Below are 72089 nucleotides of genomic sequence, written 5' to 3'. Positions count from 1 at the left end.
TCATAATGCAGGATGGGATGAGCAGAAGGTCAAATACATTTTATCTTGATATTTTGTAATGGGAGACACCAGCAAGATAATGAATTCTCTTAGAAGGACAGCTGGCAATTGTGCTTGAATCTCATCCTGCATCTCCTGGCTAGTCCTGCCCCTTCCCCCACAGCCAAGCAACTCATTTGTTTGGTAGTAAAGAATAGGTTTGGGTGCATGAATACAGTGCCAGAATGGAAACAGGAAACCCTGTTAAAGGGAAATAACGTAAAACAAAACACAACATTCCAGAAAATGTGTCGCAAAGAATTATAATTTCAGTAATAAACATCATGTATAATTTTCTGAATCAGCTTTGACTTTATGCGGTTTAGGCCAGTATAAAAGGAATATAATTTGATCCTTGTAATTGGCTTCCTTGCTGTATTCACAAAACCTGCCTATCAGGGCAGGTAAATAATTAGTAGATGCATTTCACAATACACTCAACTTAGCTAATGTTAACCTTTCTCTTTTTTTGCTTTTTTTGGAGCTCAGCATGTTGTGTGAACCTATCCCGTGAGGTTACTTTATACTCCAATATTTTCTGTGAGCCCAAACAACTTGTTAGCTCAGTAGCTAGAGTAAGCATGTTGTGTGAACATAGTGACGAACTACTATCCTAAGCATGTCTTCTGAAAAGTAATTCTCTCTTGAGTTTGATGGGGCTTAATCCTGCAAAATTGTATTCTATTGCCCCTTAAATCTGTTGTGAACTTATTCCGGCAGGTTTTAACTGTTAAAGCATTCTTATTATTATTATTAGTATGATTCTAGATCTTGGAGAAGACTCCTGAGAATATTGTGGACAGGTAAGAACACAAAGCGATGGATCCTCGAACAAAATCAACCCAGAGTTCTCACTTGAGGCACAAATGACCAGGCTCAAATTATCCTGCTGCAGACACATTAGGTGAAGACCCAGCTCTCTGGAGAAAGCTCCAATGCTGGGAAAGGTGGAAGGAAAGAGAAGGAGAGGACGACCAGCAGCAAGAGGGATGGAGTCAGTTACAATAGTGATGGAAGAACCATTGGAAGACCTGAAATACCAGGTTAGGGACAGATCACCATGGAGAAAATCTATCTATGTGGTTGCTAGAAGTCTAAAATGACTGTTGGCACATAATCAATCAATCAATCAATCAATCAAATATATTTACTTTATTGGCTGGACTATGTGGCATTAACTGTTTGCTCTATTAAATATAATGCATACACAGTGTTGTCTTTTATTTGCATTTTGCTAAGTTAAAATGAAGCCCCTGCTTTTAAAAGCCATATTACAGGTATTGTCTTCAAAGGGGTATCTAACTAGAGAGGAGAGAGTCATTTCCCCTTCCCCTTCTTGATTGGCTTACCACCAGATAATATTTCAGGAAGAGATTCTGGACTTTAACATCTGCCTTACTCTGTTTTATTCTGTCTAAATTTTACTGCAGCTAATTTTTAATTGAGCAGCCTTACTGTGCTAGACTTTCATGTTTCAGAGTTTGTTGGCCACCTTCAACCACTAAGGATATAATTAAAAATACATAACTGCTTAACTAGTATATCTATCGTGTTCTCAAGTCGAGTGCTGAGAGCTGGATATAGTACAATAAACATCAGTTAAATTTCCCAGCAGTAGGATCTCTTCAACATTGGCACAAATTGCCTTGGAAGATGACAGACTCTTTGCTTCATCTTTTAAAGCAACTGGCCAACTAAGATTTTAAGGAAAACAGTTGTTTATGCATTGTGTAAAGAAGGACACCCTGCAGTCCTCTCATATTTTCAGTGGGAGAAGACATTTGATCTAGCCTTGTTTTCCATTCACCTGAATTATATTTCCTAAAAGTTGAAGAATGACAAATCAGAAAGTCCCAGAGTTGGAAGAGGCCATTTAGACCAGGGTTCCTCAACCTCAGCAACTTTAAGATGGGTGGACTTCAACTCCCAGAATGCTGGCTGGGGAATTCTGGGAGTTGTCCACCCATCTTAAATTTGCTGAGGTTGAGGAACCCTGATTTAGACCATGGACTCCAATCCCTATTCAGTGCAGGAATCCAGATTAAAACATCCCAGGACAGGTGACTGTCTAGCCTCCCCTCAATCACATCCAATGGAGGGAAGCCACTCTTGAACTGCTATTTATTAGGAAGTTTGCTCTAACCTTCAATCAGAACCTGCCTTCTTTAAACTTGCATCCATTATTCTGTGTCCTGCACAAGAGCTAACAGGACTTGATATTCTTCTGTCTGATATCTCCTTAAGTATTTGAAGACTGCCAGTGTGTTTATTTATTTATGAAATTTATTTGGCCATCCAACTCACACAAATGTGACTCCGGTTGGCGTTACTCAATATTAAAAAAAAAAATCAAGTACAATTAAATTGCAACAACAACAATTAAGAGACATTCAGAACCCTTGGTGTGCACTACACCTCACAATGCAGGTGAGGTGAGGCCCCAATTGTCTTCCCTTCTGAAGACTAAACATTCTCAGATCCTTCAGTCTCTCTTCATAGGATTTAATCTTTAGTCCCCTGAGAATGTGGTCCCTAGAATCGCTCTGTGCCTATTGAATAGTTCTCAGCCCCACTTTTCTCTTCCAGAACAAGCTTGTCTATGTGCTCCAGGACATAAGCACCTGCAGGCAATGCTCACAGGTGGCCATTGACCTTGAGAAGAAACAGGCAGAGGAGGCCCCCTCACAGCTGGCCGCACCAGAACCTTTTGCTGCAAGTCCTTAGATGTTTCTTTCTACTGTACAGGCAACTGACCTTTTCATTTTCTATTCTTTCCTATTCTTAAAGGCATAGCATCAGAACCCTGTAAAATATCTAAAGAGTGCCAGTGCTAATAGAATGATTAACAGGTTTTACAATCAGGCAGACACCTTCAGCTTAGAAGGCTGTTTTTACTATCTTCCCTCTGTGTAACTCTTCACTAATCTCCAATCTTGCAATGCGACTTTTCCAGAAGTGCCCCCTGACTGCATGGGCAGACACACAAGTCCAGCAGGCTTCATGGCTTTTGGAAAAAGCTGTGTGGGCAAGGAGAATTAGAGATAGGGAATTACAGGAGATGCTTAATTTTTTCCTTACCTCCCCCTTCTGCATTTAAAATGGCATCTTCCAAGTGTATTTCTCCAGTTCCAATTTGCTCATCTTAATTTTCTGATTTGTGCCACCTACAATAGGATATGGACTCTCCCACTGTAATATCCAGAATATGGTCTTTTCTTCAAATATTCATTGGCAGTTCCTGTAGCTAAGGAGCCACACATGGTGATTTTAGCAGACTTTGTAGTACCTGGTCATACAGGAAACCCTGCAAAAGAGAGAACATAAGGTTTATCTATTTGATAAAATTTATAAGCTGCCCAGAGTCCTCATGGGTGACTTATACATTTAATAAAATAAATAAAATAAATTATAATGTTATTTTGAAAATGGCACAACAGCCTATATGTTCACCTGTAATTTCTAGTAGTTTGATTTAAAGAGTTTCATTCTATGCTTCTCTGATGTTTCCACTGCTAAATTCAGGGACATCCTTCTCTTTATTGTGTGCTAGTCCCTGAAGGTTTTCATCACCTGCTTAGCAGTAATAATGTTCTACTCTTAAATGTTTTATTATATGAGCTTTCTGTCTCACGGTCTCAGCCTCAGTGTAAATTTTCCCCTTTACTGTTCTCATTTGTTACCATGCTGTTGTCATGATCTTGAAGGGAAAAATAGACAATCAAATATTAGTGAATAGGATTAATGAAGGACGAAATGAGCATATTAAGGACTGCTAGGTCAAATGCCTCGCTATATTAGCTCTATCACAATCCTGGCCAAAGTTCTGCTTTCCACTGTAAGAGTTTTTCTATCTGTGTATTTCTCCAGCTTGGCAGAATTCTGTAGGATCCTTTTGCAGAATCCTATGGGTCAAAACCCCCAGCCACTGCACCATGAATCTCTCCATTGTGGACACATATTGTCAGCTATTATATTATCAGAAGCCTCCAAGTTGAGTATCAAGGCCTTTACTTAACTACAGTATAACCTTCCTCCAGCTATTACAGGAAGGGGACAAAATGCAGAACAGAAGTGTTTTCTCAATTCCAGTCATATCAAATGGTTGTCATTGCAACCCCCCAAGTCATCCAGTGAATATGTTTCACTGTCTTATGGCCAGAGTTTTATGAAAGTGATCATGCTAGTTCAGCACAAGAAAAAGTAAAGAATGCCTGTTTTTCTAAAAGGCTTGAGAAAAGGCTTATTTTATTATACCGCCCCCCCTCCAGTTCATAAGACACCATCTCACTCTTTGTGCCCTAGGAAAATACATGCTATTATTTAATTTCTCACTGTTTATTTCCAGTTAAAATATTCCTTTCATAGTCCTTTATTATTCAAATGTATAACCTCCCCCCAAAATGAATCACTGAAAGCAGCTTGCAAAGTACAAAAAACATAAAAACCATAAACAGTAATTAAAATATATCATTTATAAACTCAAAGTAGCAGCAAGGGGACAAAAAGAACCCCAAAACAAAAACAAAACAAAACAAAAAACAAAAATTAATAACAAGAATAAAGAAGATCCAAAGCAATGAAATTAAGGAACAAATGCTAATTTATGGATGAATGTCTGGAATTGCCACCCAAAATTACAGTGTCTGAAGGCAACGGTAAATTCAAAGAGAATATGACAGCTATTCAATGTCTTCTGGAGGCCATTACATAGCAGTTTAGGACATCAATGACAAACTATCTGATAGCCATTGCAGCTGTATAAATCTAGTTGACCACTAGATGGCAGCCGAGAGATGCCAAATCCCTCTTTGCAGCCCAGATCTGGTGGCCCTAATAAAACAAACATCTGACCTCAGTCAGCACCAGCATTTCTATCTCCCGTAAAGTAATTTGACACCTGGAAACATCTTCTCTTTTGCAAAATTGCCACATTTTTTCATCTTCACAAGTCACGGGGATCTTTTAAATGCCCTAGAGGAAAGGTGGCCTGGCATCCAGGAAGCCTTGGGTAGATTTCAGTACTTCTGTTACTTGGCCTCCCTCCGCATAGCTTCTTTTCTTAGTGACTGCCAGCAGGTTGTGATTTTTCAACCACATCCTTTTTCCAATAGCTTTGATCGTGGTTTATGTTGATAGGAAAGGTGAATTGGTGGAGTGGGGAGATAAGTTCTGAACCATGCATGCACAAAGACACAAGCTTGAGGAATAGAACCCTGAACCTCTATGGGAGTGGGTAATAGCTAGCTTGAGACAGGGTGGGGCAAGAGTCCCTCATAGTCCACAAGGTCTGTAGAACTGCAGAGGTTCAGAGGAAAACGCAGTCAGAAATAGATGTAGTTCCCCCAAACAGATAAATGGCACGAGGTCCACCAGTTCCCATAACCCTACTGGCACCAGTACACTCCTTCAGCACGAGTGTTACATGACACTGATGGCTCTCCCCCACCAGAAAGCAGGCTGCTGCATGGTGAATGTATTGCAGCTTCTGAATAGTCTTTAAAGGCTGTCCCATGTCAATCCTGTTGCAGTGGTCAATCTGCAAGGTGATGAGGGCATGGATAACTGTTGCTATGACATCATGTTCCAGGAAGGCCCACAACTGATGTTCCAGCTGAAACTGGGCAAGAGCGCCCCCTAGCTATGGACTCTGTGCCTATCTAGCAATGGTCCTGAGTCTAAACCCCCCACACCCCAAGCCATGGACCTGCTCCTTCAGAGGAAGTAGCTCATCCACAGTAATCACTGGAGCAGGCACAGTGCTAGATGGACTCTGAGGAAAGAGACCCTTGTTTTGAAGGAATTGGCCTCAGCTGTTTCTTCCCATCTGCATTCTAACAGCCTCCAGATACCATGTTAAGTATTTCTACCATATGTCCGGCCCAGCTTGTGGTAGCCATGTGAAGTTGAGTATCAGTATCATATTCCAACCTGATGGGATGCCTATTCCCCAGAGGCTTCAGGTAAAATAATAGGAGGAAGAAGGATGAACTCTGTAGCACCCCAGAGGAGTAACCTCCTTGATGACTTCTTCTGTCCCATTTCCACCAACTGGTACCACCCACTCAGGAAGAACCACTGCAGAATAGTACCTCCTGCTCCACGTCCTTGCACACAGTGGACAAGGATGCCATGATCAATGGTACTGAAGACCACCATGATGGAAAGTATCTACGAAGAAGGAGGGCGTGCATTACAGGAAGGGAAAGGAGACAAAAGACAACACAGTCTGCAGGAGGAGCGTGGGAAATGAAAGAAGTTCAGGATAGCCATTCCCTAGAATCTCCCAGGGTATATCCACTTGTTGCTGTAGTATAGATTGAGTCTATAAAGTGTTTAGTCTTCATTTGCTTACACCTTATAGATTCTATCTATAAGGTGTAAGCAAATAAAGGAACTTAACTGGACTGTTTCACCTTTGCTCTTGGGCTGGGCCTGACAACCATTGAAAGTGGAGTCCGTGGGGTTCTCTGAGTTTGGTTTTTTTCTTGCAAATGTTTCATTACCCGGCTAAGTAACATCTGCAGTGCTAGAATGGAATGGGGTTTGCTCTCTGCTTATATACTGCCAGTGTTGGTATGGGTGGGGGTGTGGGTTTTGTTTTGTTTTATTTTTTCCTCTGGTAGTAAATGCCCTAATCAAGGAACTACCAGAGATAAAAATAAAGCAAAACAAAACCCCCACCCCCACCAACACTGGCAGGGCATGCCACAGTATATAAACAGAGAGCAAACCCCATCCCATTCTAGCACTGAAGATGTTACTTAGCCGGGTAATGAAATGTTTGCAGGAAAAGAACCAAGCTCAGAGAACCCCAAGGACTCCGCAGTTCAACCCTGAGCTACACATATTCACTTCTGTTGGAACCACTGAAAGATCAAGTAGAAAAGGATGGTCACACTTCTCGTATCCTAGTTCCATCACAGTGATCAATGTGGACTTGGTTCTGAACCTGGGCTTGAACACTGATTGGCAAGGATGCTGATGATCATTTCCAGCAGTTCAGGCAGGGACACCATGGTGCAGCAAGGGAGATGGTAGAAGAACAATGGGCCCAGCTTCTCCCTAGAACCCAACTTCAAAACTGTGCCTTACACCCGGTTATCTGCAGAGCTGTGCTTCTGGTACAGAGTTTGCTACATGACAGTTCCCACTCCCAATGGTATGTTTGAAGAGGCCACCCAGGACTGATCTTGTCAAGAGCTCTGGTCACCTCCTTGGTTCAGGGACCAACCAAACACTAGCCTGGATTGCATACCAGGTGGTTATGATAATCCTCAAGCACCCCCTGGAATCCATCCAGATATATCCTGGTGCCCAGGATGGATTATCCTAATTAGTCCCCCCATTTTGTGGTGGAGTTCATGAGCAATGAACCTCTGAGTAACCAAGGAGTGATCTGACTGAAACGAAGAATTCACCCATATGTCCTTCAATTTCAGATTACCAATCAATTGCGTAGATATGGAGACTAGAACTAAAATGTGGGCCACTTTGCACTGGGCCTGAGATTACCTGGACAATCCTGTTGACATGGTGGCTATGAACTCCTAAAGTCTCTCTGAGTTGGAGGAATTGTGCTACCAGACCTGCAATAAGCCTCCAGATCAGGTACTGTAGCCAGTTGGCTAACTCCACAACATGAAGCCTCACACTCACTTCTCGATCCACCTTCTTGTTTCCTCATTACTCTACCTGCCCCCCCCCCATCTCACTGGGGCATAAAGGGGCTTAGGCAACTCCTTGTTCTCTCAGTCCTGGGGTTGGCCAGCCTCCCCCACCCCAGGAGGTAGCATCCACTTCCAAGCTTCCAAGTCAATCAGTGCGCACAGAAGGCAGAGACCTTGTTTCTATGCATTTCAACCCTCTCACCCAACATCACCAAAACCTGCCAGTGGGAACTGGCCAGCTGCCCAAGGCCTCCAGCCTTGTGGCCTGGGCCTGACACTCAGAGCTGGGTGTTGCTAAGCTCTTTCCTTCTGCTATTTACTGGCCTCCAAAATAATGTCTCTAGGTTGGAGAGTTGATCTAAGCAGGAAGATAGCAGGCCTTCCATCACCCTCCCTGGGTTGTTCTCCAACAACCAGCTGGAATACCCCACTCTCCTACCATTCTCTTTCCAGTTCTCCTGATGCCCTTACTCTTCTCCACATTTAGCTGCATCAAGGCTGCACTGTAGATGAGCTCCACAATGGAGTCCAGCAAGGTGTATGGCCTGGGAATGGGCTCCCCAGTAATCTGAAAGGCTATTCCAGGCCACGATGGCTTCCTTGTCTTAGTCTTCCTCAATGGAGCCTCCCACGGTTTAGCTAACCCTGGGAAGTGTGCAAAGCCTGCAGACATTTGGAACTGATCTGAAGCAGGAGGCCCCAGTGATTGCTCCTGCATTTGTATGGTCAGCCCTGGAACTTTGCTTGGCCCAGAGGCCTTTGTCTCTCTCTTGACTCATCCACACAGGTCTCACCTCCCAGGGGACTTTCAAATCCCAAGATATCTGCCGTCCAAAATGTCAGAATATGCTACCATACCTGTGGTTTATTATGGGAAGGCTGGCAGGTGATTGGAGAAACTACTGTTTATCTGGGCTCATTTTCAGTTGTATCTTAATCCCAGTCACTCATGCAGCTGGTGATTTTTAAAACTCAAGACCTTGAAACACCAATATAGGGGCATAGTGGCCCACTTAGAGTCAACCACCCACAAGTTATGAATCCTGTGTAATTATTTTTGGAGGGGTGGCATCTCAGAATCAATATTGACTCCTGTTGCCTACCTGGATAAGTCCCTGCAATTTTCTTGGCAACATTTTTGGAAGTAGTTTGCCCTGGCCCTTTACTTCCTAGGACTGAGAGGGAGGGACTGGCCCAAAGTCACCCAGCTGGCCTCGTGCCTAAGGCGGGACTAGAAGTCCGGTTTATAGCCTGATGCCTTTAACGCTACTTCCCTGCCTCCCAAGATGCACGGTGGAAATCACGTAAAACCTCATGCATGGAGGCATGACATAAGGTAACATTCATATGTCTCTGCTCTGAGAGCTTAAGAGAAGGCGGACTGTACATACAATTCTGGAGACAGATTCTATATACAGTATCCCTTCCTGAAGCACCACTGAGCATCAGAACCTGGAGAGCTCCCACCACTAACACTGTGTATAGTCACTGAAAGTTGACTTCATCACCAGAGCTTCCAGACAGTTTGTATGTTCAGTTGTCAGACTAGCATCATCAGCATAATGCAGATGCTGATGTTTTTTACTTCAATTTTAAAACCACACACATCTTCTTCCACATCTGTCTGTCTGTCTGTCTGATCCATCTACAGTATCTCACAACTCAATGTCCATTTTCAATAAACTTTGTTCTGAGTGCAGTTTACCACTTCATTTGTCATTTTAAAAGATCTGTGAATGCTAGAATGTTTTCCCAGTTATAATTCTGCATTTAAATATTGCAAAGAAGTATTGAAATAAGGTGTCTATATGGGCTATAGCTGGAGGCTCCTGCAGCTCATAGGGACATCTCAGAGTGTCTTCTGCAAAGCTGGGAAACGCTGCTAGTTATCACAGACTGCTAGTTAGCACTGAGTTTTATGGGGCACATCTGGCATGTTGAAATATGCTGTGGTCACTCTTAAAAGTGTGGCTTTAACGGGGCCTGTGAGCACACATACCGATAAGGAGGCTGGCAATTCTATTTCACAAGGCTTATGGGACTCACAGAGGCCTAGGAGCATCTTAGAAATTTAGGTACGGCTGGAGACTGATACCTTGCTTTGCAGCACGCCAGCTTCCTGGGAAACACGCAAGAAAAAGAAGGAAAGGAGACGGGGGACTGCTGGATGCCAGCAGAGACTTCAGAGCTCAGAGGCACCACAGTGGGATATCCCTCAGGTAATCTTGAGCTTTAATGTATTTCAGTTTAAAGCAGCTTTCTGTGCTGCTAAATGGTGGTAAGTTGAGCCTGGAAAGAAAAGCGTCGTTTTCCTTTCAGTCTCCTAAGAACTATATTCCACCAAAATACTGCTGGAGAGAAAAATCAGTTCTCTTACTTTGAGCAATGCACCCAAAATCTTAAGAGTGGTGGCAGTCTGCTGTAGGAAGAATAGCTGGACTGGGGGAGAGGGATCTTGTTCTTCTTCTTTTAATTGACATTAGTGTATGTAGGCCAGCTACAAGGGCCCATTAAGCTAGGCTATTCTGTTTTGTTTCAGTTTACTGTACGGATCCTGCATTATCAAAAGCTTAGTGTGTTAAACAATTATGAGTGCAGTAACCAAAACCAGTGTGAGAAGGCAGGGAGAAGTGAGGGCCTCAAACGAACCATGTTTGCTAGGGGAGAGTGCTGTGCACCATGGGGCAGCCTTGGGGGGGACGGCAGGAGGGGGAGGACAGATAGGGGGTATAAAAACCTGTCAGACCTTGCTTCGGGGTTCCTCCATTGCTGCGGGAGGGACCCACCTTTGCAAACGTGCCCAATAAAAACTTCTGTCTACTGGACAACCGAACCCGTGTCTGTCGTTTTCTGACAAAATTGGCGAGCCAGCCAGGAGTCCTCGACGTGGACCGGACTGTGGGGAACCGGTGAGTAATCGGCCGTAACACCCCGTTGAGGTGTCTCCCGTTTTCCCCGGAGTCGGGTCCGGGACGGGACTCCAATCGCCAGTCAGACAGAAGTAAAGAGGAAGTCGGCCAACGAGGGGACCTCTGGGAGGTCTGGTGAGTACAACCTATCCATAATCTCGGGGAGATTAGCGTGGTTACGAGGCGTTGGACGCCGCAAGGGGACAGAAGAGTCCGGGACCTTCTGTAAGGTGGGAAACGTAGTCAGGAAGGATGGGTAAGGCGCAGAGTAAGAGTGTAAGGCTAGGGGCCAGTGGGAAAAACGCAGTAGGGGGAATCCCCACGGATTCTCCATTAGGACAATTGTTGCAACAATGGGAGACACCCTGGTTGTGTCCATTCACCAGGGGTCTGGAAAAACCGACCATGATAACTTTGTGCACTAAAGAATGGCCAAAATATCCACTAGTGGACCCCGAATTCCCCTACCATTGGGATACTCTTGGAATCCCCAGTAATTACTGGGTGACCCAACTAAAAAACTACATTGTGGAGCATAAAATGTTAACACAGGAACCCTATGTGGAAGTCTGGTTCCATGTTCATTGGGAGGGGCCTCGACCCAAGTTAGCCAAAATTTTTGTCCAAAAAGAACAGGAGGATGAGGAGGACCTCTGGCTGACTGGACCTCAATGGGGGCCGCCACCTCCTCCTCCTCCTCCTCTTCCTACTGCTCCCCCTCCGGCGCCCCCACCCTATCCCGGGCTGCGGAAAGAGCTGGACCAGCTGAACCAAGACATTCAGAACTTGCCCTTTATTCTAAGGTCGGCCAGTGCCTTCCCCGTCCTGGAGGTCCCAAATGGAACGAACGCACAGGGGGTGGCCGTCACCAGTTACGTAACGGTTCCCATCAAACCCAGTGAGTTGAGGGAATTAAAAAAGACCCTCCCTCGTATGCAAGAGAACGCCCATACCGCCGCCGAACAATTGGAACTTTTTCTCGGCCCGGTGGAATACTCCTGGGGGAACTGAATTACATTTTAGCCCACCTCTATACGCCAGAAGAGAGGGGCCAGATTCGGCGAGCTGCGCTCGGGGCTTGGGAGCGAAGGAATGCAAATGTCCCAAATGCCCCGGCCGCGAATACTAAATTCCCTCTGGCAGACCCAAATTGGGATCCCAATAATGCTGAACATCGGGAGAACATGAGAGGAGTTTCCCCCTGTACGACTAGGGGGGACATGGTTCCCCAACCGGGACCCACGGGGAACCCTTGGTAAACATCACGGTGGGTCCCACCGGCGAGGAACAGCAGTTCCTCGTGGACACCGGAGCCTCTCGAACATCGCTGTGCCAACCGATCCCAGGGATTGCGAAATCCCGGGGCGCGTCGGTATCAGTGATGGGGGTGGGAGGCTCTCCGGTCAAGGCAGACGTACTGGAGGGAGTGAGACTGGAGTGGAATGGGAAGGAGGTAACTGCAGATGTGTTACTGATCCCACAGGCGAGAGTGAACCTGCTGGAAAGGGATCTAATGGGTAGTCTAGGAATGGAGTTGTGGAATGTGGAACAGGCAGAAAAGATGTGTTTGTTGCGGGAGGCGGACGTGGAGGTAGTGAACCCTGAGGTATGGGCAGGGGAGGGGGGGCGGGTCGGTTTCGCATAGCCCCAATTAGCATCCCCTTGAAACCAGGGGTGACGGGTTTGCGGCAAGCCCAATACCCACTGTCCCGGGATGGGAGGCGCGGGCTGAAGCAACAACTGAGATGGACGGTGCTGCCCCAGGGGTACACTGAGAGCCCCCTCTTGTTTGGACAGGCATTGGAAGAGAAACTCCAGGGGTTCCGGGCCCCGGGGGGTTCTCGGGTGCTGCAGTATGTGGATGATTTGTTGGTGTCTGGAGAGAAGGAAGTAAAGGTGAGAGAAGACTCAGTGGCTTTATTGAACTGGTTGGCTGAGGAAGGATTGAAGGTGTCAAAAGGGAAGGTCCAATTTGTGGAAAGGGAGGTCAAGTATTTAGGACATGTACTCCGGAAGGGCGAGAAGTTGATTGATCCTTCTCAGATACAGGGGATAATGCAGTTGAAGCCCCCTCATACTAAAACGGAGGTGCGGCGGTTTCTGGGTCTAGTAGGATATTGCCGGCTATGGATAGATGAGTACATGAGCAAGGCTCAGTTTCTGTATGAGAAGTTGAAAGGATCATCTGACAGGGTAGAATGGACAGACGGGGACAAAGAGAAGTGGGGAGAATTACGAAGGAGCCTGGTGACGACCCCGGCTCTGGCTCTAACGAACCTGGCCCTCCCCTTTCACCTGTACGTCACAGCCCATGGGGGAACCGCCATTGGAGTGCTGACTCAGAGACGGGCTGGGAAATATCAACCAGTGGCCTTCCTGAGCAAAGCCCTAGAACCGGTGGTGAGGGGATGGCCGACTTGTGTGCAGGCAGTGGCTGCCGCTGCTGTGCTAGTGACAGAAGGGAAAAAACTCACTTTTGGGAGCCCCATGATTGTCCATTCACCCCATCAGATCTTAAGTGTGCTTAGTCAGCAGGCGGCTGCTTGGATGACAGAAGGAAGGATGTTGAAATATGAGACAGTTCTCCGGATAAGTCCTGATGTGGTGGTAGGAACAGACAGGAATTTGAACCCAGCGGAGTTTCTTGCGGGGGAGCGGAAAGAATGGGAGCCGGCGGAGCACGAGTGCTCCACCCTGTTGCAGCTGCAAACAAAGACCCGGGAGGACCTGCAGGAGGTCCCGCTGGAGGAGGGTGAGGTCTGGTTTGTGGATGGGTCTAGCCGAGTAGAGCAGGGACAAAGGAAGTCAGGATATGCGATAGTGACGGCGGAGGGAGAGACAATAGAGAAGGGGGCACTACCAGCGGACTGGTCGGCTCAGCTGTGTGAAGTGCACGCTTTGAAACGGGCACTAGAGTTGGGAAAGGGAGTGTCCCTCACCGTCTACACAGACTCGCGATACGCCTGGGGAGTAGTGCACACTTTCAGGAAAATTTGGCTGGAACGGGGTTTACTCACAGCTGCTGGAAAGGGAAGGTTGCAGGGAGGAAGCAGGTCATTGGGTTACAATTGAGGGGACCCCAGTAGTGAGCCGTGCTGACATGAGGGGGATGGTGGAGAAACTGCACAAAGGGTCTCACGGGGGGGTGCAGGCTTTGGTAGACACTGTAAAGCCATGGTACTGGAGCCTGGGGGTTCGATGGGAACTCCACACCCCTTGGCATCCTGACTCCAGTGGGAAAGTGGAAAGGGCCAACGGGGTGTTGAAGCAACATCTCACCAAACTGGGATTGGAAATAGGGCTATCTTGGACAAAGACACTTCCGGTTGCCCTGCTTCGAATGCGGACAGCCCCTCGCAAGGATGTGGGGGTCTCCCCGTTAGAGTTGATGATGGGAAGACCTTTCCTGGCTCCAATGGGAGAGCCTATCCCCGAGCTAAAGGATGCCTTCCTAAGAAAGTATCTCTTGGTACTGTCACAATCTCTCTTGTCCTAAGAAAACAGGGACTCCTCGCTCAACGGCCCCCTTGCTGAAAGACCAACACCCCCACAAGCCAGAGGATTGGGTCCTGATAAAGACGTGGAAGGATGAGAAGCTGAAACCGTCTTGGGAGGGACCATACCAAGTTCTCCTGACAACTGAATCAGCGGTTCGGACCCAACAGGGGGGTTGGACCCACTACCATCGGGTTAAGCGAGTTCCCGACCCCCGACCGTGGACTGCCCAACCGGGAGACGGACTCAAAGTAAAACTTAAAAGGATGGACTCAAAGTAAAACTTAAAAGGAACTGAACTAAGGCAGGGGAGGAGATGACCAACATAAAGGCGTAGAATTGGCACAGACAGCTTTGATCACTGGGGATGATCCCCGTGGGGGGGGGGGGATGTTCTATCATTTTGGGTCTTCTCCCATACCAAGACCCTGGACTAATCAAAGGCAAATGGCTCTAAATCTCTTGGGGATAACCAATGCAACTCAATGTGTATATTTCAACAATACCCAGAACCGTACCCCCCGTTGCCCTCAAAAGGTCCTGCTTTCACTTGTGGAGGGGTCTATAATATCCCTTACACCTCAACCCCTCTATACCTACCTAAAGGTTTCTTTTTGTTATGTGGACATGAAGCTTACACCTATGTTCCAGCCTATAGTTCAGGGGGCCCTTGTGCCATAGGGCGCCTGACCTCTCTATATGCCCTGCCTCCAATGCAAGCGCACCCATCAAAAGAAAAAAGAAAAAGGGAGCTGCCATCTGATTGTGAGAGTGATGTGACACTCTTGTCCGAAACAGAAGCCATGGCTCTGGCCCTCTCCTTAGTAGGGGTCCCTGCACTAAGCGGAAGAGCTTACCTGGACCTAAGGAAGGTGGCCTGCCTCCTGGCTAAAAGTGTCAACCTTACATCCTCTCTCATTGCAGCCCTCACTGAAGAAGTCACTGAGATCAGGAGGGCGGTCATTCAAAATCGGATAGCTATAGACTATCTCCTATTAAGGGCAGGACAAGGCTGTGAATCTTTTCAAGGTCTTTGTTGCTTTAACCTAACCAACAATGAGAATTATATTGAAGCAAAACTAGCCAAGTTGAAGACCTTAGCCTCTCGCATATCCGAGGATCCAGAGGGATGGAATTGGTCGTGGCTCACTAGTTGGTTACCTAACTTTGCTTGGTTAAAACAACTTTCTGTGCTAGCTATTGGCTTCATTGCCTTACTGGTCCTAGTATGTTGCTTAATGCAATGCCTCCCTGCTTGTGGGAATTGTCCCAATGTGTGAAGCCCCGGGTCCGGGACGAGGGAGCAATCCTGTTAGCCAGGTTTGAGGCCCAACAGAGGCGTGAAAAGAAAAAGGGGGGATTGTGAGAAGGCAGGGAGAAGTGAGGGCCTCAAATGAACCATGTTTGCTAGGGGAGAGCGCTGTGCACCATGGGGCAGCCTTGGGGGGGACGGCAGGAGGGGGAGGACAGATAGGGGGTATAAAAACCTGTCAGACCTTGCTTCGGGGTTCCTCCATTGCTGCGGGAGGGACCCACCTTTGCAAACGTGCCCAATAAAAACTTCTGTCTACTGGACAACCGAACCCGTGTCTGTCGTTTTCTGACACCAGTAACAGACTGGCATCCCTTTGGAGTACATGTGGGGCATATGGATTACCCCTGGAGTATTCTCTACTCTTTCCTAACATCTCAGAATTTAAACAAGAATAAAAAAGAAATTCTACAGGGTAAGTTTCGTGTTACACCTACACACACACATAAACAAAGTGTTTCAGTTCAAGTCCCTTCTGTGGAATTTGTAGATGTTCCTTTTGGATAGTTAATGTCAGAGTCAACTTTCTTATGCGGAGCCAAGTAAATCCAGATATTGGCACCGTGGTCATTCCAAATCACATATGAAAACAGGGCCAGCATGATCTGATTTTTAGACAGACCTTTAGATCTTCCTAACGCGGAAGCTGTTCAGCAGTAGAACAGATTGCCTTAGGATGTTACAGACTCTTCTTCCCCTGAAGTCTTTAAGCAGAGGCTGGACAGAACCTGGCATGGATGCTGTAGCTGAAGCTTGTAGTGCAGATCCTATACTGACCAAACTATAGTCTCTATATGCTTCTCTATAGTGTTTAAGGAATTTAATAAATTAAACACACACACACACACACATATTACAGACCAAGGCTTTCAAGAATAAAATAACATACAATAAAACCCATAGTTAAAACTAGCACAGATAAATATTCTAACAGACACAGTTTAAAATCTCTCCACATTATTTTACCATGTCCTTACTCCCTCCAATGCTTTCTCCTGGGCAAGCCAGCTTTCAGCACTGGAACTTAGACAAGAAGAAAAGAGCCAGCCAGGAGACTTAGACCACAAGATTAACTTCGCACAAGGGAGGATTTGGCACCCCACCCGTATTACCTTTTGCTTGAGAAAAAATAGAGGTGGGGACAATGTCCATGCTCCACATCTATCCTTTCCAGGGAAAGCCTGAAAGCAGGCAGTTATGTAAATAAGCATGAAGAACTGAAAATAAACAAACTTGTTTCTGTTCCCTATGAAAACATGAAGAAACAAGTAGTCTATGTAACTATTAATATTGGTAAAAACCATACTTTTCCTAACTTGCAGCATGCAGCTTGATTGCTAGGCGGGCTAGTTACCTAACGGCACAGACTTATTCACTAGTACTAGTCTGTACTTGACTCAGAGAAGGGATGCTGAATTTTTCCAAGAGGCAGCATTCGGCTTTCAGTCTGAACAACCCATGTTTCAAAGGGGCCGTTCTCTGGCTTTCAGAAAGTATGAAACTTTGGGCCTGCAGTCACTATAACGTCAACATAGGGAGCAGCCTGGGCCACCTCAATAGCTTGCTGTTTCCTTAGAACAAGCAAGCTGTAGAACTTTGCTGCAACTTCTTTCTTGTTCTTGCTCCTACAGAGGGACAGAAAACTGAAAGACTTTGTTCCTTTCTGTTCAAAGTGCTGCAAAGGAGAATAAAAGAAACAAACAACCAAGACAGATGCATTATGAGATGAGACTAATTCTATATCTGTACAGTAAGCAGCTTTATGACAGAGGCTGTGTTGTTTTGGCATTTTATATGGACCAATAATTGTTGATAGGAAATGGGATAGCAGGTCTGAGACAGAAAAACAAATGTGCAGAATCAAAAAAAAAAAGCCCTATGTTGTCAAGCATCCTGCTACAAGAGCCAACCCACTAGCTAAAGTCTTTTTTCATTGCTGTTTCCAGCAATTAGATTCTGTGACTTCCTCTTCGACTTTCCTACATTGACCCCTTCATACATAGAACGTATGACACCAACGCAATCACCGGTCACCCACGTTCTGCAATATGTCTACTTGCAAGGAAGGATTACCTGGTCACTTATTGCACAAGGTTCTGCACTACTGCACTACCAGACTTGGGCTGTAAAAACTACTATGACCACTAGATGACAAGAATTATGATTTTATGGATCTTGCTGCTGCCATCCAATGGCTGTCCAGAGTTTTACAGCCCATATCTGGTAGCCTTACAATAAAATCATAGAGTGGCTACTCCTCTCAAGCAAATCTCATAAAAATATTTCAGACCGGAACTAAGGTCTGAAATATTAGGGAAAGTGCTCAGAGAATTCCTGACTAGTGATTATTTTACTCAGAGGTTTGTACATGTCAAAATCGGCAAGATGGTGGACCCCTTTGGTATTTACCTCATAGCAATCTCTTATCAGATAAATGGGTCAAAATAAGGTACTAAATACAGATAGGATGTGACTAGACATTGATTTAATTTTCTTTTTCTGCAGATCAAATGGGAGGGGATTGTTATTATTAGTGGCCAGTCTGGGAGAGAAGACTGATTAGATTACCTTCTTCCCACTTTCTTACTGCTCAGCTGGAAAATGTGCATTAATGGTGTTTCTTATGTATTCTCTGGCCTCTAATTGGCAGAAATTGATTGCAAGTCAGATTCAACCTGCTTCGTGAGGAACTGGAGGTGGAAAGAATTGGGGATGTCAAAATGCCCTGATTCTATCAGAAGCAATCAAGACACATGAATTATGTAAATATGGTGTTTATTATAATGAACTCTAAGCAGAAAGCTTTTTGCCGACAGGGAACATTAGTGGAGTACTGAGCCTAGCCCCACTTGCACTTAACCATGGCTCAAACCACCTGGCAACATCTGCCATGTCCCCATGACAGTTGATAAGTGAAGAAAAGTTAAATTGTCCATAGTCGCACCAGTGATTTTCCCCCTTATTCTGACACTGTCTAAATGAGGTGATGGGCAGTGACTGGGAACAGATGCCACAGAAGCATGATAGGGGTTGGCAATGGGGTCATCAAAGCTCAGGCTGGTGTAGTTTTCTGCCAATTTGAAGATCATTCCAACTGAATATTAGGGAAAGGGTAGTGCAAGTCAGCTGGCATCAGGATAAACTGTCCTGGCTCTCTTTGCCCTCTTGTTTTTCAGTTCAGAAAAAGCAGGATAAGGGTAAACCAAGCGCAGACAACAATCCCAGCTTCACTTCCTCACACACTAGCAGTTTAGGAATAAGAGCAGGCTAGTACTATGGCCTAATAAAGAGAACTATTATAGTTAAGGACCTTAGCATGAAATTGGATTATATTTCTAAAACATGGTATCTGTCATCTCATGAAGAGCTTCGGCTTGAATCTGCGGCAAAGAGGATAATTTTACAGAAATAGAATGACAAATATCCTCTTGGTTTCAAGGAACAGATTCAGGACATGAATCTGTTTTTGAAAAGTCTTTGTGCTCTAAAATGAGTAGATGCAGCAACATGTTTCATATGGTCTAGATTTAATCATATGCTTATGTATTGAATTAATTTATATTGATATGTCCATGGATATTATATAGATCTTTTCTCTCATTGTTTCTGCTCATTAGTCTTTCCCCACCTCACATTTAGTTTATTTTAATCACCATAATATATTTAGGGTTTTACCTTTATCACGATGCATTTATTTTTTCTGTTGATGTTGTTTTCTATATTTTATTATTAAAAATAATAATTAAAAACTATGTACTGTATATTTAAAAAAAAAAGTTTTACAGCCTGTTAAAACTGGAGTTGCCAGGCCATTTCAGTTATAATATAATTAACAGATGAAGAAAGGCTTATTGTGTTAGGTAACATCTTACCCGGAAAGTATTTAACAGCTTTAGCATTCTCTTACTTCTTCTTTGTTCTTCGTTGTCCAAATTATTTGTCCGAGGTCTCTAAATTATAGATCAAAACAATTACTTATTTATAAATTTCACTTGAATGAAGATAAAAAGAAGCATAAAAAATAAAGATAGACATATTTCATAAATGACTTCCCAAACTTCCTGACCATGTCTTCTAGTTATCATGCTCTCTAGGAAATTTCACTATGGACAATTGTTCAACATAATTGATTTGACAAACCAGACCACATAGCTAAATTTGCCATACCCTAATAAAGTTGATTAAAAGTATCAGTATAACTGCACATATAAAATAGAAGTATCAGAGACCTTATTTAATTTTTTGAAACTATATCTGATTATCCTTAAAGGATTTTTTAAACAAAGCTGAAATAGCTTACAACACATAAATGAGCAAACACTAATGCAAATCAAATTCAGATAAAAAATACAAATTAAATTTTATTATTCTATTGATATTACAAGCTGAGCAAAAGACTCATAAAAGCATCAGAAACAGAAAAATCACCAAGAAAACATACCCAGAAAACACATTTTTCTGAAGAGCCTAAAGGCCCCGAATTCAGAGGCTCGATGAACCTTTTCAGTGAGGGCATTTCAATGGATCACTCCTCACAGATCTCTGCCAAATGTCAACCAGCAGAGATACACAGAACAGGACTACAGATGTTGACCAAAATAGAAAATAAAATACATATGGAGAAAGGCAAGAGCTAAATATGATATTCCAATGGATCAATTCCAGTCAACTGTCCAGCAGCATATTTTCTACAACTTAAATTTCTTTTAATTTTGTGGCAGACCCACATGAATGTCTGAATACTTTTTGATGGTGGACCCAAACAGACCCCTTTACATTGGCCTAGTCTAGAGATTAGTACAACATAGGTGACTTTAATTGGGTCTGACTTCTCCAAAAAGTGGGTGCAACTGGTGCACAAGCCTAAGCTGACAAAACTTATCCTGTTGCCACTGATCATTTGAAAGTAGTGCTAGTGCAAGAAGTGGGTTTAAGTGGAAAACTATTTTTTTTCAAAATAGGCTGTGCATCTAGATGGCTTCCTATTGAACAGCACCTCTTGTCTTACAGTATTTGGATAAAGCCTTAATTTGCTTTCCCCCATCCAGTCCCTTAGAACCATCTGACAATAGCTCTGGTTTTCCACTGCCTCCCTAAGGTCTGCTAAGCATTGCTAATCAAAGTACAGTTTCTCTCTCTCCCTTACGAAAAACGAGTCCTAGTTGTATAAAAGCTTCCCATCAATGTGAAAGACTTTTGAAATATTATTTTTTTCATTCAGAAGAGTAAGTGGGTTAACCCTCCCGCTGGGTCCACTGTGCAGATTCAGATTCTCCCACAATTGCTACATGGTCACTATTTGCCAGTGAAGTTTAGATTATTGTAAACATTACATTTTCCAAGACCTCCTGTTCATTCTCTGATTCTTCTTGTACCGGGGATGGTAAAGAGCCATCAGATAAAGCAGACAGCATGTCAACAGTTTCCTGGTATCAGAAGTAGAGGGAAAATTGGATCTGTGTCAGTTATGTTCTTTTCTGCTCAAGTGTTTACTATTCAGCAGAAAATTAATTATTAAGATGGAGTATACATTTCTCTGCTGAATTTTATACTTCACAAAAAAGAAATAGGAAGAGAATACTGGAAGGTGCATAAGGGAAAACATGGCATCCTACCCCATTTCATAAAATTCCATGTTTCAGGCAATTCCTAATTAGAAACACAGCATACTGTGTTCTTTTTTTTTCTAAGACCCCCCCCCCCCCAAAAAAAACCTCCTTTGGTATAATGATTAGAGTGTTGAACTGAAGCAATGAAATCCCCGTTCAACTGGATAACTTATCACCTCAGTAGATAACTTTAGATCAAACTTTATCTTTTAATCCAACCACAGGATTGATGCCGTGAAAAAATGGGGTGCAGGTGGAAGAACCATATAACCATTCCTGGAGGCAAATCAGGATATCAAACACTTTTCTTCTACTCTATACTTGGGCAGTTGTGAATGAGATTATATAACCATATAATATTTATGAACTGTTTTTCTATCAAATTTACATTTTGATTTTAACTGTGGCTCATCCTTGTTATAAATTTTAATGTTGAAAGCCACCATGAGTGATGCTTTGATATTGGAAGAGCTAGATATAGATACTTCAATAAGTAAATGTAAATAACTGCTCAGTTAAGTGACAGCACCTAGATGACCTTGGGTGATCTCTAAAAGCTAAGCAGGGAGGGATTTGGTTAGTATTTTTACAGGAGATGACCAGGAATACCAGAACTTGGAAAGTTTGGAAAGTCAAAAATACATCTGTCCCACTCCTGTTCAAGATTGTGATGGAATTTCAGACATCTATGATGTTAAACTTCTAACTTTTTAGGAGGTTTCTCTGTATCTTGAAAAATATGAAACATCACAGTATGTACCTTTCCAAATACAATGGTACCTTGGGATACAAACGCCTCTACTAACGAACTTTTCGGGTTACGACCAGCTCCGGCCACAAAAATTTACCTCAATGTGCGAACTCCACCTCAGGGTACGGCCATTTTTCCGCCCTGACACGTGGTCCAGGGCCATTTTTCCACCCCTGACACGTGGTCCGCGGCCATTTTTCCGCCCCTGACACGTGGTCCGCGGCCATTTTTCCGCTGCGCGGCGTGGCGCCCAGCCGTTTTCATGCCGCGGTGCGTCCTGCCCGGCCGTTTTTGTGCCGCGCCCCGCCCGGCCATTTTCACGCTGCGCCCGGCCGTTTTTGTGCCGCGCCCGGCCGTTTTTGCACCGCGCCGCACCGCGCCCAGCCGTTTTTGCGCCCCTGACGCGTGGTCCACGGACGCCAGAACGGATTAACGGTAATTACATTGAACCTTATGGGAAAATTTGCTTCGGGGTGTGACCAAATTCGGAGGGCGGAACGGATTAACCGGATTTACATTGAACCCTATGGGGAAATTTCCCTCGGGTTACGACCAATTCGGGATACGCCTAGAGTCACGGAATGGATTAAGTTCGTATCCCGAGGTACCACTGTATTATGGAACTACAATAGTCCCTATAACTCCCATCACAGCTTAGAGCAGCTGCGGCTGTGGAAACTTTAATTTGCCAACTTCACAAGAGCCCACCTTACCCATCTTGATGGAAATACACCCATTGCCTAAATATATTAAAGCTAAATTTATTCTGAAAGTACTTACCATAGTTTTAAAAATTATATTATTATCCCTTTCGATTCTGCTATTTTGCAACACAGATTGTGTTTTTGGATAAATTGTGTCCTGCAGTATATTTAAACTTTCTGCTATTGGTAGTTCTATATTGATAATAAAGAAAATTATAAAAGAAATTATAGTTAAATTCTTGTCCAACATACTTAGCAATCAATTGCCATTACCAATAAATGATCATTTGCATATAATCTCAGCTAATACTAATTGAGTATTGATTTTTCCAATGTGTCTACATTGCAGTTCACCATATCCTAGTCAACCATTTAAGATTTTTTTTCACGAAGCCATGAGCTACCACTTATGAAGTCTTTATTAACATCATCTTTACTAGGTAGAATAGGACTTAAAGCAAATACAATTTAAAAAATGTGAAGAAAAACATGAATGATTTAAACATTATGATTAACACAATGTTACCCATAGGCTAGGTCCCCCTTTCTGTTGGTACCACTTCAAGATATTTTCTTCCAACTTCTTTTTTAAAAGTTCTTCAATCTTTTATTCCAAAGTTATCCTCAGCTGTAATTTATCTTCCTTAGGTAAACAGGATCCTCCTAGTCACTCTGGGATATTTTCTTCACAATGGCTTTGCAAATTTAATTATCTTTCTCTATTCCCTTAGATTCTTTTAAAACTGAAGAAAAGGTTGATGGAAATGCTTCTATCGTTATGGACAATAAGTTGACCAGATCTCCTTCTCCCAACATATCCTGTAATGGAACCTGCTTCATTTCTGTCACGATTAAAAGAAGAAAGGACTCTCCGCTGAAGACAGCCCTGGGCGCGCTGTCAAGGACGGGAGTCGTGAACACTGCCCACTTATTTTCAGGCATAGATATTAAAGAGCAGTTTGTTTGAAAATAGGAATCTGAAGGCCTGGAATTGTTTTTAAGTATTCTCCCTCTTTTTATCTGAAGGGCCAGAAAAGAGCAACAACAATTTAAAAAGACCTGGATATGTCATCAGGCCTGGGGTTGCCAGGGGACCGGTGAAATCCTGAGATGGCCCCAGTACTGTGGTTAACATTCACTCTCTCTTGTGCCTTGTGGTTTTTTTACATTTTAATAATGACTGAATGAATGAATATATAATGTTTTTATATATTTCTTGATTTAATTAATTGTTGTACACCACCCAGAGTCACTTTTTGTGAGGTGGGCAGCCACATAAATTTGATAATTAAATAATTAAATAAAAACTGATGTTCTCATCCCTGTCCCCCACCCTCATGTTTAAATCAGTTAAATGAAAAAAAAAAAAAGCAAGTTAACAGCAGCAAATTAACAACACACATTTCTGTAAGATAGAACAATAAACTGTTCTAAGGATAGTGGTATGTTAAAGGGATAATTTTGTCTTCTATCAATACAGATTTTGCTCAGAGTTCAAACCTATTTTTCTAAATGTAGCAGTTTTATAAATGTTGTCAACAATGGGCATAATTCTTTGCATTGACATGATGATGTAACCCTTGCTTTTTGAGGACTTTCTTCTCTAGAGACATACTTCTTGGTTCTGGGACACTGCAATCAATGCAGCGCCATTCTTCATATGCATCTGGTGGGGGGGAGCAGAGGTGGGAATGCAGATGGAAACCTTATAATCTAGATGCTGTATCTGGACTGGGGAGATTCGGGTTCAAATTCCGCTTCAGCGATGGAGGTCACTGGATGATTTTGGACAAGTCTTTCTCAGCCCAGTTGACCTCGCAGTTTGTTGTGAGTATAAAATTAAGAGCAACACTGGAAAACTACCTTAAGTTCTCAAATAAAAGGTAAGTAATAAATGATATTAAACAATTAAACAGAAAAAAATCTAAAGTCCTGCCTTGGCCAGTTTGTTGTTTGCTTCTTTCTTCAATCTCCTGCTGCCACTTTTTTCTTCCATTCTTGAGACATTTAGCAAACAGCTGTAAAAAACCACAAACTTACTCGAGCTAATTTGATAAGTCTTACATTGCTTAATCTTTTTGTTGCTACAGAAAGCTTTCTATAGCTACTGAGCAGTGTTTAATTCATAATTAAATAGGTTGTCTAGGTACATAGCTATTAGATTATTTCAAGTCTGACCCCTGACATAAACTGCAATCTATTTTGTAGCATTGCCAAGAAGCCCTGTATTCCTCTACAAAGTGATCCCACTATCTAGCCAGATCAATTTAAAAACAGTTTACTCCAGAAATCTATCAATTAGGTTTCATTACAGTTGCTGCTAGACTATAAGCAATGACTGCACTTAGAAAAAGGATGTGAAGTGCCAAGACTATTCTAAAACAGGGAGGAAAAAATACCCAATCATCTACTGGCATCTGAACCTGACATCATTTGGAAAAAGGACTATACTTTAGTTGTATGGAGTAGCACCCTCAGTCATGGAAGCTCCCTGGGTGACTTTGGGCCAATCATTTTCTCTTAGCTCAACCTACATCAGAGTGTTATTGTGGGGGAAAATGGGAGAAGGGAGCACTATACAGTGGTACCTCTACTTACGAACTTAATCCGTTCCGTAACTCTGATTGCAAGTCGAGTTGGTCGCATGTCGAGGTAAATTTTCCCATAAGGTTCAATGTAAATACAGTTAATCCGTTCCGCCCTCCGAATTTGGTCGCACCCCGAAGCAAATTTTCCCATAAGGTTCAATGTAATTATCGTTAATCCGTTCTGGTGTCCGCGGACCACGTGTCGGGTGGAAAAGTACCCGCGCGGCGGGGCGGCAAAACGCCCGCACACCGCGCGTCAGGGGCAGAAAAGTGACCGCGCGCGGCACGGTGGGGTGGCAAAACGCCTGCGCGCCGCGCGTCAGGGGCGGAAAAATGGCCGCAGACCATGAATCAGGACAGAAAAATGGCCGCGGACCACGTGGCACGGGCAGAAAATGGCTCGTAAGTCGAGGCGAGTTTGTAAGTAGAGGTAAATTTTTGGGGCCGGAGCTGGTCGTATCTTGAAAATTTCGTAAGTAGGGGCGTTCGTAAGTAGAGGTACCACTGTATACTGCCTAGAGCTCTTGAAGGCATCAGGCTAGAAACTGGGAGACCAGGAGTTCTAGTCCTGCCTTAGACAAAAAGCCAGCTGGGTGGCCTTGGGCCAGTCACTCTCTCTCAGCCCTAGGAAGAAGGCAATGGCAACCCACTTCTGAAAAACCTTCCCAAGAAAACTGCAGGGACTCGTCCAGGCAGTCTCCAGGATTCAAAAACTGCCTTGAAGGCACAAAAAAACAAAAAACAAAAACCACACGCACACGCACACACATGACTCTGAAGTAGCAGATAGCCATCATTATTAGAAGCTCGTCACTTGGTCTTCACCTCCCCCCCCATGCCCATTTAAGTCTTTGAAGCTATCTAGGATGGTAAAAGCTTACACACACCTAGTTTGTGTTATAGGGCAATAATGAAATAACATATAAGGCCATAAATTGTTACCCTCTGCAAATCTTTGCTAAATAAAGGTTGGCTGGGTCTGCTCAGAAGTTTGTCTACGCTACCCAATTCTTGTAAAATCATCAGCTTCCTTGTGGGAGGTGCAATATCCAATGTGGTTACTGTATCCGCATAACTTATAAGTTGCTTCTGCATGGTAGCTTTGCTTAGCTGCTTCACTGCATCAACCAGTAACTTCCTTTTTCTTTTACTTCTTTGTTTCCTTACGAGAGCTAGATACAAGACACATTCACAAATGTGATGTTACACACCAACCAGGGATGCTAAGCATATAATAATCACATCCTACTAGCCCACAGCCCTAGCTATTTTTGCAGTGCTAATAAAAATTCAGTACTGTAAATTTTATACTGCGTTGATTATAATATGATAAACATAAACTGATGAGGTGAGGTCTGGTGGTATTATCTAGGTGGCTTTTAAATTGGAGAACCCTGAGGAAGTGGACACAATCCTCTGCCACTTGTAGATTAAAGCAGCCAGGGAGGGGATGCAGAATCGGATCCAGGCTGTGCTCAACAGAGGGAAGAGGTGTTTATCTGCCCTTCACGAGGCCATGTCTGCATCCAACAAAACTGGATAACTATTGTCCTATCTTTAGCCTTCCCTTTTTTATAAAGGTTATTGAAAAACTGATGGGGCTGCAGTTGCAGAGGGCCCCGGAGGGTATGGGTTATCTAGACCTGTCTGGCAGCCTGGTTCAGATCTGGGCCGGAGAGTTAAACCGCATTGGTCACTCTCATGGATGACCTGTGGCAGAGCTTAAATGGATGTGGTAAGATTACTCTTTTCTTCCTCACTCTTCCAGTGGCTTTCAATACTGTCAACCAGAGTATCCTTTTGGGCTTCCTGCAAAGGTTGGGAGTTGGGGGCATGGTGCTATAGTGTTCTGCTCCTACCTGAGTGGGCGAGTCCAGATGGTAGTATTTACATTTAAATTAGTGTAGAGGAGCACATAGATGGCCTTGCAGGAGGAATTCAACAGCCATTTCATAAACACCAACTTAGCTTTTGAAGGGAGGAGGGAGTAAGAAAGAAAATCAAGATTGTCCTGCCTTATTTTTCTTTGGTGTAAGGGTGGGAGGAGAGAATCTCTGTCAGGTTTTCAAGATTCTGATATACTCTTTAACAGTAAAGTAGATTTCCAGTAAGTCTTGTGGTGCCTGTTTCCTAACCTGGCCTACTTCAGGGCTGAAAACTGGAGAATTAAGATTTGGATTTATAACTGTAATTAATTATTACATTGATTTTGAACTGTGTTTTATATGTAAATTCTGTAAGCTGCCTAGAATTTGGTTTCAGGCAGTAGACAAATCTTGTGAATGAATGAATGAATGAATGAATGAATGAATGAATGAATGAATGAAGTGTAATGAGGACAATCCTTTTTAGAATACAAAGAAGACTAAGAGATGCCATTTCTAATGAAAAATATTCCAGTGAATTGCTTGTCTGGATTTGTCATCAGTTCTATATTGCATTTTTTATTCAAGAGAGAAATGAACAACTCTAACCTGAATCAAGAACAGGATCAAGAACAAAGCCAACTTCCTCATTGGACAATAATGTTGTTTCATTAAGTTGGTAATTTCTTGTTTCATGTTTAGAAAAAGCCTGGTCTGAAAAACACCAGTTCAAAATCCACTTTAAAACTATATTTGAGTGTACTATACAATAAAATGTTAAGGTAGATGTTATAAAAAGATAATGAAGTCTGTTTACTAACTGCAATCTTACGCGTGTTTCAGGCTCAGAAGTAGGTCCTGCTGAATTCAGACAATCATAAAGTTAGGAGCATCATTTAGGTCACTGAGTCCAACTCCTGCTCAGCACCGGAATTCAGTGGAGCTCCCCTTCAAGTTAAGCCTATATGGGACTTTATAACCTAAACATCTTGTAAAGGCATTTTCTTGATTCAAGTCTAAATGAATGGAATCAATTTTCTTATAATCGTGTGGCTAAGAGCAAGCCCTTTTCCACAGCGCTGTCCATGCTGTGGAGATTCCTTCTGAAAATTTGTGTCACTTCACATACAAATGTTGGGTCTTGAAACCTGAGTTATTTAAGTTGGCCTTCAGTATTATTAAAATCTTGCTGTTTTATGTTTTTCAGATATTCAGCTGCTCTATGTTTTGATTCTGGATTTCATCTGCTTTATTGTAAATCAGTTTTAAAGCCTTAGGACGGAAAAGTGGCTTACAGTATAAACAAACCTTTTGATAATTAAATTCAACAATTTTGTACTGGAGTCTTCCTTTGAAATACTTCAAAGGGATTTTAAGAGAAAACCTTTGCATGAACCTGATGAATTAGAACCAATCAAGAAATACAACTGTATCTATTCAGGGCTGAATTTAATTATTTTGCTAACTACTACATCTTTTAATTAACTTTAATTACATGTTCATGATGATGGTGCTTTAATTAATTACTGTTGACATGAATAGCTATTTTTCTTATTGTTAAGAAAAAAATGTTAGGTTATACAGAAATTGCCATAGAAAGGTGGGCTTTTTTTTGCTTTTCACTTATTCTGATTTTATTTACTGTCCAGTTTTTTTCCTCATAGTAATTTGTAAGTAAAAATAACAACTTACACATATGAAGAAGCTGACTCTATGAGAGTTGATGCCATAATACATTTATTTAACTTTAAAGTATCACAAACCACAGTGTTGTATTTGCAGTTACAAATTAACATAGCTATCTCTCTAGATGCTTAATTTCTGGAAGCATTAACCACAATAGTAAAACAGTTTAAAGAAGAAAAATCAGAATGGGATAAAGTAGCTACCAACTTACCCTTTCTATCATCAACTGGATCTTTTGGAGATAAGGGAAGTTCCTCTTCTATGTCGAATATTGCAAGGAGGCCATTCTGGTCAGTTCCAAGAACATCGTCTTAAGAAAATAAATATTATAGTATAGGAAATAAAAAATATATAGTACATATTTCATATGTAGAAAAATGCAAAAGCTGTACTAGAACTTAATGAAGTTACTATACATTTTAACAAATTTTTGCATATCTTTCCAATCATAGAAGTAATTAATAAGAGAGGTTCTATTCCTTAAAATTAATAATAATATGCAAAATAACTACCAGATTCTCAGAACATGTGGTGAAAGGTTTAGTGGAAAGAAAGTTTATAGGTAGGCTATAAGTAGACTGGATTTTGTTCGTACATACCAATCATATCTCTTGCAACTCCTTCATCTCCAAATCCATCACCCTCTAATGCAATTTTGTCTCCAGTTAAATTCAAAAAACTGTGATCAGCCAAGAGACTATTGGAACTATTTATTAAACTGTCACTGAAAAAGCTACAGTGCCTTGGAATTTCAATTTCCTCATCTGTGAGAAAAACATGAATAACTCAGCTACGTTTGTACATCTTGGACATAAATATAGAAAGATACTTTGTAGCTAGTTAAAATCAGTTACTCATAAAAACTGAATTCAGAACACAACTTTTGAAAATAAAATACAAACTACAAGAGGAATTCTAAACTTAAAAGGACGCAAATACGTTAATTACAATTTCTTAAAGAGACAAAGATGATAAAAGAAATGAACAACTACATTTCTTATGTTGTTTTAAAAAAAAAGAGGTGTTTGGAAGGGAGCACATATACATAGGACTGAAGGGTGCAGGGAATTCCTCTCTGCATCTTAATCCTAATGAAAATCATATCCTGAAACTCTATATGCTATGGATTGAATGTATTGGGCGGCATGATCTTAATCCAAATTCTACTACTCTTAATTATTGTTATATAAAATAAAAGAGGAAGAATCCATTGGTTTATTTGATGGTAGGCATTGGAAATGGCACAATATATCATGAAATACTGTATTAACAAATATTTGCTGATACTGAAATCCAAGAAATATCCTGTATTTTTATACCTTTTGGCTCTTACCAAAAAATATCATTGTACAGTATCTATCTATATTTCAAGAAAGTTTGGGCCATTTACAGTGCAAAACATGTTTAAATAATTTTCCTTTTATTTGATGGTCTTTACTTCTAATTGAATATGTATGATCCTGCAAGTGACCTTGCTTAAGATCCTTTCTTGTCTGTAGAACAAAGAATTGTTTTTCTCTAGAGAAAAACAAAAACTTGTTTAATCTCTAAGCAGATCTAAATCTGCCATCCAAAGCTTGTTTAAAAAACATTTTGAAAATGGGCAGAGCAAACTATGGGAAGGAAGTATTTTGTCCTCATCCCCCATTACTTCTCCACTCTCAGTCCCCCAAACATTTTGCTAACTAAAAAGGAGATACAGATCTAGTTATGCAAGTTGTAGCCTTGTAATTTCCAGAGTTGTTATAGAACCTTTAAAAATTAGGAACATGTAGTTTGCAATACTTAGCTTCCTATGAGCAGTATTGTACAAGAGACCCAATTTTAATTGACTACTCTTTTGATCCTCTAGTTTGGAAGAAAGGACTTTGTACAAAAGGACAAAGCATATACAACTATCCCAATTTGAATACATAAGGGAAGCAAATGGTGACTTATTAGACAAGTAAACATATCTGTAATGGATAAACTATGCAACATTATGCATTCTACTAAAAAATAATTCTGTATGGCACTGCAGCTTAAGTACCTGAAATGAAAATAACTTTGAATCTATCAGTCTTTATATTTTGATTTAGGAAGAAAAAAAGTTGCAACCTCACCAAAATTGCCACCATTGAGAAGGACATTCTGACTATAATCTTCTGTCAATGTGATGTCTTCAGTTTTGCTCTGGTTCAGTGTAAAATGTTGAGCAACATCAATGGCACTATTACGAAAGAAGAAAATGAAGTGAAAAAAGTATTCTAGGAAGTATTACATAACTGGACTATAACTTCCTAATTCAGAAAACATTTCCACATGTCTATATTTTAATATATTTTGTCCTAATCAAATTACACGTCCACCACCTTTCTCTTACCACACTATAATGGGATTAAGAAATGTTTAGTAACACAGAAAGATTCAGTAACAAAGGCTGCTTGAGTTGCTATTTTCATCTAACCCTAGCCCAATAATATAGTTCAATCATTATCATAAAAAACATTAATCTTGACTTGAAAGTTTAAGAAAACCCAATTAATCCCCATTTAGGGAATCTTTAAAAAATAGTGCTATGTGCTCTTCAGAACTACAGTATATCTAGCTTGTGTAAATGGACTGAAAACAGAGAACAAGTGATCCTCTACAATCCAGCTATAACCATTTAGAAAACACATCCTTTTGTTATCCAGAACCCCGAGAGGGAGGGAAATGAGAGGAGGATGCAAAATGGGACTGAGAAGAGCAGTATTAAAATGACAGATGAACTATACACTAGACAGGATTGTGCATTTGCCTGGTAAGGAGAGACAGTAGTTCAAATTCATCATTGTAGAAAGTGAAATTTATAATGGGGAGGGAACTGTAGGGCAGTAGCAGAGAAGGTGGACTGTGATTGTGTTCCTGTATGTGAATTAAGCATGTCTTCTACTGCAAGGTTTTGTGTAATTCCTGTCCATGAGAAAATGCACATCAAGAGGGAATTCACCCCATTCTCACATATGTGAGTTTCATCCTTAGCAATAAATGAACACTGGAAAATACTTACTTCATCTCTGGAAGTTGGGTGTCAAAATCATAAAACTCTTCAGGCAATGTGATGGCATCATAATTTGCTTCAGAATTTCCTTTTGGAAGGTCAACAAGTCCTAAAGAAAATACATAACATACGATTAACTGTGGGATGATGTAGCTTTATATATCCTGCAAGATAAAAGCACACAGGTATTTGAGGGTATCAAGCAAATATGTAACAGTGCTTCAATGATACAAATAGTATTCAGCCGATATTTTAACAGCATAAATTAGAATTTCTCCTGACTCACATTAGATTGGCTTAAAAAATAAACTGAGCCACTTCTCCAAATTTCTAAGCCAATCTGACTTCACACCCAAGTCATCTATTCCAAACCCATAGGCTCATAATCCCTAATAAACTTCCACTTCCTGAATGGGTTGCACTGCTGCCAGCTCCTCTGTCTGTTTCCTGGGTAACTATAAAGTTCTATACGTGCCTATTCAGAAGTGGATTCCATTTAATTCAGTGTGGTTTATTCCCAGGTAAGGAGTTATACGACAGTATTCTTTACCCGTTATGTATTGAAGTGGAAATAATCCATATATTCCATTCATAGATCTGTTATTCCATCTCAATACTGCTTTTTTTTTTCCTAATTAAGACATGACAATTCAGAAATAAGCCCCATTACAGTCTTCGGAATTTACTCCTACTTTGGTTTTTAGAATTACAATCTCTATGTGAAGTAGTTTATGATCATCTTTGAGACTGCCTTCCAAGTATGAATTCTGACCGTTGCACACCACTTGTTTTGTTTTCAAAGATTAAAGCCCCTTCCTTATGCTATAATTAATAAGAAGCTACTTGTTAATAATAAGCAGGGAAAATCATACCTGGCTGAAAGGTTGATTGCATTTTAAGTAGGGCTTCAGTGCAGTCTGTCAAAAGATACTTGGTTTTTCTGTGATAGATCCTCACCACTCCTAACAAAAGGTGTCCTGAGGTTCTGAGAGCAATTTTAAACTTGGGGAGAAAAGTTGATATTATTTAATATTAATATCAATGAGAAAGACCACAATAGAACTTAAGAATAATTCTCCTGGTTCTATTTCTTCTTGAAACCAGTCTAAGAGAGTGACTGATGGTATGCAAATGTGAGGAGAGGGCACTCCTTTCAGGAACCACAGGGTAAATGACTCTATTTGCATAGAGGTTGGTAAGGGTAATTTAGACTAGTGAATCCAGCCTCCTGTTTAGTGCAGGAACCCAGTTTAACACATCCCCAACAGTTGGCTGTCTAGTCTGTGTCTGGACATATTCAGTGAAAATATGCTGACCACTCTCAGATAATTGGTTCCACCACTGAACTGCTCTTATTATTCTTCCTGACATTAAGCCAGAAACTGCCTTCCTGTAACTTAAAAACATCATTCTATATCTTACATACTGAGGTGACAGAGGTCTTGACTTTCTTTTGGGTAACAACCCTTTTTAGTTTTTTTGCAAGACTAAACATACCCAGTTCCCTCAATGTCTTGTTGTAGAACTCAATTTCCAGTGCCCTGATCATCCTCATTGTCCTTTATTCTACTTATTTATGGATTCTTCTGAAAGTATGGTGCATAAAACTGGATACAGTATTCAGGTGGAGGCTGAACAATGTTGAATATAGTAGAACAATTGCTTCCCTTGATCTGGAAGCTATAGTATATATTTAATGACGCATCCTAAAATTTCATTTGTCTTTTTAGCAGTCACATTATGCTGCTGACTTACATTAAGTTTGCAGATGACTACAATTCCAAGATGCTTTTCACATGTGCTATTATCAAACCAAGTATCCCCCTTCCCTATACCTGCAAATATTTTTTCCTAGGTGAAACATTTTTTGGAATGGGAGAATTTACTGATAATCACCCATATCCTTGTCACTTCCTACCTACACTAAATGGCTGCAACCTGCTGTACAAGGGGCTGCCCCTGAAGACCATTTTGAGGTTGCAGCTGGTTCAAAATTCAATGACCTGCATGGTGATGACTCAGTTTGCCCATATGATACCTTTATTGTAGAAGGTGTACAGTATTGGTTGCCAGTAAGCTTTAGGTACAATTCAAGGTGCTGGCTGTTTTCTTTAAAACCTTATGTGGTGTAGGTTATCTCTAAGACCCCCTGCTCTGGTTTGAATCTGAAAACTCCATGAGATCTATAAAGGGATGTCCTGTTACGGTAACACCTCCTAGGAAGTGTCATGGGAGGAGACTCAGTGATGGCTCGATTATGGAACCCTTCCTCTGGAACAGCCTAACGCCAAAGACAAGGATGGCCCCATTCCTGTTAGTATTTCAGAGGGCCGTTAAGACCTGGTTTTGGGGGTAGAATGGATGTGTGATTTGGCTCTTCCAGCACTGAAAGAAGGCACCAATTAGATTGATGGCTAATTGCATTATTTCTGATGTATTTTGTTGTTACTGATCCTGTTATATTGTGCTACTCATTGTTATTATTGTTTTATGACTTACTATGTTTCTTTTCAGACTAAAATACTGGAAAGTGAGAATTGTGAGCCCCTTAGAGTCTGAGGACTGAAGCCGCATAAAAGCCGCATATAAGCTTTGCATTTGTCTCTATCAAATTTATTTCTGTTATTTTCAGATCAATTCTCTAACCCATGAACATAATTTAAAATGTTGTGTCTATATAGTATATCTCATCCAGTTTTGTGTCATCCACAAATCTGGTAAGTAATCCCTCCATTTTTTAAAATTAAATAAAATATAATGTGATACGTACCTTTACCCTAGTTTAATATAGTGCGTTGATACCTCATTCTAGCTTGATATAGGTGCACTGATATGCACACTTTGAATATGGTTTTCAAGCCAGCTGTGAATTCATTAGTAACATGCCACCCCTGCCCCTTTAACTAACTTGCTAATCAGAATATTTTGGATAGTTTGACAAATATGTTGCTGAAGCCAATATGAATCATCATGTAGTAACCTCACAAGTGAACAAGGAAATTACCTATTAAATAAATAATAGTCTGACAAGACTTGTTCTCTTGACAAATCTAGGCTGACTTCTAGTAAACCCTTCATTGTTTTCAAGTGCTTCAAATAATCTGTTCTAGAATCTTCTTAGGTACAGTATGTCAGTCAGATGGGTATGATACTGCACTTTCCCTCCAAATATCCTAAAAAAATAGGACTTTCCCCTGCTTATTATTGTTCATTTGTAGTGTGCCACCATGTGGACATTTATAGGATGAAAGATGGGGTATGTTTGCAAAAACAAATTATTAAATATACAATCTCAGGTGTATTGCCATTCATACATCTAAGAAAATGTCAAATGGATTTTTCTAAATGTTAAAAAAATTAGCCATCATTACATCATCATTACACAAGAATAGGTCCTGCCTCTGGAATAAATGTAGGCTTTGTAGCATTCCAAGTCTCTCCCCAATTCAAAGAAACAAAAGGCACAATCACATGTTCTGTATACGCTGGGTAAAAACAGGGAATATATTTTTTGCTGCATTTTATGGGAGTCATACCTTAGGGGAGAGTATCTTTTCAATGGTAGCCTCCAAGTTGCATTCAAATATATGGGCTTTTGTGACTTTCTTATCCCAGTGAGCAGCCAGCCATATCTTGGACAAAGGCCCACGCTTATTCATAAGCAGCTGCAAGTAGAACATTTTGCCAGGATTGTGTTCCTTAACTTGGCAAGCTAGAGGGAAGAAAATATTTTAAATGTTTAATACATCTTTTTTGTATATTTTCAAAGTTAGAAGAAAAAAAATGCCAACCTTAATTCAAAATAAGCGATTTGCAAAAAAAGGGGAAACCCTTTAATTTAGATTTCCATGTTTTCATGCTTGCAAGTTGTTTTAAACAGATGCATTGCTTATGAACAATGCAGATAAAAATACTACTGGCTGCTTGTGATTAGGATATCTTCTGTATATATTATGATGAATTAGTCTTCATGGAACATTTATCTACTGAAACAGTTTCTTAATCAAACAAACTAATAACATCATTACTGAAATACATTATTTATTTATCAAATTTATATGGCTACCCATCTCACAAGAAGTGATTCTGGGCAATGTACAGCAATCATGTAAAACAACAAATATATAAAACAAGCACTATAAAAATATAAAGCAATCATTATTAAAAATTAAAATATCATTAAAAATTAAAATATACAAACCACAAGGCATGCAGAGAGTGAATATATCAACCACAATAGTGCAGCCATCTTAAAATGTTACCAGTTCCCTGGGACCCTCAAACCTGGTGACATAACCAAGTCTTGAGCGACTTCCCGAACATGGACAGGGATGGCGCTAACCTAACTTCGGGAGGCGGGGGGAGAATGTCCCACAGGGTGGGCGCCACAGCAGAGAAGGCCACCTCCTGGGACCAACCAAGTGTAAGTCCCTAGCAGATGGTACCTGCAGCGTGCCTTTTCTGCCAGATCTAATGGGACGTGCTGATGTAATCAGGGAGAGGCGGTCCCTCAGATAATTAATTTTGGTGAGATGAATATATTGAAACAATGAGTTTGTGTTGTTTTCCATGCTTCTGTTGCAAAAACAAGAATTTACAATTTACAGTTAAAGAGAGATTTTCTGAGCAGCAGGATAAAAGAAATCCACTTGGTGAGTCAACATTCTTTCTGGATTAAAAAAGGAGGAAAAAAAGGCTTTAAAGGCTTTAAATTTTCAGCAAAAAGCTTAACAAGAATTGGATGTAAGAAAGTTTAAAATGGATAACAGGGACAGTAATTTTGAAAGATTAAATTTTGGTGAAAGCATTTTTGAAAATTTTGGAATTAAAGAGACAAACGGTCCTGACCTTTGTGGGAATGTTATTTGTTTAGCATTAAAGAACATAGACAATTGGTGGATTTTACAAAACAAAGATAAAGGTAATATGAGCCAAATTGTGATAGCGATTGTAACTACAGAGTGCCATTTCAGACAAAAGTATTAATTAAATTTTGGTCCCAACTGCTGTCATTAACCAAGGACTACATGTAAGCAGTGGGAGTCCCAGGTAAGGGGTGTGGGGGTGCTGCAGTGGGGTGAGGGAGGCCTGGTTCAGGCCATGCGCGAGTTGGGGGAGAGGGGTGCTGCAGTGCGGCTTGAGCATAGGAAGGCCTGGGAAGGAGGGCCCCCACACTGGTGTGTATGTGCATGTGCAAGCGCAAGGAGGGCAAGGGAAGGAGGGTGCGGTTCAGTGCACAGGAAGGGGGCCCGACTTACCAGAGTGACTTGCGACCTTCCCTGCTGGCTTCCCCATTGACTTGCTTGTGGGAAGCTGCCAGGGGAAGGTTGCAAATGGTGATCACATGACTGCAGGACGCTGCTGCAACCATCCTAAGTGTGAGCTGGTTACCAAGTTCTTGAAATGCGATCATGTGAATGCGGGGGTGCTACAACGGCCGTACCGCTCGTTCAGTGCCATCGCAATTTTGAACAGTCACTGAATGAGTGGTCGGTAAGTGAGGACTACCTGTATTGAAATAGCCAGACAGATATGCAAAATTCTTTTAAGAATAAAGGACAAAGCTAAATAAATCAGATAATCATACTTACAGTATGTATTAATTTGAACCAATCTTCAAATGTCAAAAATTCTGGCTACTGTCAGAAAATGGAAAAAAGAATGCTGATTTAGTCAAAGGCTAAACTGAATAAGAATAAAGGGTAGAACATGAACTTTAAATGAAGAGTGACTTTGGTAACATATGTTTAGTTTCCACCAAGTCTGACCATAACTCAAGATCTATGAATCCCTATTTGAGATCTCTCTGCCTCTGACAAACCTTACCAATCCTCAGAACCAGCAGTGATACCAAAGGCACTTCAAACCTCATCTATCACTTCCTAGCATCACAACTGCCAGCCTTTTTAGATTCTTGAATGTCCAGAAGTTTCCAGACTATATGTGATGGCACTGCCAACTGCTTTATTGAGAAATTCAGCAGCCTCCTTGTTTATTTTTTGGAGCTCCAGACCTTGGCTTGGATTACAGAATACTTCTTGGCATCTGACCTGGCTATTTATTTATTATATAAAGATCAGTTTCTTCAGCCATCCATTCATTCATGACTCTGAATATATATATGTGTATACTCATGTATTCTTACACTTTTTAAAAAATATACTGTTTCCTCCATAGACACAAGGCAATTTATGGTCAACCAAGAAATGCATAAATTTGGGTTTTTTATCTTTACATTTTGTAGTTTACAAAATATAGCTAAGTCTACAGCAGCTCTTACACCATTAACATTCAAACATCCTTTGAAATAGTCAGATCTTGAGCATCTTCCCAAATACCAGGGGGTTCAGGGTATTCTATACCTTGAGAGGCAAGGCGTTTTAGAGAAAAAAACATCACTGGGCACTCACTCCCTTTACCTCACATGGAGTAGAAATCCTCAGCAAAACTCTCAGCAAACTGTACATATGGGGCAGGCCAAATTTTGACTGGACAGATAGTCTTCTAAGTATCTGGGAGCTAAGCCATGTAAGCCTTTAATCACTCAATCTGACAACTGTTCGCTCATCTCCCAGAGCTCTAAACCCGCTGGAGACTGCAGTTTTGCAGTCTGTTCGCGAGAAGCAACTGTCCGGAGCACTTGTGAGTGATCCCAATCGTCTCCTTGTCTGGAGAGGAATTGCAGAGCCAGTCTATTCCCTGTCTCTTCATTCTACCACAGTTGTCGTCTCTGTCCAGTTCACCATTTCTTCCCCAGAAGTCCTATTTTCTAGTATTTTCAAAGTAAAAACTGCAATTGAGTTGATACCGAAAAATAGTTTTTTTCAGGTCCCTTTCTTTAATCTTTCATCAGATTTCACTTTGTTTTAAATTTGTTATTGTAGTCTACTTTGCTGTAGTATTTCTGCATGCTACGAAAAGAACTTTGTAATCTCATATTGTTGAAGAAACCAGAAAAAAATAAACTATATATATACCAGTTGGCTAATTGGATGTAAGAGGGCATTTTCTGCAGATTTAAATATATAAAAGGCTTGCCACATAGATAATATTTTGTCATAGAAAATAATATATAGAGGAGAGTACAACTGTTATGTGTTAGGCATAACTTTTAAGAAAACGGAAGAGTTCTTGGGAGTGTATTATCTGGATTATCAAATTATACACGCACACACACACACACACACACTTTAAAAAAAGAATTACTAAAGCTCTGATAGTATGTTTTACTTCACCTCACAATGACCCTGTTTAATACAGATGAGATCTTAATAGCATCAGATACTGTAATACTGTACTCTGTTGATTGCAAGAATATGTAACTTCCTCAAGATAGTTCTTTCAAATGATGGAGAATTGTTATAATGAGAATTCTTATCATTGCAAGAAATAGGGCATTAAGATTTCACATAAACTAGCTATCTTTTAAGTTATAGATGTATGTGTATTTTTAAGATACCAAGTTTCAGTTAAAACACAGATCCCTGAATACCACTACACCTTATTAGAAAAAATGGTAACTGAGAATGTATATACTGTAAGCATGGGAGAAAGACTAAATATATCCAATCTTAGCTAGAAAGCAAACTAGGGATGATTTCTTATTAGGGATGCATGAGGGCCATATCAGTACTTAAATAAACAAGGCTCTCTTTGTATCACTTATTGATTTCTATCTTGCTTTTTCTCCAAGTTAGCATACACTGTGCTGCATCCTCCAATTTGCCCCGAACAACTGTTATGTGGGTTGGGCTAAAAGGGAGTGACTGGCTTAAAGTCACCTAGTGAGCTTCCATGGTTGAGGGTGGATTTGAATCCAGGTCTTCTTTGTGCCAGTCCAGCACTTCCAATGCAATAAGCTTTGGGCTGTGGGGAACAAACATCTGGATGGCCCTGAGATGTCAGCAGATGTGCCGAAAACAATGATCATGGTACCACAGTGGGAACAGTGGTTTATAGGCCATATAAATTTGATAAATATATAATAGGCTTGGCATCAGACCTGGCTATTTATTAAATAAACAAAAAATAAATACATGGGAATTTTTAAGAGAAAATGGGGTTACAGTTGCCTTTGATCAAACTAATCTTGTCGAATGGCACTGATTTAGGATAACTGCTGTTTTCTGATGTCTTGCTTATTTTAACTGTGTGTGTGCAGGGGATGTTATGCGGTTTGTTCTAGAGCTTATGTTTTAAAATTCTGTATTTCACCCTTTCAACTGGTCTCAGTTCTTTCCAATATGGGAGATACACTCTGCTCAACTCCCTTGTAATCTGTTTGTGGAGAGAGAGAAGGAAGAAAAAAATCAGGCTCACTCTTTAAAATACTTAGCACCAGTTTTTCTCTTCCCTAGTAAATTTCATCGTTATATATTTTGGAGTGGGTGGCCATAAAAAATAAATAATATTTTTATTCATTTAAATTTATTAACTGCTCAACTCCAGTGGAGATAATAATGATGTTTTCTTAACTTTGTGCACATAATCTTTCTTCTTGTTTAGCTAAATAGTTTGGTGCAACCAAGTAGAACATCTGTGTGTTAAACCTGACAAATGAAGAAGACCCAGCCTACTTTGCAGGGCTGTGGTGAAGGGAAAGCAAGTCGGGACCTACAAAATGGTTTATTGAAGCAACTGACTGCAAGTGAATCTGGGCAGGACCCCAGAAAACATGGTTAAAAATTGAAAGATTCGCCGAAAGAAAGCTTTTTGGGGAGGACGGGGGGGGGGCTCTTACTTTGGGTGGCCTTATAAATTTCCCCCCCAAATCTGCGATGGTGACATTGAAAGGGGGCGATTTGTGAGAAAACATAAGGGAGGGAAAGAAAAATAAGTCGTTCTATAGAAAAATTAAAACGCGGTGTGCGCGGAATCCGGCAAGATCGCCTTCCCCAGGGAGACTGCATAACCCATCGTCCCCAGCCAGGCTACTTTGATGGGGAAGAAGGGTCGCGATCGCAGGAGGCAGCGTGATGGATGGCTTTTTTTTTTCTTATTTGCAAATTGGGAAGGGTTTTTTTTCTCTGAGGTGGTCGGCCGTAGAAATCGGATTAGTGAAGGAAGGAAGCAAAGGCATTTGCTGAGGTAATTGGTTCGACGCGGGTTGAGGGAGACGAGGCTTTCAAAATCCTGCCCTTCAGAGATGAAAAGGCAGAGAGAGCACTCCTACGTGGGAAAAAAAAGAGGATCCAATTAGTTTACAATAAATATGTAAACTCTCCTCAGGCGCCCACTAGCCGCCCCTCACCTCGAAAGCGTTCCCGCCCAAAAGCGCAAGTAAAACGCGCATGCGTGCCTTAAAGGCGAACTGAGCCTGCGCGCGAGGACTAAACCCCCCCCTTCCCGCGCGCTACAGCGGGAGCCGCGTCCCCGACGCGCACGCGCAGATGATGGTTGAGGCGAACCGAGGGGGAGGAGCGAGAGCGAAGACCAGCCACAAGGAACAAGGAAGTAAATGGAAGGAGGAGGCGGAGCCTCAGGGTGTAATGTTCGAGCCGGGTGGGCGGGGCTTAAATGACCTCATCCAATTCAACTGAATTATAATGTCATTAATTAATGTTTGTTACTATTCAGTGTTAAGAAATATACATTCCAAGGGAAGCTCATACTTGCAGCCTGTTGTTATTTTAGCAGTTTCCTTTCCTATCTTGAAAGGGCTCACAATATTATTATTATTATTATTATTATTATTATTATTATTATTATTATTTTGTGGTGGTTATACTGTTACTATTACTAGTATTATTACTACAAGACCTGAAGAACCAGGCTGGGGATGGATGGTTCTGGGGAAAATTATCTGATCACAAAGTCGACACTGACCTGATGGCGCATAATCAATGGTTATTATTTATTTATTTATTTATTTATTTATTAAATTTTTCAACTGCCCATCTCCCCCCAATGGGGGAACTCTGGGCGATTCACAACAAACATTAAAAACATAAAATATATAAATACATAAAACCTTAATTAAAAACATTACTAAAAAGGAGAAGGAGAGTCCAAGAGGATGAAAAATCTGAGGCTGAAGGCAGAAGGCCTCTATGGGGCTAGCCATCCCCCTGCTTGAGGTATTCCCTCCCCACCCCAGGCCAAGTGGCAGAACCAGGTCTTCAAATCCCTCCGGAAGGCCAGGAGTGAGGGGGCCAATCGCACCTCCGGGGGCAGAATGTTCCAAAGGGCGGGGGCTACAGCAGAGAAGCCCACCCTCTGGACCCCGCCAGTCGAAGTTCTTTCACCAAGGGGGTCCGGAGCATGCCCTCTCTGTGTGATCGGGTGGGACGGGTTGAAGTCATGGGGGAGAGGCGGTCCCTCAGGTAACCTGGTCCCAGGCCATGTAGGGCTTTAAAGGTGATAACCAACACCTTGAATTGGACCTGGAAGCATGAATAACTGACTGGAGAGCCTCCTGATCCAAGAAGGGGCGTAACTGGTGCACCAGCCGAAGGTGGGCAAAGGCCCTCCTGGCCACGGCTGCCACCTGCTCTTTGAGCAGGAGCCGTGAGTCTAGGAGGACCCCCAGATTACGCACTGGGTCTGTCTGGGGCAGCGCCACCCCATCCAGCACCAAAGATGACAAAGTCCCGGATACAGAGGAGCCATTAACCCACAGCCACTCTGTCTTACCAGGGTTCAGCCAAAGCCTGTTGTTCCCCATCCAGACCCTCACAGCCTCCAGGCACCACGAAAGGGGTGTTTATCAAAACTATTTTAGCTGTGTTAGTTCCTTTGCTAGAGAAATAGAAATCCACTCTTTTTAATGGGTTGTTCCCCCTTGGTTTCGTTCTTCTCCAATTCTCCCCTTGCCCCAAATCTGCCCATTTCTGCTTCACCCAATGCGGTGTTCCTCAACCTCAGCAACTTTAAGACGCATGGACTTCAACTCCTAGAATTCCACACGTCTTAAAGTTGCTGAGGTTGAGAAACACCGCATTGGATGAAGAAGAAGATTCTAACCCAGGAAGGGTTATGCTCCCAGGTTGCTGGTTCTTAAGGGCCTGCCAAAATGGGATGGCAAGGGGTCTGCCATTCTGGAAATTATTCCCCCAAAAGGAATCAATGGGGAGGACCCAGATGGTGTTGGTGGTGTTGGGTCGTCCTGATAAGAAACACAGGAGGAGAGTAGCAGGGTATAAGGGAATCGGTTTTATGGAAGGAAAATAACACTTCCAGGAATCACATGCGTTCTGTCGAGGCCCGTTTGTCTGCCGTGAGAAAACTGCTAATTTGCCAATCGTTCGAAAGTGTGAATTGCCGAATCCAGAGAGAAAAGCGACTGTTGCCTTTCTTCAGGAATCCCACCACTTGGAACAGGCTTTCTGCGGACAAACCTTTACAGGCTCACGGTTTGGGGATCCTCCGTTAACCCCTTGCCCCTCCGACACCGGGGTCAGCAGACTTAGCAACTATCATCTATGCCAGTGTTTCTCAACCTTGGCACCTTGAAGATGTGTGGACTTCAACTCCCAGAATTCCCCAGCCAGCTGTGCTGGCTGGGGAATTCTAGGAGTTGAAGTCCACACATCTCCAAGGTGCCAAGGTTGAGAAACAGTGATCTATGCCTTGAAAACACCCGTCTTGATGACTGCAACATATTTTTCCTGGGGCTTCCCTTCAAAGGGGTCCAGAAACTCTATTTGGCCCAGGACAGGCTGGCCAGGCTGCTAACCCGTGCAAGATAAAAAGCCAGATACGGGATGCCATTGAAGGTGCTGGGGTTCCTTAAATGGCGGGGAGGGTGACCATGGACTGGTTGAAGGACCATCTTTGCTGTGGTGAATTTGGCGAGATGAAATAGAAACAGTGAGAAGTTCTCCAGCTCAAGCATTTGATTCTTGGTTCCGTTTCTTGGGAGGCCCCTGGCATCTAACGATCTATTGGCATGGAGGATGATGCAAGCCCTGTCTGAATGGAGATTGACTTCACCATCATGGTTGTGCATGGAGCACCGTGCAAGGTCAATGGCGGTCTTCCTCTTCCCACTTGACACCAACCAGGGCTCAGTCTTCCAGCTGGCCAACCCGCCAGCCCAACCCTGGCCTCAGTCCTCCTCCTTCTACCCTGTTATTTTATTGCTTTTTCTGTGGTTGTGTTATATTGATTCATGGAAAGCTCCCTGCTGGGCATCAGACTTGGGAATCTGGAATGAGGTCAGGGGAGTTCAGCAGAGTGGAACGGAAATGGCCTGGAAGCACCATCAGCAAAAGAGAAGATAAACCCCGAAGCAGCTGGTGCCTCGGCCATGACGGTCAGAGGCACGATGCCAGGTGACGCTTTCCTAGCAGATGCTGAAATTGGATATTGCCAATAGGATGCTCTAGGACTGTAATTACCAATGTGCAAAATCCAGATGGCGACTAGATGCCAGCACAGGAGCTGACCCAGCTGCCATCTCTGGGTCATCTGAATGTTTTCAGTCATACCATGCATTCTTTCTTCCTCTTCATGGACTAGCAGGAAGACCCTAGGAAACCAGATCCACAGAGTTGATGCTGCTCCTTGCCTGACTGTGGTGAGGAAAGAAGCATGTCCTGTGGTGGAATGAGAGTTGAGGTGGAGCAGAGCCCACGGATGCTCGACGCAGGAAAATACCAAACTGGGCCACGTCTTTAAGAATTGGGTGGATTCTGCTGGGGGTCACAGCTAAACCCAGCTCCCTGATGTGCCTTCTAGATTGGCGACGATGGTACCCAGAAGGTCCAGGCCTCTGGCCAGACATTGGGGTGACTGTGAATGGTGGGTGTTGTAGTCTCACAGCTCTGGAAAGCGCCTATTTGGAAAGGCTGTTCCCATGAGGGTACTTATGCAAAACATGCATGAGAGCATGGATTGGCTGTATTCTCTCTTAAAATGTCTCTAGGGTGGCTAAAGGGGGCTAGTAATTTTTTTTTCAAGCCGAGGGGTTCACTCTCTAAAAAGGAGACAGGAGCTTGGAAAAAGAAGTGTGTCCAGGAAAAAGTGAAATAATATTTAATTTAAATTTAATTAAAGCCAGTTCATATACAGGTAGTCCTCGTTTAGCAACTGCCTTGTTTAGTGACTGTTTTATTTTTATTTTTTTATTTATCATATTTATATAGTTTTGCAGTTAAGACAGTGATGAGAAAGTAACTTTGTGGCCTGTCCTCACATTGACGACCTTTGCAGGTCTGCACAGCAAAGGAAAGCTGAAGGAAGATTGTAACATACTGATGTTTCACTTAGCGGCCACTTCGCTTAACGACCAAGTTGCCAGTCCCAATTGTGGTTGCTAAATTAGGACTACCTGTCTTTGTTCCCCATATATTCAATCAATTTCACAACTGTTGCTAACGTTTGAAAGATCCTGGGCCCACATCCAAGACTTTGGGGGCAGAAACTGCCAGGGGTTCATCTAATCCAGGGGCATCTGTGGGTGGGGTATCAAAAGAGTCAAGATGGTGCCCACAACCATGCAATCAGAGCCTGTCCTTTTTTATATGTCATGACTTTTTTGACCCCCTCCTCTCCTGTTGATGCTTCTCGTCTAACGCTTACTGTTGGACATTCCTTCATCAGCAGGAAGCCTCATGGAGCCAGAATGCCCTCTGTCTCCAAGTATTCACTGTGTTTGTTCAACTCATGGACCCAGAGGTGAGCCAAGCCCACTTTAGCCTAGCATATATGTTGTATGAACTTAGCCCATGCAATGAGTTTATGGTTCAGTGGGTCTTGTGAACAAAGAAATCAGAGATAACTCTACAAACCAGGGTTCACTTAAGGTTAAGTATGCAATGTCCATTCCTTCCTACACAGAGATGATGCAGTTGTTCCCAAACCCCAAATCCCCAATGTCGTTGGACTATAAGTTCCCATCATTCCCAGCGTTATGACCAGTAGTTAGAGATAACAGAAATTGTAGCCTGACACCTTTCGGTTGTAAACTTCCCAGAGTTGCTGGGAGTTTGGTGGCATGATGATGATGATGATGATGATGATGATGTAATAATAATGTAATAATAGTAATAATAATAATGGACATTGCAATACCTGGAAACAGCAGAAGAGAAGAGAAAGAACTGGAGAAAATCACCAGCTACAAAGACCTGCAAATAGAAGTAGAACGACTGTGGCAAAAGAAAGCAAAGATAGTCCCAACAGTAACAGGCGCCTCGGGTGCAATCCCAAAACATCTGGAGCACCCCTTGAAGACCCTCAGCATTGACAAAACCACCATCGGTCCATTGGAAAAGGCAGCGTCACTTGGAACAGCTTCCATCCCACGATGATCCCTCTAACACCATCAAACAGCAACATCTGCCTATCCAAGGTCCTTGGGAAGGACTCGATAGGGGGATAAAAAAGCCAAATCCAGTCTAAACATCTGGCCGACTGTGCGGCCAACAACAACAACAACAACAACAACAATAATAATTTCACTTTAATGTCTTATAAAGTTTTTATATTTTGTACTGCATATGTTTTAAATTGCTTTTTTCCCCCTATTGAAGTGCTGAAAATTGTTTTGATTGTGGCGGCATAGAAATATATTTCATAAGAATGTAAATAAAATAGCATGTGGGGACTCAAGGTTGGGAATTTTGGGGCCTGGTATCATGGGCGTCCCCCGCTGGTGGTTAAAGTCCAAACGATGGCTTGGACCGCATGATCAAAGCCACCGTCTTGATGGTTTTCACGCCCTCTGATGCCCCTCCATGATTCCCACAGGCCCCCCATCTCTGTCCCGACCTTCCTGCTCTCCCCTTCTTTACATGCAGCCCAGATGTGGGTCCATTCGCTCCTCATCTCTCTTCTCCTCTGATTTACAGACAGTCTGGAATAGCTTGAGGGAGATTCTCGAGATGTGTTCTTTTCCCAAAAAGATGATGCGGCTCCGCTGGAGATTCCCAAGTTGTTCCACGGCCTGAAGGGGAGCCACGTCAAGCGCGGCGCACAGGGAAGGCGCACAGGAAGCCGAAGAGAACCCACATTGCAGGGCACGTCAGCCACACCCTTGCCAGTCGCAGAGTTAGGAGGCCACCCAGGCCACCCTCCAGCTCAGGGCAGGAATCCCAGTTAAAGCACCTCCGGCCGATGGCCGCATCCTCTGCTTGAACGCGTCCAGCGAAGAGGAACTCAGTGCCTCCAGCCACTCTCACGCTTAGCAACTGGATTTCTGTAATTTAAATCCATTTTTCCATGCTCTGCCCTCTGGAACGAGACCCGTTGCCTTGTGTTCAGGATTGCGAAAGAGCGGTGTCGTATGCTCCCAACCTGTCTTTTCTCAAGGCTAAATACACCCAGCCCCTTTGATTTTTCTTCATTCATTTCTGGTCCCCTTTTATTTTCATTCTGTTCCGAACCTGTTAAGGGACTACTCCTTCAGTTGCGACTCTCTGCCTCTGAGGAAGCGAGCTGCAGCTCACAAAAGCTTCTGCCTTTTAATAAAATGTGTTAGGTGGAAAAGGGACTGCCAGATTCCTCCTGATTTTGGGCTGCTGGAGACCAACACCAGCAGTCTCAGACTTGGATGCAGGACTCAAGTGGGATTGGACCAGAGCAGAATAAAGTAGGGTGATTAGCTCTTGTGTTGTCACAACGATGCGGCTATTGATACAGCTTACAACTGCAATTTTCAGATCCCCTTCATGTGCATTATTACGAGTCCTTGCATTCTTGTACATTTGATTTCTGTTTCCTAAGTCCCTGATACTCACTCCAGTATGCTACCCAAGTCTCCAAAAATGCCATCTGGATTTTAACAGACTTTGACCTTTCAAGTAAAAGTTTTTTTGCCTTGCGAAATAACAGATGGTTTGGCTGGTGTGGGTCTTCCGGGCTGTGTGGCCGTGGTCTTGAAGTCTTGTTTCCTAATGTTTCGCCAGCACCTGTGACCGGCATCTTCAGAGTGCAGGAGCACAGACAGGAGTGGTTCTCTCTGTGCCCAGGGTGATGTGACCCTTTTGTGGGTATTTATAGAGAAAATGACGAAACGTTAGGAAACAAGACTTCAAGACCACAGCCACACAGCCCGGAAGACCCACACCAGCCATCGTATGCCGGCCGTGAAAGCCTTCGACAATACACCAGATGGTTTAATTCCGTCTGTCTTGTCAAAATCTCAGGCCATGTCGTGTCCGCTAACCAGCGGAAGATGGGGAAGGGAAGGCGTTATCTTTGCATTGGCTGTCCTTCTGAGAGTTCACAGATGATCTGTTTCGCCGGTCTGCCCTTCCCTATTCAGAGCCTCAGATTCTTCCCTGCATCTGAGAGTTTTGTGTCAAAGATTGTAATGAAATATTTTAAACATTGAGGTTCTTCCCTCTGTGTTGACCTCCATATTTTTTCCATCTCCTTCTGTGTCTGCTTGTACCAAATTTCCCAAACCTGCCCACTCAGATATAATTTTCCAGCCAGCGTTGGCCATGCTGGTTGAGAATTATGGGGTGCGTAATTCAACACATCTAGGATGAGTCTGGCTTATATATTCTAGCTAATTGTGAACTCTTAATGTGCACTGAATTGTCTACTCAAAATGAGTATAGCTTGGATAGATTCCTTAGGCCAGTGCAAAGTATCAGTCAGATGAAATAAAATAGAGATATTGTACAGAAATAATTATTGCTCAATCTGTGTGACTCTTGGATTTTTGAAGGCCTCTTTCTTCTGAATTAGATAAACCTTCCCTCCCTCCCTCCCTCCCTCCCTCCCTCTCCTTCCTTCCTTCCTGTTACTTTGCCTTTTTGAATACAGCAGTCATTTAAAAACATCTGAGGTTTTTTAGGTATTGTTCTATATAGATATAAGGGCAAATTTGCTGCGTGCAGGATCACCCTTTTAATACTGCCCAGTTTACTTGGTTCAAAGTGGCAAGTAATTTTGTGTACTTTATATATAAAATATTTGGATGCTAGTGCTGGCCTGTCTGTCTATCTGCCTATCTATCATCTATCTGGCATTGTGGGCAGGAACATCTGCACAGTGTATGGGCTAGACTTTCCCAAGTCCAGATGGGAGATTCCACAGAAGGCCGTGGAGGGCTAAGATCTGGTGGGACTTCCAGATCCAGACAGACAGGCAGGTGCTGACCAGTCAGCCAGACACCGCGGTGGTAGGCAAGGAGCAGAAGGCAGCGGTGGTGAGAGATGTAGCGGTGCCAAGGGACAGCAACATCAGGAAGAAGGAGCATGAGAAGCTGGAGAAGGACCAGGGCCTGAAGGAGGAACTAGAGAGGATGTGGAAAGTCAAGGCCAAAGGGGTCCCAGTGGTGGTGGGAGGCTCGGGGCCGTGACTCCTAAGCGGGGAGAGGGGCTCCCACAGATCCCAGGAACCCCATCCGAGCTCTCTGTCCAGAGGAGTGCAGGGCCAGGAACAGCTCAGATCCTGCGCAGGACCCTCCAACTCCCAGGCCTCACATATCACTCATAGAGGTGAGAGGGGATTGTATTTTTAATTTTTTTATATAAGAATAGAAACCCAATTATTTTGTCTTTTTATGGAACAGGAAGGGTAACTTGTTGAACAACTGAATAATGGCTGCAGAATCTATAAACACTTCCTTTGCATCATGTATTCTCATTCCTACTCACAGAATTTGACATTTTTTGGTTGTAGACCCAGAGCAGATGCTTGTCCAGTTGAGGTTCATTGGAAAAGGGACCAAGGGTGCTTCCACAGAGTTCCACGCTGGTCATGGGAGAGAATTTCTTCGGCTTGCCCGTATTTTGAAGGACCTTCTTGGTGGAAGGGAGGCGCCCGTGTCTTCTGAACGAGAGCGGGCTCTGGCTCCAAACCCATCCCTGCTGGTGTTGGCGCTCTCCCAGTCTGCGCATACCACTTTCAGCTCCCACAGGGTGGTGTGCAGTTGCCTCAGCTTCTCCAGTAGCTGCTGGTCCTGGAGCTGCATTTCCTGCTGAAAGAGGGACCAAACAAGGTGGCAGGTGCGTTCACACAACACACTTTACCTAGTTATTGAATCAATCCATGTTTCTCAGTTTACACAATATATGGGTCCATAAACTAATTAAATGGGTTGTGTCTGTGCCATACTTTAACCAAGGTTAACACTCACTGAGTTAGCTCTTGATGCATCTGGCAGGTCTGCAAATGAGCTGGTGAAGCTTGTATGAACCCCACTGAGGAAGGTTAGGAATCGCCTTAGTTTGGATGCATAATTGGGGGGCTTGTATATTTGACTGTATTTTTTTACCGCCTTGGTAGACTGTCCCAGCAAGGCAAACATAACTAAATTAAAAAAGCAGACAGGTACTGTATAGGGAAACTGTTCAATTATGCAACAGAGCAGGTTATCTTTTGGGTTTCTGTCTGCAGACTATTGGTGAGAAGAGGTACCCAAACGTGTTTAACCTGGATAAAGATTAACTTTCATCTTTAACCCAGTTTCTGGATTGGCATAATATGTTGAACTATAAACTAATCAGTTGGGCTGGGTTCACACACACAATATCCTCAGCCACAAAAAAAGTAACCAGGAGTTGGGCGGTTTATAAATTCAAATAAACAAATAAATAAATATGTTAGTTGCAAATGCAGCAGCTAAGTCTTTAAATCTCCTTGAATGCTTATCGGAGAAAGGAGGGGTATAAATGCAAATAATAACAATAATAACTACAACAGTCACCTACTTAAGTATATTGTGTGAATAGAGCCAGTAAGAAGCTGTGAATGAGAAGTGCGGTAGTTAAAGTCTTATCTACCATTATCTACCAACTTAAGCTGATGCATTAAACCTCCCTCCCTTTCTTGCTCTCTCACATTTTCCCAAAGTGCATTCCTTTACAGGCTGGATACATGTGGAAGGAAGGAAGGAAGGAAGGAAGGAAGGAAGGAAGGAAGGAAGGAAGGAAGGAAGGAAGGAAGGAGGGAGGGAGGGAGGGAGGGAGGGAGGGAGGGAGGGAGAGAGAGAGAGAGAGAAAGAAAGAAAGAAAGAAAGAAAGAAAGAAAGAAAGAAAGAAAGAGAGGGAGGGAGGGAGGGAGGGAGGGAGGGAAGGAAGGAAAGGAAGGAAGAGAGGGAGGGAGGGAGGGAAGGAAAGAGAGAGAGAGAGAGAGAAAAGAAGGAAGGGAGGGAGGGAGGGAAAGAGAGAGAGAGAGAGAGAAAGAAGAAAGGAAGGAAGGAAGGAGGGAAAGAGAGAGAGAGAAAAGAAGGGAGGGAGGGAAAGAGAGAGAGAGAGAGAAAAGAAGGAAGGAAGGGAGGGAGGGAAAGAGAGAGAGAGAGAGAAAAGAAGGAAGGAAGGAAGGAAGGAGAGAGAGAGAAAGAAAGAAAGAAAGAGAGAGAGAGAAAGAGAGAAAGAGAGAAAGAGAGAAAGAGAAAAGCAGTTCAATAAAATGAAACATCTACTCGGTCAGGTCTTCCCAAGCTAAAATGTAGTCACTCTGGCTCCTTCCATTGAAGTGTAAGTAGAAGCAGCAGCTTGGCGGCACCTAGCACCTTTACTGGACAGAGGCTGACTGTGCTTGCATGAGGAACGGAGGGCTACGGAGGGCGGGGGGTGTATAAGGCAGGCTCACTGCAGGCTGCATCTCCCTGCAAGGACAGGTTGTCCTCCCTCCTCTTTCTCTTGACAGGCCCATAGAGGTGAGTGATCCCAGGAGCTGCCTACCCCTTTAAGGAGAGAAATCATGGCAACGAGCTACGCTCTGAGGTTGCCATGCCATCTTTCGCAAGGAACTGGAAGGGAGAGGAAAGGCGATTATGGCAGGGAGAAGGGCAGCGTGCCTTTTCAAGAATGCCAAGCTTTCAGAGCAGGTGAAGAGAGAAAACAGAAGAAAGGATCTTACTGAGCCACTGAGAACAAATGTCCTGCACATCTAAGAGGTGACAGGTGGGTGGATGAAGAATTCTGCAGCTCAGGCAAATTTAAGGATGAGCAAACCAGCCTTTCCCCCACCGTTCAAGGAGACTGAGCCAACCATATACTGAAGCCACAGAAAAAAAGGTGCAAATGCCATCTTCGGCTGCCTCCAACCGATGTAGAGTGCCCAATCAAGAAAAGGAATTGTTCCCCTCTATTCTGCGTGGGTCAGACCACACCTATAATGTTGTGTTCTGTTCTGGGCACTTCGTTTTAGGAAGGATGTTGACCAGCTGGCCAGAAGAGAAGAACCAAGATGATAAAGGACCTGAAAGGAAAAATGTATGAGGAATGGTTGGAGGCTTTGGCTGGGTGTAGCCTGGAGAAGAGAAGACTGTGGGGAGACCTGAGGGCTGTTTCCCTGGGTCTGAAGGGCTGTCATGTAGAAGACAGGCAGAAACTGTCCAGAGTTGTTTCAGAAGACAAGAGGCAAGATGTTTAAGTTACAAGTAAGTCAATTTTGCTTGAACGCCAGGAAGAATTTCCTATGGATAACAGCTGTTCAAGAATGGAACAGGCAGAAGACTCTCCTTTGCTGAGGGTGTTTAAACAGAGGCTGGATGGTCCTTTGTATAGGAAGCTGTCATGGTGGAGGGTTGGGCTACATGATCTCCAAGACCCTTTCCAAACCTTCCATTCTGTGATTCTAAGATCTTCATCCATGGCTGCAAGATCATCCCATTCTCTCTTTTTGCTCTGCTTCCTGAGCACTTGTGTGGTGTAGCAAAGGGGTTTTTGGAGATATCTGAGTTTGACTCAGCTCCTTGGGCAAGGAGTAAGCCTGCCCCACCCAGGGCTCCTGCACAGAGGAAACAGGATCCTTAGCATACCCTGAACTCTTCATTGGAAGGGTGGAGAAGTGACCAATCACTTATAGAGAAGACTGGCTGAGGCCAAGAGCAATGAAGGGTGCTGGATAAAGAAGGGAGATGGATTAGAGCAGTGTTTCTCAACCTTGGCAACTTGAAAATGGGTGGACTTTAACTCATGCTGGCTGGGGAATGCTGGGAATTGAAGTCCACCCATCTTCAAGCTGCCAAGGTTGAGAAGCACTGCATTAGAGGGACAACCCCATCGCTTGAATGGCCTCCTTGAACCCTGCAAGCCAGCCCTGCAAGCCTTGAAGAGCCTGAGATGGGCAGAAGTTCTCCAGGTGAGGTGTTTCCCATTCTAGCCCTCGTTGAAAAACCGTACCCGCTAATCCCTGTCTGCTGCTCAGTGGTGCCAGGGGCAGTAGCTTTGCTGGGTGGGAAGGAAAAAGGAGGGGCGTCCCACCTCCTTGTCTATGTTGGCTTCCTGGGGAGACCTGGCATGAGAAGGAGAGAGGAATGGACTTACCAGTTCGCTTCTCAGCCATGCTAGGACTTGTTCAATCTGCAGCTCTTGCTCTCTCTCCAGCTGCGTGCTGCCCCTGGGGACCATTCCCCTGCTCTCTGGCGTATGTGCGTCAGGTAGGCCTTAGAAATGTGCCAGCTGGCTTCTGTCTTCCACCACCGCTCCCTCCTTCTGCTGCTGCTGATCCAAAGCTTTCACAAGCAGCTACGCAATCATTTCCTCCGACATGCAGTCACCATGTACAGGCGGCAGAAGGCTGGCAACCGGGGATTTGTCTCTGCATATGTGCCGGACTGGGTGGGAGCGTAGCTGTGGGTGGCTCTTTCCAGTTCTCCCTGTCCCCAGCATCTTAAGCCTGCTCTAGAAAAGGCAGGGTCATTGTTTTGAGTTGTGCCAAGCTGCACCCACTCTTCCCTCACCTGGATAAGAAACAGGAGAAACCAAGAAGGTGAGGAAGCTTGAAGTCGGATGAAATTCTTGGTGCTTCTGCAGCAGACTCAGGACCGGGGGAAAGTAAGGAAGGGCCCGTTGTCATGTTGATGGCAATGTTTTCCTGTCCAGTTTAATTACGGGATTCCGCATAAATCTCAGGAAGCTTAAGAGAATGTTCAGTGAGACCGGGTGTTATTATGAAAACAGATTTTATTTCTATAACGGGGAATACTTTAGTAAAGAGGAACTTATAACCTTCTGGACCCAGCTGAACGCCCCTTCCTACCAGAGGTCATCAGCCATGAATTTCAAAGAGTCAACCAACCTGGGGTTGGCCACACTTGACCAAGCACCTTGCCTCTATCATCAGATCTTAAAAACTGAAACTCATCCAAGGACTCTGCCCAGACAGGGCCCTGAATCCTACTACAGATTGAGCTGCTGAAGCTTTGTACAGCCTACAGTCAAATGTGATTGATTTGGCACTCAAAGGGTCAAGGGTCTCCATGTGTCACAGAGAGCCATCACATGTTCTCAATGATCTCTCACTGGCTGGATTGCAAAAATCCTTGAGCAATTTGAAAAAATTCTGCTGGGTGACACTGGAAGAACATAACGGTGGAGGATCTGTTGGTCTGTCTGTCTCTGCTACAAGGTAGGTTCAGTAATGAGCTCTTACCAGTGTTCAGTCAGATGCAAGATGAGTTTTCATCTTCCCTTGTTCTAGTCATCTTCCAACATGCTTCACTGCCCTTAGCCAAGAAGTGGACCAAGATTTGGATGAGCTCTGCACCTAGAGAGAGAACACTCAGGAGCAATCATGTCAACTTCCCTGGCCATCTCTGTATCTCACAAGGCTACTAAAATCTTCAACAGGAGAGCCAGCTATTCCAGCCAGAAAATCTCCCAGAATCCTCTGGATTGCATTGGAATGTATGCGTGTCTTGGAGAGGGCATTCTAATAGATCCCCTACCCCCGAAGGGAGAAAGGGTTGCTGTAAACCTAACTATGGAAGCAGTCAAATCATGACAAAGGATTAAACCATCATCCATCCAACTACCCAATAGAAAAAACAAATCCAGATAGTGATCTCTAATGTGGGTTGAGATTGTCCCCTGGTTGTCATGGAAACCCTGAAATCTTGGGCAGTCCCAATCAAGGCAGTCCCAGCATGGATGTTGAAGGTTGAGGTACACCATCAAAATTCTCAATCTGTCCAAAGCGCCTAGCACAAGATACAAATGCTCAAGGTGGGTTGATAGACAGGGAGCCTTGACACAGAAAGAGAAGTCCTATAGGTTACAGCTACTCCCCTCCCCAAGGGCCATAACTGGGATAGATTAACAGCCCCTCCTCTCCAACCCCAGTCTCACTTCTACATGTCAGGTGGCCCCCTCCTCCACCAACAAAGCATAAATGAAAGAGATCTTATCATTCATGGACCTGGCATTCACCAACAGCACCTGCAATTCAGATGATGAGGCGTTATGGCTACCAGAGTCCATCTGGATGAGGAAGTGACCTAGAGAAGGGGCAGGCACAAAATAGTTTCCTTCTTACTCAAGATGTTACTTCCTGAGCACCATAATTCCCTCTACCCATAATTACCTTGACTGGCTCCTCCCTGCCCTCTTACATCTCTTCATTATATTATGACTTCCCAGGCAATGCACACACACAAAGAACCCTTAAAAAGTGACTCCTCTAGGGGTGATTTCCTTTGGAACTCTCCTTTGAGAGTCAACCCCGCGGGGGTTGGCCTTGCCGCAGGCAGCTGGCCACTGTCCCAGACCAGGGCTAATTACTCCAGCTCTCTCTTCAAAGGCTTCTAGGATCAGGAGGAGAGAACAGTCAGGTGGCAGGTCCCTTATTTCCCAGGCTGCTGGCAGAATAGAGTTGGACCCAAGGCTGCTATTGGTAGTAAACTGCTGCTCCATGATAAGCTAGAATAGCAAAATAAATCTTCCCTTTTAGTTGATAACACCTGTTGAGCACCTTACCCCTTGATTTTTTTTAAAAAAATAGTTTCTAGTATAGTGGGCCGAGAATAATCCCTGAAGCACTGAAATACAGGAAAGGAAAGTGAAGTGAAGAACAGAAAGGTTTTGCAAAAACTATTTTTCCCTAGGAAACACTGAAGGTTAGAGACTGGCTGGTTGCCCTCCCAGTAATGGCTATAATTACAATTATATTTTACCTGTCAAGCTATGCTCTAGCTTTCCGGTCTTGGCTATGAGCCTGGAGGAATTGGACTCTGGCGGTTCCATTCCATATCATATGTCAAACCAGATGCAGTGGAGTCAAAAGAGATTGGGATCATGACAACGCAACAGCTTTCAAGACCCTGGACAGCACATGACAGCTCTTGCTCCTTCCTACCTTCTCTCATGAAGAGAGATGTTGTTCTAGCAAAGAATAGCAGCTAGGAGACCAGCTGAGTAGTCCCATGCCTGCTAGATGCTGATAGCATGTCTGAAGGTCCCATGACTATTTCATAGTCTCCTATTTTGGCTAGGTGAATGGACAGGAGGGTCCATGTGGGATGGTTGTCCTCAGGTTGAAGGAAACGCTATAGCCTGGCAGGGTATGGAAAGGATGTTAGGACTCTCCTTGAAATGGATGACCTGTGACATATCTGATTAAGAATCCTTCTCAGGATTGTCTGAACCTTTCAGGAAACAGGAAAATATCCAATAATTTCTTCTATTCACTCAAATGCCCATGGTTCAGTAGGAGAGGACGTTCTTTGCATGCAGAAGATTCCAGCATCAAACCCTATCATAATATGTTATAGGCTTTTGGTACAGTATGTCAAGCCAACACAGGTGGGCAAGCAAGGAAGCAGGAACTACATGGACTTCAATAAGACATCTTCAGTTGTTGTCTGGGATAAATACAGAATCTTGGAAACTATGCATAAGAGGAACAGCCCACTCTCATTTATGGTGAGTTCTTTCAGGTGGAGCCTCTGAACAATCTGCAATGCTTCTTCACAGGTTTCTTGCCACCTGGGCTGAATTGCCATTTATGAGATAAGCTACTGATGGACTCCTCTTCTATCTCTTGATTTTTTTTTAAATGTCTGCTCCTTCTTCCATTCCTTTCCAAGCCTCCCCACAATCTCTCACCCTGCTTCTAGGGACAATAAGAAATTGGACCTGTGCCTCTGACAGATGTTGACACCCTACATATGGACCTTTTCCTTTCTTGACAGGACCCTTGTTTTCCATGTTCTGTGATTGCTTTCTAAAATGATGCTTTCATTGTTTATAATAGCAGATGCAGATGGTGCTTTCAGACAATGATGCAGCCCCAATGGCACTACTGAGAATCTACTGAAGGGGGAAAGGGAAATCATTTTCTGGAGGATCTTGGGGTTTATACAGCCTGCATCCTCAGTAAAAGCCCATGAGGGTCACCTCCCCTCAAACATCCAGGGAAACCTATAGATAGCAACTGATTTGGCTGAAAACCAAAATTAGAAACTGAGAAGAAAAAAATCAGACCCCACATATTGCCACTCTAAGCAGATACAATAGATAGATACACTATCTAATATAAATTTCTGCTACAAAAGAGCCATTGAAATGAATGGAAGGACATGCCAAGTACACATAGTCAAAATATTGGGAGTGATTTGGTACAGCAGTTTTCTGATTTATTGGTTGGGTTCACACAAAACACGACCATGTCTTTTAAAGACCCCTGCATAACATGTTAAGCTAGGTCAGTTTGCGCCTTGGTGTAAGGCCTTTGCTGTGCCTCACTAAGTTCCACAAACCCAGGCTGTTTGGTAAATGTTTGATTCAGTGTCTTGTCAGAATGCAGAAAATGAGTTAATTCAGTAACGGAATTAAGTTGTTGCGTGGGTGTGACCTTTGCATACTTGTGAACTTAGAGGCAAGTCCTAGTAAGCTAAATGGGCTGTTGTGAATTAAATCCGTGCAAGATTGGAAGTAAGATCAACAGCACAATCTGGCAGACCTTGGCAAATGGATCCTTTACCCCTGCCCCCATTTATTCCAATCACAGCCCCTCTACTTAAGAAAATTGTCAACACAGGACGAAAAAAAATTTCATCTCATGGAACCCTTCATTTAAAACTGAGGGGCTTATCCCTTTGAAACATTCAAGATTGCATGGACTTTAGTTTTCAACATAATTTTGTCTTTTATTAGAAACTTCATATCCACCAGTCAAACGCTGGTGTAAAAGACAAGCAGTTAGAATTAAAAGAATGATGTGCCCAACCAGTGGGTTAAAATTACAAGGGAGGAAATTGAAGCTCTACTGCAGGAGAAACTTCCTGAGTCTACAAGCTGTCAGCCAGGCCACCACATAAAGTGGTCAGATTTCCTTTGCCAGATGTCTTCAGACAGAGGCTGGTTGGTCACCCCTTGGAGATGTTCTAGTGGTTCCCACACTAAGCTCAGCAGACTGGACTATGTGACCTCCAATATCCCTTCCAATGTTATGATTCTGTAAGATTGACAAGGCCATGTGGCCTCCATCAGTCTTAGTATACTGAGTGGATTAAGCTCAGAAGTCCATCTGTCCCATTGCAGCGAAAGTCCTGGGATAACAGTTCTGCGGTCTTTTCTCTGTAGCTCTGAACTGACAATTCCTCACTGATGGGAGTAGCCACTTTCTCTTCCCTCCTGGGATTTCTCCTTTCCATCTGAAGCGAAGGCGCCATCATGCTTTTGAGACATTCTGGGCATTGCCTTTGAAAAAACAGCACCTTTTTCTTCACTGTAGAAAGTCTACGTGGGACAGGCAGATCAAGGAAGAAGCTTGGCCAACAGTTCAAGGGGAGAAAGAGAAAACAGTTGGGTGAAAATGCTTTTGAAGCCAGTACCTGTGTGGAAAAGGCAAGCTCACTTATTCATTTCCGCAATATAATTTGGGACCACCTTCCCCAACATGGTCTTCTCCAGATGTCTTGGGCATCATCTCCCAAAATTCCCAGCAAGGATATCTAAACAAATTGAATCAAACTGGGGGCTACAGGGAAAACAGGAAGTTTTGTTTTTATGGTTCATAGGATGCTGATCCACTGCAAATCCTCCAGAGATTTCTCAGTCAATCTGGGTGCACATCAGCCCATCTTTCAGCCACTTTAGAGCCTCCATGGAGGCCTTTGTGATTCTCTGCAGCCCCACATTTAATGGTGGCGGAAAAAGCATCCGTGGGAGGTGGGTGTTGAAAATAGTCCACATAGCAGTCACAACCATGCCGTCAAAGCCTTATCCCCTTTTCACACGTGTGACACATTGCCACAGGTTAAAAAAAAAAAAAAGAGGCAGGGTTTTAACTGTGTGGTCACAATTGCCATCTTGATTTTTTTTTTTTTAACCTCCCCTCCTCACAAATGCCCCTAGGTGGTGTGCAGAGCCAAAAAGCTGGCTAGACAGACATAGATGTCTACCCCACTGATAAACACTAGTCCTGGTGCATGTCTAGAGTGCTATCTTCCCAGAAGGTGCCAGCCTGATACCCACGCTAAAGGCTTTGTTGTGCCAGAAGAACTTAGTTACTCTCCTCTCTCTCTTCTGTCCCCCCTCTCCGCCCCCCCCCCCGGCTTCTAAGTGCCCTGAATAATTCTCGCATTGAGATCTCTCTTCTGAATGCCGGGTCCTCGGCAACCGACTGAAGGGTGGTCTGCTAATCCCAACGTCCAGGTCAGGAAAAGACCAAGTGACTGCATTCTCAAAGGATGCGAAGCTCGCTAACTTTGGTCAGGCTTTCCTGTGGCTCAGCGTGTGGTGTGAAATCACTCCATCTGGTCAGCTTATTCTTCAGCGTATGATGGAAGCCCAGGAAATGGTTAATTCAGCAAGGAGGTCCTGTGTCTGGTGTGAACACGGTTGCAAAGAAAGCAAGCCTCGGTGCTGTGACGTCCCGGGGGAGAGGTTGCGCTCCGAACCGCGGCTGCAGCGGCCGTCCCCGCCATCTCGCATCTAAGGAGGCCCGGCAATTGTCAGACTCAACCCCCCACTGCCCACCGCCAGCCCCTACTTGTCAGGCTCGGGTTATTATGACCACGGACCCTCCGGGGACTTTCCTGCCTTCCTGCCTCCGTTTCAGGCTGGCCTCGAGCCGGGCGGTAGCTGGGGGTGGGGGCGCCTTCCAACCTCTTCCTTCTGCACGGGGTGGGGAGTGGGGACGGCGCTGGGGGCGGAGGCGGTCCGCCTTTGCCTGCAGCAACCGTCACCCTGGCGGAGGTAAGGGGTGCCCCCTCCCTCCCTCCCGCCCAGGCGACTCCCGGAAGGCTGGGGACGCCGCAACAGGCAACTCCTGCCTCCCCCTCCCTTCCAGGAAGAGTCCCCTGGGGGCGCGGGCGGGGGGGGCGCTGCTTCTGCTGGAGCAGCAGGTGCTTCGGCGGTTCTTCCCAGCGGCCGCCCGCGGCCCTTTTTCTCTCCCCGGCGCTCCTGACGCAGGACTGGGAGAGCAGAGCGGGGGGGGGGAGGGGGGGGGAAAACAGGCGGGCGGGCGGGGGGGCGGACCCGCTTCTTCGGGAGGGGCCGCCTTGCCGAGGAGCAGAGGAGCCGCTGCGCCGGGCGGCTTGCGGGGCGGGCGACGCGCGCCGTGGTGCTGAAAGGACAGCGACCGCCGGCCCGCCGCCCGCCCGCCCGCCACGCCTTGCGCGGAGGGGCCGCCTGGGCGCAGTGCCGCCGCCCGCCGCCGGGGACGCCGCGGGGATTGCGGTGAGCCTCGCCTCGCCTCGCCTCGCCCCCTTCCGAAGCGCCCGCCCGCCTCCCGCCGCCCAGCTCTGCCTCGACCCCGGCAGGAGCCGCCCGCGAGACCGCCGCCTCCATGGTGGCGCGCCGACAGGAGCCCGGGCGGGGAGGAGCCCCGGCTGGAGGAGCCCGGCCAGGCAGCATGCGCCCCAAGGCAGGTGGGCAGGCGGGCCGGGCGAGGACAGGTAGGACGGAGCCGGGGGCGGAGGAGGGCAGTGGCGAGGAGGAGAGCGCGACCTCGGCCGATCTGCCGTTCTTGGGGCGGGGAGAGGAAACCTTCTCGGGGGCACGTAGGAACGCAGCCTGCGCGCTGGAGAGGCGACCCTCCCGATCAGCAGAACCCAGGACAGGGATGGGGAAGACAGGCCGGGCTGGAACCAGAGTTCTGCAGAGGGTGGGACTATATCTCCCATCATTCCCAGCCAGCACCGTCCATCTGGAGGGGGCTAGGCTGTGTCTGTGGGCGGAGGGGGGCTACACCGGGAACACCTCCTCTGCCGGCCGGAACGGCTTCACTGCGGACAAGGGGAACCGGTGTCGTCACTCTTGGCTGCCCGTGAAGACCCCCTCCCACTTCACCCCCCCCGCCTACCCAGCCCGCGGGAAAACCGCGTCCTTTTCAAAGCGTTTCCTTCGGACTGCTCCTCCGACGCACCTTCCCGGCTGCTGCGGCAGCTCAGACGCGGCCGTCGGGGCTTCTCGGGGCCTGCCTCGCTCTGCAGGCTGCAGAGTTAAGGAGACCCGGAGGAAAGAGCTGGCTGGCCGGGGGGCCCAGTGGGCAGGTGGGAGAAAGGGGGTGAGCTGGTCCAAAAGCAGGTAGGGCTGTCATCTGCACCAGACTCGGAAAATACCGAGCCCAGAGGAGCTGGGTGCACGCAATAGGCTAGGCAAGGGTTAGTTGTTTTGATGGTTTAGCAAGATTTATCAGCCAAGTAAGCCTGGTTCAGCCCAAGCCAAAGCAAGGAGTTGACCTGATTCCTTCCCTGGATTTGGCAGCTAATCCTAGGTTAGTTGATCCATACATGATTCTGGGAGGGCACCGTGGGAGGGGAAGGGAGACACACTCCCTGCATTGATGGCAGATTTATTAGTGATTAATTTCAAACTCCCTCTGTATTTGTGGGGCTTTCTCTGGGCCCCTGGCCACACCTACAGACTCCACTTCACCAGGCCAGTTAAGCACTTAGTGACAGCCTTCCCGGTTTCAGGTGTTTTATGGCATAGCCGGGTTGGATAATTCAAGGTTCAGAATTCGGTGCAAAGCAAGAACATTGATTGATTCAGTAACCACGTGGAGTGCGCTAGGTAAACCCAGGCTGTTGGTGGCATGCAGGGTTCCACTTCTGTTGTGGCCCCAGAAAAACAGATTCCTTCAGTAGCCAGGTTAAGCTTGTTTTGTGAACGCAGGCCCTGTCTGTTTTTGTGCACAGCCACAGTTCACGTCTGTGCACTCAGGATATTTTCTTGACTACATTTTGGGAGATGGTAGTTTTTATCATGCAGGATGTATGTGTGTGCATCAGCTTTTCAGCTGACCTTTGTGACGGTGTCACCTCTTAAGACATGTTTACCCAGCTGTTTCCTTCATCCTATTTTGCTTCTCTGCTTTCTCCCATAATGAGTAGACTCCCTAGGTGACATGGATAATGGTGGCTTGCTAACCTGGACACCAAGGATGGAGTGGCCAGTCCACCGACAGGAATCCTGTGCAACCGAGCATATTTGCTCAGGGCCTTGTTATCTACAGGACCATCATCTCCAACCAGGGCACCCACCCGCCCACCCCCCATTCTACCTGGGGCTTTATTTTGATTCCCTCCCCACCAGATGAAGTCCTTGAAACAGGTTTTTTCTATGGCTGTCCCAACCTTATGGAACAGTCTTTCCCACAAGTCAGACTGCTTTCCTCCTTGATAGCGTTTCAGAAAAGGGTGAACCCTATCCTCTTTATTGGGCTTAAGGAATGGAGTTGTTAGGATGGGTTTTGATTTTGTGTCTGAAATCCAAGTGTCTGATAGCCCCTCTCCTGACTAATGGATTTTATTAAAAGGCGTATGTTTTTCATGAAAGTTTACACCTTCATAGAATTTATTAGTCAGAAGAGATGCTACCAAGAGTCCTGATTTTTGGCTACCATAGACTAAGATAGCTCCCCTTCCTACTAATTGTTTACCAGGAGCACATATTTATTTTTAAGGTAAGAATGTTGATTTTTATGGTTCTTATACTCTCAGGTTTAGCTTTGTGCTGCTTGTTGTGAGAGACCCAGAGTCTAGGACTGGGGCAGTTTGGTGAAATAAGTAGTAAATTAATCCAAGTAAATCAACATACAAGATCATTCTTTCCTCTGAAGGTGCTCCAAAAAAGCCAGGATACAAAAGCAGACACTGAACAGTCAACATCATGGCTATGTACTTTAAACATTATCCCAGGGAGGAAAAAGGCCAGTTGGGATCTGCAGATGAACAAGGGAAGGGATGGAAGAAACAACACAGAGCACATTTGGGAGAGTTAAAGTCGAGAGTGTTGAGGTCTAGACTCTGTGTGGGATGAAGGCAAACACTGTGGGATTTGACCAAATGAAGGAGGAGGAGATTTATGGCAAAATTCCTCATGGTGGTACTTCAGCTGGACTTCGGTTCCCATCACTGTCATCCAGTCATACTCCTAGGGAGGGGCTGATGGAAATGAAGTCCAACCACTCTGAAGGCATTTATTTAGAAAGAGTAATCAGTGTTGTAGGACTGGCAAAAGCCCTCCAGATTTTAGAAAGTAGATTCCTTTAAATGGAATTGGATTCCTAGGGACTTCATGGTGTTGCATATGATATTCTAGGCATCAGTATGGAAGTAGATGGCTATTGTGTCAGAACCTCGCAATTAAGTGCCTTGATTTATTGTAACTGCTAGCTTGCTCAGTTCTGCCATAATTGCATGGGGGGTGGGGGGGATGCCAAGAAGGTGTGTAACAGATGGCTTCACTTTTCCTAGGCTGCAGGAATGCCAAGGTCGTACTGGCGTGAGAGAGCAAAGGAAGGTGCCAGAAAATTAAGGGGGGAAAAGGGGGGCAAGTAGAAGGGTTAAGAATGCGTTGCTTTGCGCGGGCTTTTCAGTTCCAGCAATTTCATTGCTAAGGACTATATGCTAATCTTCAATAAACTTGACTTTCTTTTGGACTGGCTGAGTCTCTGGAGAATGTTTCTGTTTCGTTGGGATTAAAGTCTGCAGTACTTTAGGGTTTGCTGAAACTGCCTAACCCTGGAGTTTCCACTGAGGGGTTTTCCCATCGTGGAGACCCCAAGCCTGGTGCCGACGAACACTACCAGGATGGAGGAGGAGATTACCGAACTTGGAGCAGTTGGTGGCATGGAAGAGGATTTGGAAGGACTCTCCAGACCCCTGTCTCGCCTAACCTTGAGGGGGGATAAGGAAAGGAGGAAAGCACAGGCATGGAGGATGCCTGAAGACTATGGCGAAGGCTCATTCCTGAGCATCGAAACTGAGGAGTGCTAGTCCCTGGCAGTGGGGCGAGCAGATTCCACAAGGATCGGTTTCCTGGGGGGGACTGTGGGCATGCTGCAAGCAGATATCACCACCATGAGGGGAGAGCTGAGAGGGATTGGAGAAATGGTCCAGAGGTCCTTGGGTGTGAGGGACCTGGACCTAGTGGGGGGAAATGCGATGTCGAGGATACCCTGCATGTTCCAGCTGGACCACCCCCTCAGCCACAACCCCCGGCCCCGCCAGCAGCCTCGCTGCAGGCAGCGCTGCCAGCTCAGCCCGTAGCAGCGCGGCCAGCCACCACCCGGGTGTAGGTGTTGAAGGAATGGGGCTTGATGGGGACCTTCGATGGGGACCCACGGGAGCTGTCCAGTTTCCTGGCTAATGTGAGTATCTGCATGGAAAACTGTGGCCACTTCTTTGCCAATGAGACGCAGTGGGTGTCCTTTGTCTCCGGGGTGCTGGTGGGATGTGTGTTGGATTGGCTCATAGAGATGCACGAAGCCCAAGCATCTGAGCTCAACAACCTTCTGAGATTTATGAAGCCTCTGTGAAGGAGGTTTGAAGACCCTGGGGCCATAATGAAAGCCCGATCGGCGCTACATAACCGCAAGCAGGGGACCTGCAGTGTGGCTGACTATGCTCTGGAATTCTGAAGCTTGGTCGGTAAGCTCTGTGATTGGCCTGAGCAATTCAAGGTGTCATGTTTCCAGAAGGGCTTAAGACGGGACATCTGGCAACTGGTTTACTCCCGAGGAAACCCACCGACCCTTGAGGGCTGGATCGTCTTAGCTGCCGAAGTGGAGGCTGACTGGCTGGCTGTGGACCCGGAGTTCAAGAAAACGGTGAGCACCCCACTGTTGGCCAAACCAAGACCCGCCATTCCTGAAAGGCATCCTAGGGAGCGAACCTGTTTCAAGTGTGGGGGCCCAGGGCATTTTGCAGCGACCTGCCCTAAACCCGGAGCTGCACGCTTGGCTGCCCCTCCGAAAACACCTAAATGGTTGACCACGGGTCCAGGACTGAAAAAGGGAGGCTTGGCAGCACCAGGAGTGAACGAGGAATTCTCTGATCTGGTGATTTTCAACGACAGCTTATCAGAGGAGGAAGAGCAACCGGCGGGAAACGCCAGCCACCTACCCTAAAGCATGTCAGGGCTCAGGTGGGAGAGCAGCAGCATGCAGAGGAGGAACTGGAAACTGACGACAAGGATGATGGGGTGAGTGTCCTGACTGTGGGGGTGAAAATCCAAGCTTTAAGAATGACCTGCAACGCCCATCTGACTGCTTTAATAGACTCGGGATGTTCCCGTAGCTTAATTAGCCCCATACTTGTGAATGGACTGGGACTGCGAGTGCGGAAGTTAAGCGTTCCGGTGGTGTTTAACCAATTAGATGGGTCAGCAGCAGGTGGAGGGGCGGTGCGCTACCATACTGAGGAGTTTGAGCTTAGACTTGGGACCCATCATGAGAAAATAAAATGCCTTGTCGCCCCCATAGCTGGCTGTCCCCTGATTTTGGGAGCTTCATGGCTTAGATGTTGGAAGCCACAGGTGGACTGGGGAATGGACAGGATTGTTTTTGAAGATGGCATTTATCCGGGGCCAGAAAAGGGGGCTGCTGAAGGAATATTAGCAGTGGTGGGCATGGAAAACAAACAACCCTCTCCCGAGCCCATGATTCTGAAACAATACCGCGACTTGGCAGAAGTATTCAGTCAGGTGGAGTCGGATCAGCTACCTCCCCTCCCCCCCCCCCCGAGACACCGACTGTGCTATAGAAATCGATCCAGGGGCAAAATTTCCCAAACGGAAGACATATTCCATGACTCCCCGTGAGTTGGAGACTCTCAGGGAATTTTTGGACAAAAACATGGCTAGGGGGTTTATACAGCCCGCCAAATCACAGATGGCGGGACCTGTTCTCTTCAGAGAAAAGAAGTATGGAACGCTGTGGTTATGCACTGACTATAGGGGGTTGAGTGCAATCTGTAAAGAAAATAAGTACCTTCTGCCCTTAATGAAGGACTTACTTGCACAATTGTCGAAGGGGGAAATTTTCACGAAACTGGACTTCAGAGACGCTTATTTCTGTGTACGCATCCGGGAGGGGGATGAGTGGAAAACTGCTTTCAGTTGCCCCTTGGGATGTTATCAGTACCCAGTCATGCTGTTCGGGTTATTGGGTGCCCCTGGGGTGTTTATGCAATTAATTAATCGGACCTTCCCTTTGTAATCCGAGCTGATGCCTCAGACGTAGCTGTTGGTGCGGTGCTGCTACAGAAACCGGAAGGGGGTTGCCTACAGCCATGTGTGTACATCTCCCAAAAGTTCACCGACACAGAACGGCGCTGGTTAGTTTGGGAAAAGGAGGCGTTCACAGTCCATTGGGCGCTGCTCACTTAGCGCCATCTGTTAGAAGGGGCATGCCATCCTTTTGAAGTCTGGACTGATCACAAAAATCTGGAAGCACTAACCACGCCAAGAAAACTTTCCCCTAAGCAGGTTCGGTGGGCTCAATTTTTTGCAGATTCACATTTGAGCTGAAATACATCCCTGGGGGAAAAAATTTCCTGGCAGATGCCCTTTCCAGATTGCCTCAACATAACAGAAAAAGGGAACAAGTGGTGGCTCCTGTTATTCCTGGAAGCCAGGAGGATCTAGTGGCTGTCACTAGAGCACAAAGCAAAAAACCACGAGTGTTGCCCAATAATGAACTGTTGAATCGATTCAATGAAGCCCTCAAAGGCGATGCATGGTTTATAAACAATAGAAACTCCTTAACTGAAGAAAAGGGAGCGTGGTGGTGTGGAGACAAGCTATATGTGCCTGAATCACTTCGGAAGCAAGTTTGAATGAAAGGACATGACGTCAAAACTGCTGGGCATTTTGGCTTTGTTAAAACTTTACACCTCCTTTGCAGGCAATTCTGGTGGGCATCCATGAGGAAAGACATTATGGATTATGTCAACTCATGTCCTACGTGTGCCATGTCCGAGAAAAAAGGGGGTAAACCCATGGGACTGTTTGCAACCAGTGGCAACTCCTAACAAGCCCTGGAAGCAAATAGCTATGGACTTCATTGTGGAATTGCCTCAAAGCCACAATCAATCGGACTGTTATTTGGGTGGTCACTGATTTATTTTCCAAGCAGGCACATTTTATTCCTTGTACCTCAATCCCAATGACCAAATGTCTGGCCAAGATGTTTATACAGCACATATACCACCTCCACGATACCCCTGAAAGAGTGATCAGTGACTGCGGGATCCAGTTTACTTCTAAGTTTTGGCGGGAGTTTTTGAAATTAATTGGATCCACTCAGGTGCTGAGCTCCTCGCACCATCCGGAGATGGACGGATCTTCAGAACAACTTAATTCCGTATTGGAACAATATTTAAGATGCTTTACTAATTAACAAGATGACTGGGCAGAACGTTTGCCCTTTGCAGAGGTGGCTTATAATAATGTCGCACATCAAAACACTGGATACACACTGTTTAAAATAGCCACAGGGCAGGACTTTGTGCCGATCCCGGAGCTTCCCTTGAAAGATTCCCCAGAACAGTCGACAGATGATTGGATTAAGCAAATGACTACGTTATGGCCAATCATTAAGGTGGCGCTGCAGGAGGCGCAAAAAGAATATAAAAAGTATGCTGACCGTAAGCGATCGCCAGAAAAACCCTGGAAAGTGGGGGATAAAGTGTGGCTCTCTACAAAGCATCTAAAAACAACTCAACCTTGTAAAAAACTGGGACCTGAATCTATTGGACCTTTCCCTACAGAGAAAGTGATTGGACCTGTGTCATTCAGACTGACTTTGCCTAAGACTTACAGAAAAACCCACCCTGTGTTTCATCGTAATCTATTAAAACCCTTTAAAGAATCCACTAGATGGCGTCTATCTCCCTCAGCGCCAGCACACCATTGTTATTGAGGGAGAGCAGCATTTCGAAGCCCAAGAAATTTTAGAGTCCCATAGACGAAAAGGAAAACTACAATTCTTAGTGCAATGGAAACATTTTCCTAAATCATTTCATGAGTGGGTGGATGAACAGCATTTAAAAGCTCCTAAACTTGTGCAAAGTTTTATAGAAAGTTTCCAGATAAAGTGAAGTAACTGTGTTTTTATTTATTTATTTATAATGTGTCAGGATGTGACAATATATCTTTTTCTCGTTTCCCTTTTGTTCTTATTACAGATTTGATTCCTCGTGTTGCTTATCCATCTTTCCTGGAGGAGGAGAATGTCAGAACCTCGCAATTAAGTGCCTTGATTAATTGTAACTGCTAGCTTGCTCAGTTCTGCCATAATTGCATTGGGGGAGGGGGATGCCAAGAAGGTATATAATGGTTAGTGCAGATAGCTTCGCTTTATCTAGGCTGCAGGAATGCCAAGGTTGTACCGGCGTGAGAGAGCAAAGGAAGGCGCCAGAAAATTAAGGGGGGAAAAGGGGGGCAAGTAGAAGGGTTAAAAATATTCTTTGGAGATTTTTTTTCCAACTTTCGGCCTAGGACTCCTTGTTGCCTCCCATCTAAATAGGCCCAACCCTGCTTAGCTTTTCCAAGGTTCAGCCATGGCTGGTCAGATATTGCTAGACTCAACTGGAAGTAAGGCCCCAGTTGAGACTAGCTCAGCTTCTGATGACCTGAACACATCCACGTAGTTTTCTTGGTAGCAATATGGCTTCTTTCTGGTTTTTTTTTTTTTTTTTTTTTTACTTTCCAGTCTAGCCTGCAGCCTGAAAATGTCTGGTGGTCTCCCATTTGAGTGCTAACCTGGTTTGACCCTGTTTACCTTCCTAGTCTGAATGTTGATCCATTGGTTGCACACCTGAGCCTCTCTCATTAATAGGACCATAGTTTCCAAGTTAGGAAAAATCAAAATTGTTCTGGCTCATGTTGAAATGGGTTGACATTATCTGGAGCTCCATGTTCAGTCTGGGCCCTCTTTAAGAAGGTTGGATACGTGGCAGAGCTGAGTCTCCAAAAGCAAGACAAATGGCCCAGGGTATGAAAGCAGGTCCTACAAGCAATGAAGGAATTTGGACACAGTGTGGCGAAGACAAATGATAATGAGAGGGATGAACAAAATGTGGGATTTCAATTGTCCTGACATCAGTTGGGAATTTAGCTGTATCAAGAATGAGAGGTCCAACAAGTTTTTGTCCTTTCTTGTTGACAACTTCATTTGTGAAAACATGGAAGAAAGAACAAAAGACTCTGCTATCCTGGACCTAATCCTCACTAACTGAGAGGGACTGATTGAAGAAGTGAAGCTGACTGGCACCTTGAAAAGAAGTGATTATGTTTCCTTGAATCTGTGATATTCAGGGGCAGAGGAACTGAGAAGAGTCAGACCTGCCCTACTGAACTTCAGAAAAATGGATTATGATGAACTCTGAGGGAAGGTAGGTCAGATTCAATGGCTTGAAATCCTGAAGGGGAAAAGTGCCCAAGAAGGATGGGAACTTCTGCACAATGAGATAGTGAAGTCACAATTGCAAACAATCCCCGCAAGAAGGAAAAATGGGAAAAATCTTAAGAGGTTAGTGTGGATACATGTAGAGCTCTCCCAAGTACTGAAGAAAAAAAGGGACATTGAATAGGAAAGGGAAGGAGAAGAATGTAATCAAAGAAGAATACAAGAGCATCTCCAGAAACTGTAGGAACTCTGCCAGAAATGCTAAAACTTGAAAGGAGCTGAGACTTGTGAGAGATAGCAAAAATAACAACAATAATAACAAAAGGTCTTTAGGTATGTTAGAAATAAAGGAAAGTAAAAAAGAGTGTAGATCCATTGCAAGGTGAAAGTAGCAAAGCAGTAGTAGGTGCTGAGGAGAAGGCAGAACTCCTTAACTTTGTTCATCTGTCTTCTCTCAGAAGGAAAATGGAGCCTTAACTGGTCATCATTATTCCCTTGGGGAAAGAGAGAACTGCAGCTTAGGATAGGCAAGGAGAAGATAAGAGAGAAGCTAGTTAATTTAAATGAATTCAAGTCTCCAGGGCCTGATGGATTACAGGACAGAGTACTGAAGGCCCTAGCAGTGATGATAGAACCATTCTTGGTCATTTCTGAGAACTCCTAGAGGACTGCAGAGATCACAGAAGATTGGAGGAGACCAAGTGTCATCCCCAGCATCAAAGAGGGGAAGAAGGAGAATGCAGAAAACGAAGGAGCTTCTAGTCTGACATCTCTACTGGACAAGGTTCTAAACTCTATGGAATCATAGAGTTGGAAGAGACCCAAGAGGTTGTCAAGTCCAATCCCCTGCACATTGCAGGATTCACTACAATGAATCCCCAAGTTTCTGTTTGAAAACTTCCAGTGAAGGGGAAGAAACACCTCCATGCAGTAACCTATTACACTGATTGACTCTGATAACACATAAGGTCCTTCTAGCTCTATAAATCTACGATAGAATTTATTTCCAGATGTTTGAATGCTGCATTCTTTCAGGGATGACTTCTGTCTCCATATCTAGGAAGACTTGACAGAGCTGGTAGAATAGGACAAACATGTGACAGATGTACACTAAGGTGCAAGTTCCCATCAGTTTGATGCTTGTCTGTTTTTATATACCAGCAGGTGAAGCACTGAGGGGGATGACCAAGGGGACATCATTCCAATGGCGTCCACAATTCCCTTGGAACTGACAGTCTTAGAGAATCAGCCTGCGTTCAGCCAGAGAGCAAGACGAGGAAGGCCTTCTGTACCACAGACAGCTCCTGGGGCAGGAGTTGAGAATGCCTCTTACCAGACGGAGGAAGAGGAGGAGGAAACCTCTTTCCAGAAAGGACCAGGCAGCCCCAGGGAACACCCAGCACCTCCCGCAGGTGACCTTTCCCCAAGGTCAGAGGATGCCCCATTGTCAGACCCAACTGGGAACTCTGTGGACTATGGCTTCATTTTGGCCCTGGTGTTCTTGGTAAGTGGGATTTTGCTCGTGATTGTTGCTTACAGCATTCCACGCGAGGCCCGGGTGGACCCAGATACAGTGTCTGCCCGGGAGATGGAGAGACTGGAGCTGTACTATGCCCACCTGAGCTCCCATTTGGACAAGTGCATCATTGCTGGCTTGGTCATGTTAACTTTGGGGGGTATGCTCCTCTCTGTGCTCTTGATGGTGTCCATGTATAAAGGGGAGCTCTATAGGAGGAGGACATTCCCAGCTTCCAGAGCCCCCCGAAAGACTTACGGATCCATAAACCTGAGAATGAGGCAGCTTGATGGAGAAAGGGGACAAACTTTGGTGGAGAATGAGGTCATTCAGATGACCGAGGTGACAAATGTCATGCAGAGCTGCTGATACCTCTCCAGATAGGAGGGATCCGTTACAGCCCTTCCTTCTGAAGAATTAACTGGAAGGACAGTAATGCAAGGCAGCTTTTCCTATTGAAGGATTGTTGTGTAGCTCAAAAATGGGGGATTTCATCTCCTCAAAGAAAGACGTGCACAGAAGCTGTTTCAATCCATTCTCAGGCACCCACTAATTATGCCTAACACTCACACTTTAAAAAAGCCCACGAGGGCAGCACTTTGGGGAACCAAATATTTATTTTTTACTTCATGGGGAATAGGGACTTCTTTCCGAAGCAGTGAGACTCAAGGAAACTTTTCGAGTCCCCCCACCAACTTTTCTGTGTTACAGAGAGAACTCACGTACCATTTTTCCTTGTAGCTGTTCGACTGTTCTACAACCACAACGCCTACATTGAAGAGATAGGCCCCAAATCCCTTCCTGGAGGTTTGCTGTGACCTTCCATCAAGTACAGTTAAAGTTGGCATTTGAGCTAGGCTACTCTCCTTTTTCTTGCTGCAATCTCTTAGCAATAGCAACCTCTGTGTCGCCTTGTACATCGGCCGCTGCCTCTCCCAGCCACAGATCAGGACCCACGCACGTGTGACCGAGCTTGTACAGCTCAGCAACATTTGCACAAGGGGCATTCCGTGTTTGTGGAAGCAGAGCCTTGAAACGGAACTCACAGATCAACTCATAAGCACACAAAACCCACACCAGCAAAAACCTCATTTCCACAACTTGACTGCGTCTTTGGTGACAGACACTCCTTTGCCTGGTCTCCTGATTTTGAAGTTGGAATAACTCCCTGCAATGTGCGGATAAAATTGCTACTTGGGTGCAAACCATGAAACATTAATGATAGCCAGCGTGGGACCACCGTAGTGGGAAATTTGTCAGCAGGAAGTTTAAAAATGGAAATCATTCAGATGTGGCTAAGTGAAAGGTGACCTTCATTAATTTATTAATGAATTATTAATTTAAACGTAGGCGGTCACACTCCAGAAAATATGGATCATTTGAGATTCCAGATTTCAAAGAGTGAGTGAAAATTAAATGCAGTGCAGTTGCCTTGCCAATTTCTTTTAATATTAAGGCTCCAGATACCCCACCCGTCCCCAGAAATTCCTCCATTTATAATTACAAAAAGAAGAAAGTGTCATTTTAAAAATAAAGCATAAGGAAAAAAAAACCTCTTTGAGCAAGAATTTGGCTGGTGTCACACACTAGGCTAAATCACAGAGTTTGATTTGGTGTGTTCTTTGGATTCTGATTTTGTTGTTTGTAAACCATAGTT

The 72089-nt window shown here is 44.3% G+C and overlaps 2 protein-coding genes across 2 annotated transcripts; one reads left to right on the top strand and one right to left on the bottom strand.

Moving 5' to 3' along the window:
- Nucleotides 1–16908: 16908 nt before the first annotated feature.
- Nucleotides 16909–35327, bottom strand: RAD21L1 (RAD21 cohesin complex component like 1). Its single transcript, XM_088154043.1, has 11 exons — nucleotides 35184–35327; nucleotides 32520–32649; nucleotides 31657–31756; nucleotides 30728–30834; nucleotides 29225–29389; nucleotides 28837–28935; nucleotides 27549–27653; nucleotides 26017–26246; nucleotides 20756–20848; nucleotides 19295–19372; nucleotides 16909–17097 (listed from the first exon to the last, which is right to left on the bottom strand). The coding sequence occupies exons 1-11, from the start codon at nucleotides 35325–35327 to the stop codon at nucleotides 16909–16911; spliced, it is 1440 nt and encodes a 479-aa protein (XP_088010169.1).
- A 34793-nt stretch (nucleotides 35328–70120) lies between these two features.
- Nucleotides 70121–70801, top strand: TMEM74B (transmembrane protein 74B). Its single transcript, XM_007441596.1, has one exon. It carries the CDS (start codon nucleotides 70121–70123, stop codon nucleotides 70799–70801), a length of 681 nt encoding a protein of 226 aa, XP_007441658.1.
- The last annotated feature ends 1288 nt before the right edge of the window (nucleotides 70802–72089 follow it).

The sequence above is a fragment of the Python bivittatus genome, unplaced genomic scaffold (assembly GCF_059951505.1).
Source record: "Python bivittatus isolate LINGU-HERP-01145 unplaced genomic scaffold, Pbiv_v1 ctg000700_np1212, whole genome shotgun sequence".
NCBI lineage: Eukaryota > Metazoa > Chordata > Lepidosauria > Squamata > Pythonidae > Python > Python bivittatus.
This window is presented reverse-complemented; position numbering and strand designations above follow the sequence as displayed.

Bases quoted from the DNA above. Each gene is read 5' to 3' on its own strand.
- RAD21L1 (XM_088154043.1), bottom strand. From the start codon at position 35,327: ATGTTCTACTTGCAGCTGCTTATGAATAAGCGTGGGCCTTTGTCCAAG. The intron at 32,650-35,183 runs GTATGACTCCCA...TTTCTCCCCAAG, and splicing joins AAAAGATACTCTCCCCTAAG to TTTAAAATTGCTCTCAGAAC. The intron at 30,835-31,656 runs GTAAGTATTTTC...CTTTCGTAATAG, and splicing joins ACCCAACTTCCAGAGATGAA to TGCCATTGATGTTGCTCAAC.
- TMEM74B (XM_007441596.1), top strand. From the start codon at position 70,121: ATGGCGTCCACAATTCCCTTGGAACTGACAGTCTTAGAGAATCAGCCT.